The sequence below is a fragment of the Xiphias gladius genome, chromosome 23 (genome assembly GCF_016859285.1).
Source record: "Xiphias gladius isolate SHS-SW01 ecotype Sanya breed wild chromosome 23, ASM1685928v1, whole genome shotgun sequence".
Taxonomy (NCBI): Eukaryota; Metazoa; Chordata; class Actinopteri; order Istiophoriformes; family Xiphiidae; genus Xiphias; species Xiphias gladius.
This window is the reverse complement of record NC_053422.1, coordinates 28,842,991-28,915,079: the sequence shown is the minus strand read 5'-3', so window position 1 is coordinate 28,915,079 and position 72,089 is coordinate 28,842,991. Positions and strand designations below refer to the sequence as shown.

Genomic DNA, 72,089 nt, shown 5'->3' with positions numbered 1-72,089 from the left:
AGGGTTATACAGCACACTTGTAATGTGACAAAAGGTAAAGATTTTTACAGGGTACGATGACTAGAGATGTACAGGGATGACTAATTGTGATATCAGTTGTACAAATTAGTTTTGGGTGGTTAGTTTGTGAATTAGCCCTGAATAAGATGCAAGCGAGCTGGTGTAACATTTGCTTACTGTGGCCACAGGTAACAATTATTGCATAATGGATAATGTTAAAAGACAGAAGTAAAGAGTGGTCATACCAAACCAACTAATGCTGTAGCAACAAAACCTGAGGGAATTCAGTTGAGCAATGTTGTTTTTAATTGCTTATGGATTCAAACTTTTAATTTGTAAGAAGAAACCTGCTATTTTTTCTTTCAAAGGTGACACAGTCTCGTTTTAAAGACTGAAGGTAGTTTAAGGATAAGGCAGTGAATGTGTTAATGGAAGGTCCTTAAAAGTATAGCAATACAACCATATCTGCAAGAGTTTATGTGTGTGTGTGCTTTTTTTCTTTTGTGCCAACATCAAATGAGTTTTTAGATATCAATGTGTTTTCATCGGTCCCACACTGACAGGCTCTATTAAAAACACCCTTGGACTCATTCTCATCACAGTTTGACAGGAGTAATTCCCATGGCAAGCAGGATGATGAGATGAAGAGCAGAAGAGGTAACATATATCCAGTTTTAATGTATTTTTATTGAACTTGATTTATTTACTACATCAGGCCAGCATTAACATACAAATTCTTAGCTGATAAATAAAAGCTACAGGACAAATAATTCACAGCGTTGGACTGAACCTGTAAAAGAGATCAGCAGGTTTTTCTTAGCTTCGCAGAAGCAGACCTAATAGTGAGTTGAATGCGATCATGAGGGTATTGTAACTGAGGCTTGGATCTTGCTGTATCAGGCCATTTGTGTGGGCTGCAATCTGTCCCGTACTTAAAACTACTTCCTGAAGGAAAATCAATGTCTGAAAAGTCAGTAGGTACATGTAACATCCAGGGACCTACAGAAAAGCCTCTTGGAGCCATACCCAACACGAGGTCAGCTATTTTGAATTTAGTGTTCAATTTGGGCACAATTTTTCCAATCTACAGGTGTTGTACTTTAACAAACTCCTCCGAGAGAATTGATCAGATCAACTTCAGATTTGGTCAGTGCAATCTTAAGGTCTTCAGGATGTTAAATTATTAAGCTTTTGAGTTTTCATTGAATGGTATGTCCGTGGTGAATTTCGATGTTTTGGCATAGGAAAGAAGCTGTTGTAACTCAAATATACATTCTCCAATCTGCCCCAAACTTCGCAAGTATGATAAGCGTCCCAGCCTGAAGACATCAGGGCAATATTCAGTTATACTGACAGCAGCACCTACTGGCAACAGGAAATAACCTCTATACTTTGATGTCTTGCTCCTATTGGGTAGACCAGATCCACCCCAAATGTGGTCAGATCACCTTTGAGACCTTGACGAGGTGGTACTGTGGAGAATGTGAGTTTTAATTGAATTGCATTCTCTTGCTAGCGAACAGGAAGTTGTTGCAACTTAAAATTACACTGTTAAAGCTGCCCCAAACTTCGTGTTTTATTAGAGTCTTGGGCTGAAGACATCAACATGCCAATATTCAGCCATAGTCATAGCGCCAACATGACATAACATGAAATGACAGGTTATATATTTCATGTACTCCTCCTACCAGGTTGACCAGATCCAATTCACATTAGATCAGAAAAGACTAAGGTCAAAAGGACAGGGGCTTAAGCTCCTTTTGGGGTTCATCGGTCCATGTCCCTGCCTTCGTGAGTGATACACATATGCAACTGGTGGACAAAGTAGGTGATGTCAGTATTGAATGAACATGCAGATTCAGAGCCATGCCATACAATCTACATTAACACTGTGTATGCCACTCCCCCTCACGGGCTAAAACTTTGAGGGCCCGTTTAATGCTGCTTGCAGCTTTAATTATATAGTTTTATTTTCATTATGAGATTATCCTAGCAGAGGCCAGTAACATTTGCATATGAATATCAACTATCTGGGGTTGACTTTATTCACTGACACAGACGAAAATGAAAAAATTGTATCAATCAAAGCTCAGCTTTGGGAAGGGAAGAGATAAGGGTCAAGAGAGACTGAGACAAAAAGAAAGCGAGAAGTTGATGGCGACGGGATAGGAAGAGCAGGTACTGCCCACTGTGCCTAGGATAGGATTAGCATTATGTATCATATCTATAATTTCCACTGACATGGTTTTAAAGCTATTTTTATCCAATTTTTGTCCTCCAAACGTCTTCAAATGAACATATGTAGATCAGGGAAATCAAAATTCTGTTCAGGGGAACCCAGACCCCCCTAGCAATTGGACCTTGGTATTCCTGAAATCCTTTGTACGATCATAATTTGGAGACTTGATCAATGTAGATTTTTGCAAATGCATAGAAATTTTTACTCCTTGTCGTCCAACTGTATGCACCACATGCAGCCTAACAGGTTCACAGCAAGTGTTAGTGTAGTCAGTTAGTGTGGCTATAAATCTCATTATCCCGCAAGTGTATATCACTGTTGTTCACTTAAATCCTTGTATTTCCAAATTCTCCACTTTTCAGGACTAATCTGATTTATAAGAGTCAGAGCAGTTTTTCAAACAACTGACCTACCCTCTTTTACTTTAGCTCATAGCATTATAATCCCCGCAACTCAAATATGCTGTTGTTAACAAAAGTAACCACGGAATAAAAGCTGTTACTTAAAAAAACACCCTTGTTTACTGAAATGAACATAAAAACACGAGTTCATTTTGTATATGCAGATCCTGCATTTTCAATTTATGTTGCTAGCCAAGATATTGTTGCATGCTTATGGACAGTTTTGTTTTTTAGCATAGAAATAAACCAAAAAATTTATTAAAATCTTGAAAAAAGTATTTCTCACCTCTTAGTTAGTTAAACCTGCATTAATTCTGCATTAATTTTTTGGCTACAAAATAACAAGATGCAAATACAAAATGTGTATATTATCACATAATACATTTGATATAGTGGACATGTTAGTAAACGTTTGATTATTTACAAATGTAGTGGCCACAAAGCAACATAAGCATTCATATTAAGTTGTGAGGCCAATATTCACTCTCTTAGCTAAGTTTCTGCTCCACTATGTTCACCAGCTAGTCTTTTACTGTGTCTGCTGTTTAATGACAAGCAGGTTGGGGACAGTGGCCTTCTCAGAGCTTTGAACAAAACAGTAAACCATAACTACACTAAACCAAAATGAAATAAAACCAAATTAAAAGTAGTTATTTTCCACAAAGTCAAAATGACTGAATTACATACATTTGTTGTGTTAACTCTGTACCCAGACAGACTGGATCTGAAAAGAAACAATCACTGAGGGTTAAGTACTGACATTCAGTTTTAATTTTAGGATTTTTACATTCACATCAGATTAACAGTGTAGAAAGTGTAGCCAGACAAGGTAAGGAAATGTAAGCTTGTACATTTCTTTTATTATTCACATGTGAACACAGCAGAGGCATTGAGTGTTTCATGTCCCCTCAGGGGCACGTTCAGCAGGTCAAAATGTCAATGAATGATCAGAAATAGAAATATTTTATGCAGGGCCACATATATCATATATGCCCCCTGCAGATACATAGTTTTTCACCAACACAGTTTAAAACATATCAACCAACAATCTCTATTGACTGGAGTCAATATTTATTTCTATCTATTTTTTATTTAATGTACAGGAGAGACCGGTTGGAGTTCATGTGCCTACGAAACAGTTAAAGTTTCACCAAAAGTCCAACAGGCAGAAAGCACAGGACCAAAGGAGCGGATCACACACTAAAATGGAGTGGGGAAAGCCCTAGTTAATGTACCTCCCTCACTCTGGCAATGTACAATGATATGCTTTATACAAGAAGCAGGGGGAGGAAACTGGGGAGTGACAGCAGTGTTTTCAGCCTTGGTCAGTGTTCTTTAAATGGAGTACATTTATCTCCACCTGCTCATCTCCCAGGCCCTGGCTTCAGTTGGAATTACCTAAAGGAAAGGTTTACATTTGACAGAATGAAAGAGAAAGAGACATCCATCCATTTTCACACAGAAGGATGAGAGAGCAGAGCAGAGTTCCCTTCAAATGACAGCTCAATTCGCGTGGCTGTCTCTTTTCGGAGAGACAACTTTTCATCGAATCAGACTGTGCAGCTCAAGAAAGCCAGTCTAATTTCCGAGTTTGTGGCTGTGTGTGTGTTTGTGTGTGTGTGTGTGTGTGTGTGTGTGTGTGTGTGTGTGTGTGTGTGTGTGTGTGTGTGTGTGTGTGTGTGTGTGAGAGAGAGATAGAGAGAGAGAGAGAGAGAGATAGAAAGAGAGAGAGACAGAGAGTGTCATCATCTCAGTCTCCATGGCAATGATCTCCCATTCAGCCAAGCACCTGCCAGGATAAGAGGTGGAGAAGGAGAAAGGAGAGGGTCCAGTCAGTCAGTCAGTCAAGCGGGGGGGAAAAAAGGTATAAAATGGTTGCAGCATCCTCTCCAGGTGTCGGTGTATTGAAAAGAATCAGACTTCTAAATATCATTCAGCTCCATTTACCTTTGGGGTCACCCGGGGTTCAGAAGCCTAGGTGAGACCAGGGTAACCATGGCAATCCATGCCGATGGTGATGAGCTTGTGCATTTCATTGGCTGGAAAAAACATTCAGCTAAAGACAGAAAAACCCCTTTGCAAAAACACATCTGAAACATCAGTTCAGATGAGTCACAGGAAAGTGGTTTTCAAAGAGTCCAGGAAATCCCAGGAGTCCGTGAGAAGATATACCTGGGGGGGCCTACAGGAAACTCCAGTAAGTCTCAAACAATTTATTCGCTATTTATGTAACTGTACATAAACAATCCCAGTCAGTTTACAAGAATGAGACAGTTATACAACTGAATACTAAATCAACATAATACATGTTCTCATATAGGTCTGGGAGTTCAGCAAAATTATACAAAACAGTGCTAATAAACTGTCAAATTATAAGACACTGCACACAATTCCCTTATTACATACATTTGGACAAAGTTAAACAAATAATTGCAAAGCTGATTGATAGATACTGCTGATTCAAACAGAACACTGGATTTTGAAAATAAATTTTGTGTTTGTTAAGGTGTTTTTGACCAATGTTTGGAATAAGTATACATCTAGTAGATATTGGCTAGTGAGTGTGATTCTACGTCCAAAATAACAACCTCAAATGCTAAATGCGTTTAGCAGGAAAAAAAATTTTTTCATGTCAGATGTCCTAATATAAAAGCCTTCAGTGAATCCTGCTTCATCCCTAATTAGGGAGTTGATAACTCACATAAAGTGAGACTATTCCTTCTGAGAGAAAATTGAACACATTCTTCCTCGTACAGATGAAAAGTTTAATTCATGAAAAATAAAACATACCCTTGACCAATTTACTCAGTAGTTTTTCTACTTTGCGACAACTTTACTAAGTATGGTATGACTAGTAGTTTATGGTGGTTAGTGATATGCTGATAATGCTAAATAATGCTAACGTTTGCAAACTTTGGATAGATGTTGCTGTGTTACTGACCATTGTTATGACTCTTCATTACTTGTGCTACTGTTAGATTATTTTTTAGCATTTACTATTTTCTCATCAGTGTAAGTGGTGGCCAAAGTGGGCGCTGTTCAGCAAAAGCTACATAGTCTCACTTCTACTAGTGTGGCTTTCAGTCTTTGAGTGTCTCATGATAGTTTAAATATTCTTTCAGAGGTGTTAACATCCAGATAAGAAAACACTGAGGAAAAAATAATACCTATACCTATAATACCTATAATATACCTATAATATATACCTATAATACCTATAATAATATGGAACATATTGAAGGAATACCAACATTTTGCAAAACCATTTTCACAAACCATTAGGCTTGTTTACCATCTTAACATCTTATCCAGAGTCAGATGAGAAGATGGATAATCAGTTTAATCTGTGCATCTAGTACAGAGATATAGTAGGTTCAGCGGTCTGAACCTGAAAAAAAAAAAAAAAAAAAAATCAATTTTTTTTAAAGGGTCAGTTCACCCTAATTCCAAAAAAATAAATGAATAAAATAAACAAATAAAATTGCTTGCCTCTATTTTGTGACCGGGTATTGGGGCCACTGTTAACAAAACATATCTGACATTTCAGGAATAAAGTTGTAATTTTTGAGGAAAAAAGTTGTTATATTAGAACAACAAAGTTGTAATTTTAATATTGAAAAATTCACAGTAATATGAAACGCATTGCTGTTGCTTTTCCAGCTGTCAGTTTTCAATGCCATAATCAAAATTCTTTTCCATTGTATTAGGATGGATGCAGAGACAAATATCTGCTGAAAACCTTGGCTAGATACACTAGAGTTAAGTGAGAAAATCTTGTGTGTCTGTGTGTGTGCAATTTCTGCTTTAAAAGAAACGCTCCCCTCAGTCTCCCCCATTGTTAGATCTCATCACTGCGTAGTGTTCAGTGACCACTGTTATATTGTATTAACTTTTTAGTTGTATCAGCTCTTCCTAGACCTGCTCTCCTCTGTGCTCATCTGAAAGATTTCCCACTGTATGAGAGTTGATAACTGGTGCAAAATGGCAGATCTGGGAAGAAGCATCAAAGTATATGCACCATGTAACATCATCAAAGCTGTTATAAAAAAGAATTTAAATGTTTTGGAGGGGACTTTTCCTTTAATATTTCTTGAATCTAGTGTAATAGATTGAAAGCAGGGACCCAAGAAGCAGAGAAGTCAAGGGCAAAAGCTGCAGGAATTTCAGTTTAGCAACTGTGACTGTGTTTGTGCATCTTTGTTTATCTGCGTGCATGACCGAGAAAAGGTGTGTTTATGTGAAGTAGAAACTGAAGATGGACAGAGTCTGTGTGTATTTGTGTGTGTGTATGTTTATGTGTGTATGTGCGTGTGTTTGTCTGTGTGTGTGTTTATGTGTGTGTGTCTTTGAGAGCTGATGTGTCAGGACCTACAGAGTGTGAAATGGAGCAGGGAGGACTTCAGCCGCGACACACTGCAACACACACACAAACATCTCTCTGTCTCTATCTTTTGCTCTCTTGCCCACCCCCATTCCCACCCCCTACCCCCTCTTCTCTCTGTCATCATTTTCCCCTCTTTCCGTGCTTTTCCCACTTCAATTTCTTCCCCTTACTATTCTTTTTCTGCTTCTGCTCCTTTTATCTCTCTCTTTGCATCTTTTCCACTTCTTCTATATCTCTTTGTCACCCCTTTATTCCACCGCTTTATCTCTCTGGATAAAGCTCTCCCTGCTGTGGAGTTTGTTTTTCCCCCTGCTCTTTCTTTATCTTCTGTTTGTATGTTGTCTATGTGCAGCAGCATGGAGAGAGAGAGACATAGACTGAGAGAGAAAGGAGAGAGACAGCATCCCTATGTCAGGCCAATGATGGATTAGAATACTAAAATACTGGAGAGAGAAAGCAGACACACTAGATACTAAAATCTAACATGGTGTGTGCAAGTGTGTGCATGCGTGCAGTTTTGTGCATGTAAATCGACTGCATGGTAATAGAACAATAAAAAGGCTTCTTTCTAAGCACACATACACACACATCATCCTCTTTTCCTCTCTCAACCTGGAGGCTTTCTTTCTCTATCTCTCTTGCTCTCTAAGTTGATTTAACGCATGGCTTCTCCACTTGTTTATTTCAGTACATATTAATGTAAATCACCAGTGTCCACTCCCTCCTCTCTCTCTCTCTCTTCACTGTCTCTCTTTCTGTATCCATCAAACTCTCTTGTCGTCCTGCCACTGGGTTTTGGCCCTGACGACAAACAGCTGGGACAACAATTACAATGAACTATGGTGCCCGGTAAAGGGCCATTGTTCCACCCCCCGCCGGCCACGTCAATTACAAGCCTGCCCTACCCTGCTGATCTCAATTAACCCCTACTACTGGGTGGTTTTGGTGTGTGTGTGTGTGTGTGTGTGTGTGTGTGTGTGTGTGTGTGTGTGTGTGTGTGTGTGTGTGTGTGTGTGTGTGTGTGTGGTTGAATTTGAAGTGACAACCTTCTTGTCACATTTTATCTGTTACATTGATGTCTCTTAAAATCTTAGGTGAACATCAGCCATCTTTAAACCTTTGTCAATTGTCACAGCAAAGTTTAACTGCACGTTCTCACTAAAAGGATGGTGTTAAAAGATCAGTGGTGTAGTGTAAGTGGCCAACTGGTGTAGCAGGTGAGCTGCTTGCTAGCCAGCAAGGAACATGATAGGACTTGTCAGGTGAAGCTAGTCCAAGCTAACTCGTTTGCTATCTGGTAGTTAGTAGTAAGCTAGCTAATTTTGTTGTTAACCCATCGATTTACTTAAGTCATGTGAGCAGATTTCATTGAAATGAATTGACACTTTAACCAATTCCCACATTATATATAAGATCTTTAAGTTGTATGTTTGCAAAAATTGTTAAAGTCGGAGAATTTTCTGCCATTTCCCAGTTAAAACAGTTAAAATAGCCCTATTAAGACTCACTAGTGTGAGCCGACATAACAAAAAAATTCTCAGACATTCAAACAGTTTTTGTAAACACCTCTAGTTGCTTCCCCTATCATTATTAATGATTGGGGGGCAGGGGGCCAGAAAAAGTCTTAGAAGTATTGTTTTAAATGAAGCCTTGAAAGTTGATTCAAACAATTCCTCGCTATCATAATGGCAAGAACGTGGCAATAAACAAAGTCAGACTAGTTAGTCAGCGGTTCATCCTACAGCAAGATAAAGCAAAGCAACTTGCAAGTGCAACATTATTGTAGGAACTTCTGCAACAGTGTTGGGACAAGCTTTCTGAACAATGTTTGATTTCCATCGTAGAAAGAAAATCACAAGTGTGTTTGGCTGCTGAATGAGCCAAAAAAATAAATTAAATTTTGTTCAACAAGAAGATTCAATGATACCTTGTCTTTAAAGTCTCTAATTGTTTGTTTTATGCTTTTTTATGCTTTCAGAAAGGCTGAGACATTTTACTATATAAATTTCAGAAACAACTGGAGGTGTTCTAAAACTTTTTACTGGAAGTTTATCTGCACAGGCATTGATTTCTAATGATTAATTAACCAAGTGTTTACAGTTACCTACAAATTTTACTATCTATACTGTACTAAAGCTTAAAACTGTAGAATTGTGTCACAGAACTGGTAGAGTCCTTTCTAGTTAAAGATAGGCATGGTGTTATTCTGTAACTTGTCTCATAGTCAACACATCCCATGAAAGGACCACCAATGTGTTCTCTCATTACTTTCTGCCGACTGGGTCTTATACTGAAGACCTAAATCTTTAAAAACACCCCACAAATACAATATATAGTTCAATTCTTTTTTTAAAAAGTCCCCACTGTAATTTTTAACAAATAAACAGGAGGAAATAGTGCATTTGTTGGGGACTATTTTCAGTGGTGGATTAATTCACATTTGGTACTCTACTAACTATTTGGGGCAGCAGGACGGTCTGTGAGGGATTGAGTCAAAATAAACAACAGTGTGTGTGTTCATGGTAATGAAGGAACACCTTACCCAGTGCAACAATGTGGCTCATTGATGTGTTTTTAAGCTCTATGGCACAGAGGAATAAGATATATCAGGCTTTGGATACGTACTGAATACCTGTTAGCAAGTTAACTTGAGTCATTTCCTGGGATTTACTATTTCAAATATAGAATTTCACTTTCTCCTTTAAACATTTCTTCAAGGCTGAATTTGACACCAAATTAATTAAGTGTTATAATTTAAGGTGCACAAGATGTTTCTTTAACCTCTACAGAACTGTCATGGCCTGTGTGTATCTGATGATTACCTGCAATGCTTAATGAAAACATGTCATGGAGATATTTGCAGTCATTACAATGAATGAATGTTCCATTGTAATCAATATATTTTGTTAAATTACAATGCCAGATTGCTGTTTATGACTCCAGGTTAATATTTTAAGAAACTCCTCCTCACAGAACATCAGTATTTACTGTTCAGCCTGCTGAATGTTTAAAGATCAGGTGAGCTGAGAGATATTCAGTCTATCTCTTATCACTGTTTCACTAATAGACAGAAGCTTTGTCTGAGAGGTGTGTTCAGATAGAGGGACCTTTGTGATGTATGTGCGTGTATTTCTCAGCAGTTGTATGCAACAGCAGAGCCTGAGGAAAGACAAAGAGAGGTTAAAGTACACTGCAGACCTGTCACCTCTGTCTCCCCTCTCCTTTTGTCCCTTTTGTAGTTTGTTTCACTGCTTCACAAAGCAAACCTCCTCCCCCTTTTACCCTTCCTTCTCCTGTCTGCTTCTGCTCCTTTTTCTTTTCATCTTTATATTTTATCCTCTCTGCTTATCCTTTTCTCCTTCCTTTTTCCTTTCTCTGCTCCTCCTCATATTTCCTACCTCAGTTTTCAACATTTTCTCCCCTTTGTTACCACCAATCTCTATTCCTTCTCTTCTTCTTTTCTCCCTTTCCTCTCTACTGTCTTCGTTCCTTGTCTCCTCTTTGTCATCCTGTCTTCCTTACTTTCGCTTTCTTTCTTTTCTTCTTTCCTACACTCGTCACATTCCTTCCTCCTCTTCCCCCTTTTCCTCCTCAACACTTCTTCCTATCTCATTTTTTCTTTTCTCCTCCTCTGCTTTCTTTCTCTTTGCCTCTTTCCGTGTTTTTCTTTCCTCTTATTTTCTATTTTTATATTCTTCCACTTATTTGTTTCTCCCTCTTTTCTGCGTCTTGTCTACTTTTTCTAATTTGTTCTTCTCCTTCCTTCCTCCCTTCTCTCCTCTACCTGCTTATTCTTTTTTCTTCTTTCATCCTCTTTCCTTGATGTTTTCCTTTTTTTTCTGCTCTTCCTCTTTTCTTTCATGCTTTAACTTTTTCTATTTCTCCCTCTCCCTCCTAGTTGTTTTCTCCTTTTTCTTCTCTCCTGCCCTTGCTTTACTATTTCTTTTTCCCCTCTTGCTCCCTTTCCTCCACCCCCCCCCCCTATTTTCTCCTCTCATCACTGTCCCTCCTCTTTGCCCTCCACCATCATTGGCGCCCCTGCAGATGGAAGTTAATTTTACACATTCCCCAGAAATAGGAAAGGAAGGAGGAAAAAAATTAGTGTCAGCAAAAGATTTATAAGACATAGAAAATCAAGAGTTGGTGATTCTCTCTGCTATGTTTGTGCTAGAGGGTCCCTTGTGTTCTCGCTATACTACACTATTTCTATCACTGCCTGATACCCCCCCCCCCCAACTACCCACCTCTCCAAACCCCCTATCAAACACACACCTCTGCCCCAAAGGACCCTGTCTGATGATAAAGAGATTAACATATATGATTATCAGCCCCACAAACTATAAACAAGTAAAACAGCAAATACACAAAGACCATACAAGAACCTCCATACAGCTCTCTCTCCCACTCATTTTCTAACTCTCTTTATTTTGTCACTGTTTCAGTGTCAGAAGTAGCTAGTGTTTTTTGCCTGCTAGGAAGCTATTTGATTTGTTCTGCCATTTTTGAGTTCATATTATTTCTGGTGTGTTATTTTTATTATGACGGCTTTATTCATATTGGTGCTTGTGGCAGCTTGGGTCCTGGTCTTGAGTAACTGGGGAGGGGGGTAGGGACAGTGATAGAGCAATAAAGCAAGAAGGAGCTGCATCGGCTCAATACATGGCAGCCAGTATGTGTGCAAATGTATGTGCGTTGACGTCTATACATTATGTGTGGCTGTGCTGACATGGGTGGGAACGATGAGGTGCAAGACTTAAATTATTACAAAAAGCTTTACTCAGTTTTCTTTGCAATCTCTCTGCCTGAAACCTGTACCAGCGTGCACAAACATACACATCACACACTTGGCACTTGATATTCATTAAACAATAAGAGACATGACTGTAGAATAGGGACGATGGCAGGGAGAAGAGAATCGTTCCATTCATCACTGTGATAAAGTTTGACTAATGCATCGTAAATCAACGTTCCTTCCCCATTCTCTTGTTGTTAGAATGAACCAAATACAGGTAAGTCAAAACCAGTGGGACAAATCATCATCAATCAAGAGGTTAAAAAATTTCTTTAAAACAAACAAGGTCCAACTGCAGCCATGGGGCATTTGTACATTTGCGGGGTATTCACATCCAGGCACAGGAACACCCAGTTTGTACCACTCAGATCATTTCTTTGTTTTGATTCCTCACTCATCGTGCTCCACACTCTTTCAAATGAAGGAGTTTGGAGCATGATGTGTTCCTTTCCCTCAGAAGTAGCCATTGGTTAATTTTTTTACTAAGCCATATGTAAGGTATATACAGTGTGTCCTTATCAGCCTAACTAGAAACGTTTGTTAGCATGATAAAACATTTGCAACATTTATTCGCCTCACGTTAAATATGTTTGCACTTGGCAACATTAAAAGTGTACCAACCAGGTCAGCTTTTCTGAGGTGTAAAATTCCAGTAAGCCAAATGAAGGAGTTTAACAAGTCAATAAAGTATTTACTGAACCTCTTTACATAAAAAGTAGCTGTTGTTTAAATGATAAATAAATAAAACAAAAATGGATTTGAAGCAAAAGATAGCAACACTAGGCAACGTCATAGTAGTTGCATTTGTCTCCTGCATTTAATCTAAAATGTTAACATTTGTTTCCTAAAAATCATTCCTCCCTCCTCAGTCCTCGCTTGACCCGGAAATCCCTCCAGTCCACCATCTTGAAGGCCATCCCAAAGCTCTTACTTCTGCTCTCAGAAGTGAGGATTGAGGAGCAAGAAGGGATCACAAGAACATCCTTCATGGAAGTCTTTTATCGGTACAACACAAGCCTTTATTAGAAATTTGTTACAACTGGACGCTGCAGCTAATCAGGCTGATCTGAAACTGCATCACAACATAACTGCAGTTTTATAACAAAATGCACAGACAAATAATTGATTCAGTAGATTCAAGCATATTACTCACAAGTTTTAGATTTTGTTTTTCATATTCACTATCAAATTAAAAAACTTGATCTGTAGGTCTGATTAATAAAAGAAACATTAACAATTTCTTTATTCAATAGAAATATTTTTCTCTGCATGATCTGTTATTTCCCATTTGAATCTGTATCATGGATAATATATTCTGAGAAAGGAGGAGAGTCTAATGTCTTTCAGCAGTATTCACATTTACTTGTTCATTGTCATTTCCAGAAACCAATTAGTTTGAAGTGCGATATACAGTATTTACTTAATTCCACTTTCCCTAAAATATTTGGGCAAATAAATAATTTCTGCAAATTATAAGACATTCCAATCATAACCTTATTCTCTACTTATCTCAATATACCTTCTAATATTGCCAATATTTGCATGCTAACAACTGAGCAAGTCACTTAAACTAAAGTAATATTTCTGGACCTATGGTAGGAGCCACATAATGCTCATTGATTGATGGTAGCATGCGAACGCTCTGCCACAGCTAGGTCTCCTGTGCTGTCAGAATACACCACTGCAGCTGCAGTCAGACCATGTTTACCAAAGTGCCATTTTTAAAGGAGGGAAGGAAGGAAGAAAAGATAGAAGTGAAGAATTGAAGGGATGCTACTGACAAAAGGTGAAGTCCATTTCTTCACTGTGTTTCTTATAATTTACAGCAATCAGTCCAGGATTGTTGAAGGGTCCATTTAATGTGAGTGTATGCATGTGCATGTGTTTGTGTTTGTGTGTGTGTTCTCTATATCCCGTGCTCTACCCCCAGCTGAGGGAGGCAGATAGGAGGAGAAGGAGCAGTAGTATGGGTTTAGCAGGGCCAGTGTTGAGGGAGGCAGCCACCCCAGTCCCAGAGGAGCCCAAGTTGGAGACAGTTGCCCTCTCTGAGTACAGCGGGATGATGTCAAACTGGCCAACTTCATCACCCTCTTCCTCTGTCTGTTTCAGTTCCTCTTCTTCCTTGCTCTCCACCACCTGACAGGGAGGAGACGGTGTGAGTGAGAGGTGGTGGGGAACTCCTCTCAGCATTTTTACATTGTACACTGCTAAAAAATCTTATTACAATGTTCACCTAAACTCCTGGATAGTAAATAGTTCAAGATCAAGTTAGATTTTTGTGAAATCTGTGGGCAGATATTTGTGCCAGGTACTTAAATTAAATGTTGAAATTCATAATTTGTATTTCGTCATTTTAGATAGAATATCAAGTTTTATAATTGAATATTTCATGCTATGCCCTATAGACAGGTACATTTATGTGCCTGTAAATCGCAAATGAAAAGTCTTATTTTGCATTTTATATTAAATTGTCTATCCAGCTTTGAGATTGAATTTGATCAAACAGAATATGTGTTCCATATATTCAATTTGAAATGCACTTGAAAAAATCTTTCTGAGTTACTGCATTGAAGGACTTAAATAGAACAAACAAGTACAAAAAACCACGGATTCAACCAATTCAGTTTAGCCTAAATTCAAATTACTACATGAAAGCAATGTGTGGTGACCCTTGTTGCATGTCATACCCCTCTCTCTCTGCCCTTGCTTCAAGTAGTTCTCTAAACTGTCAACTATCAAATAAAGGCAAAACGGCAAAAATAATCTTTAAGAAAAAAAAATGACTTCTTGTTTTTTATTTTTGGTTTGGACAAAAATGATTCTGCTGGGAGAACTAATCTGCCTTAATAAACACATACATGAACGTAAGATCTTCATTAAATACCAAAAATATAGCATCTAAGGAGGAGGTTGGGTTGGTGGAGGAAGCTAACAGTATGGTATCAGTATCAGCAGAGTCAGTGTACAAAAATATACAATAACAATCGGGATTATCTGGGATTTAACAGTAACTGACTTTGTGTACTTGACTCACACTAGAAGCTGTTCCAAAGATTCCAAGATTAAAATGTGAGATTGCTTTCAAAGTAGTGGCCAACCAGCAGATCTCCAAATCTTTTTTAGTTTAATTAGGGGTTTCAAACCCGTTATAGAACTTTTTTTCTGTTGGAAGGGCTGATAATTTGTTTATTGGCTTTTTTATGCATTTTGGACTTTAAAGATGTCAATGACACACTTTTTCAAATATGTATTATTTTGCCTATATTTACTGTATATAGTGTAGATAGCTTCCCTTTTCTCTGTCTGTCACATTGTCTGCATGAATATGATTAGACATTACTAATCAGCTGGTAGCCAAAGAATGAGCCACTGATGGTTAAGCATGAATAAAGGAGCTGACTTTAGTGCTCTGCCCCTTTATCTGGCAAAACAGAAACAAGGGGTGTGGGGGTTGTGAAGGTGTGGTGTGTTGCATGTCCTACTTTCATGCAGACCAGCAATAATGAACCTTTTCTTTCTTTTTACTTTAACCATATTCTTTCTCTAACCTTACCCATATTGTATTTGCTGTGCGCAGATATTCTAGAAAGATATAATTTTCAAAGCGTCTGTACTGAATGTTAAAAATATTGTCATTGACTATACTGGGGTTTTCAGTATCATCCATCCATCTGAACCTTTAAAAAAACAATGAATTTGAAATACAATGTTGCAAATTGTAATTTTGTAAATTTGATTTTTAAAACATTTTTAGCAAACATTTAGCTTTCAGAAGAATACAAACAAAGTCACAATACAGTTTACCGATTGTAGTTCAATATAACAAATACCTGCCTGTAGAAATCTGATGCCATGTTTTTATTACATTTAAGTGTGTGATCATACATGTTTTTAAATGTCAATGCATTTTTGGTCCATGGTTGACCTTATCATGTTTGTTTTGCTATTCCAAATTATCTTACATGTGTCATGTGTTAATGTAAAAACACATTGATTAACATAAGTCTTTACTTGAAAATTTTAAAGCTGTTGATGAATATAATTTACTGCAGATTTACGGGTGTTGAGTGCTAAGGATGCCCCGCTGTTTATCCAGAATATATGCACCAACATCCGGAGGAGCCCAAGGCCCATGCTAGGTTATTGTTTGCAATGTGTTCTTTTACTTATAATAATACTCTGCTCTATCATTTCATTTAAATATTGCCTCTGATACCTGCTTGTTTTATGCAGTTTATATTTTTTTGTTCATTAGTAGTAAAATAGATTCCAGGAAGTATTGTGTACAGTCTTTGAAAATCCTTTAAGATGGAATGTTAAAAATATTAAGACTGACCAGCAGAAAAAGCACCTTCTGTCTAAGCTTAAACTTTTTTCTCCAGTTTGCACATCTAGTCTTAATCACTATCTATTATTGAGAGTATTTTGACCTTTTCTTTTGACCTGCTGCTTTTCTAACTTCTTGGTGCAGGACAGCAAAACGCCCGAAGAACATTGTTAATATTTCTTTCAATTAATTAGAGTGAAGGAGTGAAGAGGACAGACTTGGGGTCTCTTAAGGACACATGTCCAGAGAACTTACACTGATCAGCCATGACACTGAAACAGGTTACCAGTTTTAATGTTGTGGCTGATCGGTTGATACACATGTTGATACACATGTTTTAACAGTATGTTTGCTGTTGGGTTGCTGTTATAAGAATCAGTTTGGTTGTAACTGTATTTCATTGTATTGTGTTGTAATATCATTTCAAGATATTATTAAAATGCGACCTATATCCTGATATCTTACCTTCATAAAGGATAATGTATGATAATGCAGGTGTAAATGCACGCAGAACACACTGCAATTCTTACCTGCCCAACAAGATGAAAGGTCACCTAACTCCACCTCTTCCTGTTAACGTCCTATAAAAAGCTACAGACAAGCTCTTTCTTAATAGAGGGGAAATGAGTCAAGCTCTCAAGGGATCACTACAATGTGTAAGACGAGAATCACATGACCAACAGCCTTAACGGGCATTACTGCTAGCAATCTTCTTCACAGGTTCTGATTTACGGATGTATTAAAAGGACTTGACGCTGCATTCCAAGAGGGCGCCCCATTCATTTCAATTAAAGTTGCTCATCAGGTTTCAGATTCTATTTTTTGGGCCCATAGAACATGCATGCCAGAGTCCTTCTCCTGCTGAGCCAGTGCTTTACGCACACAATAATTGCATGAAATAATTTACTTAGAATTTACAAATTTTATTAGACCTAATCAGTCAAATTATGACAATAGAAAGAGGAGACCAGCATGCTTTTGAGTGTGCACATTTTCTTTGAGGCCATGCTGGAGGATGGACAATAACCCTCATCCCTGAAGTATCTTGGTTTAGTTTCTGTTTGCATCTATTGGTTAAACCTAAATGAACTGAAACCAACAGCAAGCTCAGTGCATGGTTGGTGACACAAGAAGAGGACTAGTGTTTCTGGCCCCACCATGCAGTCAAATTAGCAACACTGCGGGGAACAAGTGAAATGCCTGCAAACAGCAGGTTGAGCTCATCAGGGTTTCAGATAAGGCCTGCATCCTTTTCTTGCTGTTGCCAGCCAAGGAATCAGGTAAATTGTGGCCAATTAGTAGCTGGTACAGAGGAAAGGCTCAGCAGTTATGAAATCCCCTACAGTTAACATCAAATTATTTTACAAGAACTACCTGTGCCCTGATGTTTGAAACAAGCTAGTTTGTAAGAGGTATTATGGGACCACATCTAAATAACTTCCAAATTATTTTTATGTAAGGTAACATAGGCCAGGGATTTCTGGTCACATCATGGGTAATACCTGATCCTTATCGAATTGGTGCATTCCTATTTTGAATTTTGAGATCCTCTCACAATCAAGAACAAGAACACTTAATAATACCAGGTACATATGCAAAGGCCCATGATCAGATTTCATTATCCAGATAACAAGTATCCAGATATCACCAACCAGATTATATGTTAATACCAGGTTTAAATATGGTTGTAAATTATACTTATTTTATAGATTGTTAATACAGTACATATCATACAATACAATCTGTATGGTAATTATCACCTTTTTCAAGTTTTTACACTATGACTGGAAATGCTCTTTAACCTGCCTTCATTAAAAAGCATTAACAAATAGTCAATTTTTTTATACTCAACATTATGTAATTTTCACATTGGCTGATTGGCTGCATGGCACACTCAGTAAAGTTTTCAACAATGTCGAAACAAATATGAGAAAATTAACAGACTGCAGGTATGCAAAATGGCAAAAAATCCCACCTCACAACAAATTTGAGTGTATTCTCTGTATAAATGTATCATTTAAAACAAGGAGGACTCATCTATGCTTCTGAATGTGACATTATTTTTCATTGCTAGAGCAGACACTCAGCTTTTGAAGTGAAACCTTTCAAATTCTGCAAAAATCACTTTAGAGAAACAAGTAAAAGCTGAGTGATGGACAGATGAGGAGATGTGGAGCAGGTATGGATGGAGGGGGAGGGGCAAAGTGAAGGCTTTTTGATGCAACACTGAATGAACTGAGAAAGGAAAGAAAAGAGTGAATGAGTAAAAGAAGAAAAGGTAGGAAGAAGGAATTAAGGAAAGGATAGAAGGAATAAAGTAAGGAGGTAAGAGGGAGATTTTGGGGAAGAAGGGAAAGAGGGGGGGGCATACGGGCATGAATAAATTCATATTAATGAAGCCTGACTGATGCACTGCTTCCAACCAACACCTTGTCTAATCTGCTCACTGGGAGAGAGACACAGACGGACACAGCGAGGGAGAGAGAGAGAACGAGCGCGAGAGGGAGAGAGGAGAATGGGGAACTGAGGAAGAGAGAGAGAGTTGGAATCCCCTCTTGTCTGGAGGCCCAGATTATCTCTGGCAGTGAGGCATGCTGGGAGCCAGGGAGCCACAGCCACAGCAGATTGTGGTCTGGCCAAGGTTACAGTAGCCAGGATTGTACCACATTTAATGGTCAGTGTTGGACAAGGGCAGCCAGGAGCTGTGGCGCTCTCAAAACACATGTGTTAACACATTCAGCATGTCTGTGTGTCTGTTACTGTCTGCGCATTACTGAGCTGGCAGACTCAGACATGATCCAACAGGACTGAAATCAAAACACTTCAGGGCCAAGACTTGTTTTTGTGCCACAGACTGTGTGAAGCGTAATTGGTTGGGAGAGACAAATTAAATGGACACAGTCAGGACAGTTTGAAAGTTTGTTTGCTCATAGTTAAGGTCTGACCCTGATGATATCTCTGAGTTCAAATCTGAATACAAACATATATTAAGTGTGACTCACACTTCTCAAGCATATCAGCATCTTCATACATAAACATCCATAAATCTGCTAAGAAACCATAGAATAGAGATGCTCCTTATAAAGCCAGAACCCCAGGATTAAGTTTTCTTAAACCTGACGTTGTGGCTGTACGGTGTACATATATATATATATATATATATAATATATATATATATGAAGACACACAAACGCACACACACACCCATGGTTAGTTACAATGGCTACATGTGAGACAGGGATAGAAGAATAACTCAAAGACTTAATGTTAATAGAAAAAGCCTCAGGGTAAAAGTCTTGACGGTAATTCAAAATATCAAGGTGAACTGAAGTGTACTCACAATGTTGTTGTATTCAGGCAGGTGGTTGTTGCTCAGCAGCTCATCCTCCTGAACCAACGGGGAGGGTCTGGGAGCAGGGGGGGGGGTGATGTCTGCAGGCAGGGAGCTGGGACTCCCCATCCAACTGATCGAGTTACCTGCATGGAGACACAGCCCCATCACTGCCTGTGTGTGTGTGTGTGTGTGTGTGTGTGTGTGTGTGTGTGTGTGTGTGTGTGTGTGTGTGTGTGTGTGTGTGTGTGTGTGTCTGTATGTGTGTGTATGCAACGCTGCATCTGAGGGAGTGTGAACCATCATAAATATTTGGCATCGTTATTGTTTGAGCTGTCTTTAGTGTTTCAACATCACAGGCTCAGTGTGTACTGACAGCCTGATTGTAAGCGGCTGTGATTGACTGACAGTTGGAGGCTTTACCCTCTGGTTCTTCTCCCTACACCTCTTGAGCCCTGCAGATGCCTCATGCTGCAGATACAGGTTGTAAGACTATTATGAATGCTAAAGCTGTAGCATGTAGCTGATATGTAAAAGAGGGAGAGTTCAGTTCAAGCTGTGAACATAGTTGCAGGAGCCAACTGCCAAGACAGATTCAACAGACCTCATGCTGAAGTCATTTTTTCATTTATTCCATTTGAGCTGTTCCTCAGAGTATTGTTGACACGTTAACGCTAATTTCATAATTCTAGTCCTCAGATGTGTTATTTAAAACAGGCTTTATAAAAACAATATGGATAGCAATAGTTTTCGTAAGTCTTTTTAATGTGACTTTCTATATTCCAAACAATCCATGTTCTTTTAGGATATTTTTTATTAGAAAAATTGGATTCACAAAATAAGATAAAATTATGTCCTTAGGAAATTTCTTTAAATACATAAGATGCTTACTTGCAGTGAGGTTCTAAGGAATTCCCTAAACCCAATTTTGCATTGAACATTATAAAAACAGCAAAAACGAGGAAAAAATACTTCAAAATTATGGTTCAGCATTTTGGGAAATATACTTATTCTATTTGCTTTCTTTGAAAGCACATAGAACAAGCATGAAATGATGCATGATGGAATGGTCAATTTTCATTAGGGAGTTGGATGAGAAGATCAATATCAACCTCATGTCTGTGGTATACAGCTGGAGTCAGGGTGTGGTTAGTCTAGTTTAGTATAAAAACTGGACACTGGGGAAACAGTCACAATAGGAAAAGAAATACAATCTATTATGTTGTTGTTATGATGATGATGATGATCATCATCATTGTCATTATTATTATTATTATCTCTCTCTCTCTCTCTCTCTCATTGACTGTCCTTACACTTTCCTGTTGTTCCCTTCTGTCTGTGGATTACTACAATGGAGGTAAAATGGAATTAGGCCAAAAGTCCTATTTAGCACTGAGAGAAGCAAGCAAGTACTCTCTGTGTTTGAATTCCCAATAAACCTGTTCTCATTTGCTGGTTTTTCTTTTTCTGTTGTCAAACAATGGAACAAGTATGAAATAGTGACTGAAACACGGCCCATTAAGACTACATGTTATAACCAGCAGTCACTTGCAAACTGCTCTGCACTGCTATAACCCTGATTTTATCATTGCAGTGTTGTCTGGCAAAATCCCCATACACATTAGGTAAAGATAATGGCTGTGCTGTGATTTTGGCTATATTTACTGGTAAAATAATCACTAGATAGAATGTTAGAAGCTCAGTCACCTCAGTGTCACTGTCCGGTCAATTAAATGAGAACAGAGAGAGGTGTTCCTACGGAGGGAAAGCCCGACCTCGTGCTCGCAGGGCAATAGTGGCAACTCTCTTCTATTGAAAACAGCTAAGGTTTGTCCAAAAAGTTGCCAGATTTGTCGCTAGTTGTTTTGTTTTTTTTAAAGTTGCTATAGGGGTGTGAATACTTGGTAAAACTAGTGACAAAGGCACTAAATTGACAACACTGCCTGAAATAACAAAGGTCTGACCTAGACTTTTAGTAGACAATTATGCTTTGGCATATAGGCCCCAGATAAAGCCAACCAAGAGGCCCCCCCAAAAAGCAGGGCCCGCCTTACAGCCATATCAGGTGATATTGTGCTTTAGTGGTGCATACTCGGGCAGTTGCCCACTTGCCCGGTTGGTAATCCAACCCTGACAAAAAAGTTTGAATGGAATCGTGGATTCGTGATTCGTGTGAGCAAAAAAGCTATCATATTCCTGCTGTACTGAGACAACATAAGTTTTAAACAGCCAGAACATCAACTACTAATACCACTGATACCGCAAGTAAGAATATGATAAACTGTCCGAAATCTGATCAAAATGTTATCCCTAAATCAATTCAGTTTAAAGGCCAATAGGCAACAAATAACTAAATCAAACTCATCTTATCTGGCATACTCTGACTGCTGAGACGAGTATATGAAACATGCATATAGAGCGTAGACTCACGCAGGCAGGTGTTGTGAGTGAACATCCGCTGTAGTCTCAGACAGTCCTGCCACTGGTTGCCGCTGCCTTCACAGTTGCACGACAGTGACACATCAGCAGAGCTGTTACTGACATAGTTAGGCGTCATGATGGTACCTGCAGGTCAGAAGGGTCAAAGTTAGTCAGAGAAACTATATGCTTTATTTTAATGTTAATAATCTTTATCACAGTATTCAGAGATGTAAACAAAACTGCTGTTTTTTTGTTTGTTTATTTTATTTTTGTTTGTTTTTTTGTTTTTTTTACTGCAAGCAAAGCTAAACTATTGCCTACAGAAAACACATGATGTACAATCTGTGACCTTCCCTGAAGGGATTGAAGGGATATTTCAAAGCTTAAAGATGGGGTTTTCTGCTGATGTCATCTTGGCGATTTTTAGAGCCAGATAGCCCAAATTTTGAAAATAAACTGGAGCCTTTTTACCACTTTTAAATGTTAAAGAAAAAGTTCAACATTTTGGGAAATACACCGATTTGCTTTGTTTTCCAAGAGTGATCAAATGAAAATGAAAAATGATTAAGCTTATTTGCCAGATTTTCTACTGGCTATGTGGTCAAATTACACTTTACTGCCGGCCAGAGCCTACCATAGCTTTTTAGAATGGATACACATTTATACAATACTAAGTTGTTTTTCTCAATTATGTTAAGTCATGAAACATTAATGGTGCCTGGATTATATTCACAGGCAACATTTTTCTATGTTGCCTGTGAGTGCTACATCTATCACACATTAGTCATTGGGAGGTGGTCAGGGTGGATTGTGGACTTACAGATAACAGGACTTTGACACCAGAGACCACAGTTTGGATTTTGAGTCCCATGAGTGGTTAAGTTTACTCAACAAAATCACTTGTTAAGTTTGAGGAAAGATTGTGGTTTTGATTAAATGTTAATTAACATGTTTTGTCTCCTACTTCAAGTCTCTGCAGACTTATTGTGTTTTAAACCAAGACCATGATCTTTCTCTAACCTTAACCAAATTTTTGATTGCCCAAGCATAACCATAAAAAAAGTTTAATAAGACTTTAGTTTCTACAAAAGGATATTGTATAATATGTTGTCAGTGAACACTTTACTGATATATTTAGTATAAACATTTTCGTTAATTTACAGAATTTTCTCAGCATGATCATAAAAAAACCACATTACTAAAAACATAAGCCGGTCAGCATTATGTGTCCTCAAAACACATTTGCTATAGCAAATTGGTAGCATAATCGTAATTTCTAGGAGGCATGATTGTACAGGCAGCCGCTGGTTTTATTCTATTTTATATCAGTATGGTATAAGACTGTTTTTGAAAAGCATATTGTTTGGAGCTTCAGGATACAGTATCGTTTTCATTACTAAATTTCAAATGGATGTATGTCAACATGCACCTAATAATCAGTAATAGAAATGATCGGATTTTCTGTCTTGTGTGATCAAATGTTATTTAGCACACTACAGGAGAATTAACTCCTGTAGAGAAAACAAAAAACTACTGCCGTTATATTTTTTCTCTGGCAGGCCACCCTGGTTTAAATATGTGGATTATGCAGGTTGTGCCTTTAAAAAAAGCTATGAGCCTTGCGGAAAAGTTGTCCATCATTGTCAGAGCTTGCAGAAAGCCACTTAACACTCCTCTATCCATATCTATTGTCAGCTGTCATGGGTCCTTATTTTCTATCTTGCTGCTTCTCCTCCCCCAATTCTGCTCTGTCTGATCACCCCGTTCACACACTTTCTGCCTCTCTACACATTATTCTACCATTCTGACCTTCTATACTTCTTCCCATTCACTCACTGGATTCTGTACAGGACTTTGATTTTGAGATTGCATACTATTAGATTTGTTTTAGAGAGTGTTAGGACAATGTATTCAACACTTAGTTTTTGTTGTCATGATGACAATTTTAGGTTTAACCCCAACTTCTCTGTCTTTACTGTTCATTTCAGTCCCTCCCTTCATGTTAGTGTGTCTTACAGCCAAAAGTATCATCAACCACTGATAGTATAGCCTTCTAAGTATGGAGTGTTATTAATGACAAAGGTGAATTGAGAAAACAAGTGAAAATAAAAAAAACTTTAATGAGTCTCTCAGTCTAAATACACCAAATACTAACTTCCACAAAATAATTTGTTTGTTTACTGCTTTTACTTTTGAATAAATAAAGTTTTTATATTATTATATGTAATATTATTTGTATAACTTTCCATAAGTTTCCATAAGTCAAAATCCCTCATATGCCTATATGCTGGAAGTTTAAAAGAACTTTTCATCCTCTTTGCCAGATATATGCATTATTTACTGTGAACCACACCTCACCTGTCATTAGTATCATGGCTCAGCTACATTATTTTACCATTAGCAAGACAATTTGGAGTTTGATACATGTGTATGCAGTCATGGTTAAAATTATTGGCATCCCTGAATTTTAAGTACAGAATTTAGATGTACAGAATTTAGACGTGGTGCTAAGAAGAAACTCTTTGAGAGAAATCTACGAAGGTTGATACGGATAGTGGAAAAAACACAGCGCAGACATCTAAAGCGTTTCAGGCTGACCTGGAGCAGGAGGACACCACTGTTGAAAGAAAGACACAAAAAGGCAAGACTAATGTATGCAAAGATTTTCATGGATAAGCCCTATTCTTTCTGGGATAATGCTCTATGGACAGATGAAACCAAAGTAGAGGTCTTTGGGAATGCAGTGCCTACGTTTTATAAAGGCACTGAAATGAAGCCCATAAGGAAAAGAACATCCCTACCTACAGTAAGGGGTTACTTTGCTGCATCTGGTACTGGAGACATCGACTGTATCAAGGGAATGATGAAATCAGGAGATTACCAAGGCATTTTGGAGCAAAATGTGTTCCCAAGTGTCAGAAAACTAGGTTTGAGGCAAAGGTCTCGGGTCTTTCAGTAGGACAATGACCCAAAGCACACATCCAGCAGCACAAAAGAATGGTTGAAATGGAAAAGATGGATTGTTTTAAACCGGCCAGCAAATGAGTCCTGACCTAAATCCCATTGAAAACCTTTGGAGAAGACCAATGGAAGAGTGGCAAAAACTACCAGCAGACATGTGCAAGAAGCTTCTAGATGTATACAAGAAACATTTAGAGGCTGCCATTGCTGCCAGTGGTTCTGCACCCTAATATTATTGAAGGGTGACAATAATTTTTTCTGGGGTACATTTTGTGTTTGCGTTATTTCACTATAATTCAAGTTGTGTTTTATTTTTTTTAATTTTATTTTGTTCAGTAACTTTGGACATTTTATTAAAATATTTCGATTATACAAAATTGGTTTATTTGCATTTATTTCTTAAGATATTCTAAATTCTGTGCTTAACACTCAGGGGTTCCAATAATTTCAAACAGGACTGTATTATGTATAATACCTAATAAAAAAAACCTAATATCTCTAATATGATCGCTTTTTCACATAACATTTCCACATTGATTACTATTATGTGAAAGAATAGCTGCGTTTACAATCAAATTAGCCCACTTTATAGTTAGCTAACAATAGCTAGATGACATTACTGTAACTGTTGTATTATTGACACAACTAAGTAGCTTATTGCTTAGCTAATTAACTTAGTAGCTAACATGAGGATTTACTATGACATTTGCTAGTTTGATCATTTGATGATTCATAGTATGAAAAGAGAGATTAAAATGAACAGAAAAGACAAAAATATTTGGGCTTTAGTGGTCACTATTTCAGTTGGTTTTTGACAGTGAAGTTTTCTGTTTCTTTTGTTACAGTCTTTTAGATAAATGACAAATTGCACACACTGGAAGTAGCCTGATGTAAGTTACGAACTTGCTTTACTTCTGAGTCAAATGCAATAGAGACTGTGCTCTACTCTCAGATTGGATTTGAGACAGGCTGTAAAGGGAGCCCTAATGTTGATGTGTTCACTATTCTCTCCTGTCTTGCTCTTCTTCTGGGCTTTAAATTTGTTCATGCATGCTCTGAAAATCTTGACTTTCAGATTAGTTACCATTCTTTTTTCTTTGTGCTTGCTCAAGTCTCCCATATGTAATTAAATTCCATAAATAAGCTTTGGCTACTGTATGTTTTACAATTCTCTCTTTCTATTGTAATCATAATTTAACTTCCCAAGGCCTTTGTCTCCAAAGTTTCAGGGAAATCTCTACACTTTTTAAAGTGTCCTAGAGACAAACTCAGTAGCGTGCCAAAATATTCTCTCTTGGAAGTTATGTCTGGAGGTAAAATGCAGCCTTCTATTTTATGTAATTCAGCTCCTCATCTTTTTTCCTACCTCAACATTTCCTCCCCCTTGACCTCCCCCTCCCCCTTGCATCCCATACCAATGAGTCCAGCGTAGGCTCGGAGGCAGAGGCCTGCTGAGTCTTTCAGACAGCCGCTGGCCGTCAGAGGAGATGGCTGGCAGTTATTAAGGAAATCAGCCAGTCTGGACCTGGCAACAACATAAACAACAACTCAACATCAAACACAAGAAATGGGAAGGAAAAATGGATGGGTGTGTATGTTGGGGTGTGTTTGCGTGCATGTAAATTTAGGTTCAATAGATGCAGGGTTTTTTTTTAGAATAGTATTTACACGTTTTATTGTGTTTTGCCCTTTCTCTTTCATTTTATCATTACTTTGTTCTTGATACTTTTGCTTTGGACCACCTGTTCCTCGAGCCTTTTTCCGCTTATATAGGACTTGAGGATATATATCTATTTTTGAAGGCCAATAATAGCTTTCTTTTTTTGCTTATTTTTGATCAACATAAATTTGTATTAAGTAGAACTATATTTCCCATGCATTAACCCTAATAGACAGAAAGCCTCTAAAACAACAATCAAACCATCATGGCACACTAAAACTAATAACAATTATTATTTTCATCATCATCATCATCATACAATCCTGGTCACACCAGTATTTAACATGGTGAAAGTTTGGTGAAACCTATTCATTGGAATGCAGCATCTCTGATCTGCAAATCCATTCACAGAGGCAAAGTAAAAAAGTAATTGAATTTCAACTTTGGTGAGCTTTGCACATGAAATGTCCCGGTGGACCAATAGCTAACCATCTTCACAGTGCTGAGCTCTGAGGTAATGGGAAGGTGGAGAGTCCTAAAATGAGGAATTATTATCATGATAGCTCTGTTGCACTATCCAATTTCATATAATACTACATATAATATTAGACAGGAGTTGATGGTACAAATATGTCTCTTAAATAAATTGCGTGAACTTGACTTTATTGTCAATTACTGTAAATCTTAGGAAGTAGTGGGAGTGATCAATTAACCGCTGATGATATAATTTTTAGCCAGCACCAGAATTTAGAGACAATATCCTACATTCCCTGATTCTTTTATGTCCCCCAGACGTACCAAAATACTCCAGTTGTCCTCATATTTTTAAAGTCAACACAATTTTACAGTTTATCAGTGGTGAGCTGCAAGGAAATTGAAAGATTTGGGGATTCTACTATAATTACAAAATATATATCCACACATAAACATACACACATACTGTACTGTATGCAAGCAATGTTACATAACAATACTATAAATTCTACAATATGACATCAAACTGCCTCAAATAATGTCAATTTATAGCCATTTTACATGTTACAATTAACAGATGGTATCAGCCCCGTACATTTGTATGGCTTCATATCTAACCTGCAGAGGTCGTCTCGGCGACAAAAACTCTGCTGGTGGAGGCAGTTAGGTTGTAGTTCCTCCATCTCCTGGTAGGAGCAGGAGGGTACGATGGTTTTCCTCCTCCTCTCACCACACAGGGTGTTGGTGCAGGGGCAGAACAGGACACCCAGGCTGTACTCCTCAGGCACCCGCTCCAGGAAGCGCCGGAGAGCACGGTGGCACTTATGCTGGTTGCATCGGTTGGACCCAGGAATCCGCTTGGTGCAGGCCAGGACATACTCTGATCGCAGGGAACCACACTTTTCGTACAAGCCACAGTCCTGTGCTGCTTTCAGACACTGGTTCTCACCATCCAGTTGCATGAAAGATGAGGCTGAGCAGGTGAGGAAAAGTTGAATTAGCAAAGGTTGTGAAGAGGGAAATGGAAGAGCCATTTCCCGCCAACAATAATTGTTTAAAAAGTACATCTTACCGCTATTAGTTTTTAAACTGTGAGTTGCTGCAGGAGTAGAGGACTATGGTGATATATTTTACACAGTGTTTAATGAAGGAACAAAAAAGCAGTAAAAAAGGGAATATAGTTAGGTAATCAACCATCAGTTTCTGTGGCATTGTTAGTCTACAAAAGTAATCCCATTCAATTAATTGTCAGAGTTCCAAAACTACAATTCCTATTAGGTTAGATTTTTACATTTAGGCAGAAAGGAGGCTTGTGGAAACATTTTGATGTATACTTATCATTTGTGTGTGAAGAGCGGCAATTGTGGACTGACAACTGTTTCCACTTTGTTTTTCTTGTCTTAAAATTTATAGCCTCTCTTTTCATTGATGATCATCGTCCTTTCTTCCTAGCCGTCCCATAATAAATTACAATGGACCCAAAAATGATTAAAGGTAAATATGTTACAAGCTTCAATGGTAAACTAAAATAAACTAAACAAAAACTAAAATTAAAGAGAATAAACTAAAGAACGCTATTAAAATGAGTAGGGGTATATTCACCATTTGCAGACTGTGCAACATGATTTGAAGCCCAGTAGGTGAGCCTCATAAGTAAATTGAAGAAGAAATTGATGTGTCAAAATGACATGGCTTTTTTTCTGGGCCTAGACACCAGGGAGGAGCCCCCAATGGTGTTCCTAGCCTTACTCTAAACACAAGTACTTGGCCCACCCCGCTTAGCTATTTTGAGAACTTTACCAGTAATGGGACAAAAAATGTAAAGTTTACTTTGTCCTGAAGGTGGTGGTAAAGGAAAACCCATGGATTCTCCAAGATGGAGAGGGTTCATCCTCTAAATTGCCCTATAAAGAAAAGAGAAAGGAAGGGCCTTCTGTTCAAAGAAATTTTGTCCAAATGGAGGTGCTAGAAAAAAGGTCAGGTGCTAATAAAATTAGGAATCATCCACTGGGGCCATAAATAAACACAGCAAAAATAAAAAGAAATCCATTAGTTGTCTTGATACCTTGTCATGGACAGAAGTATTGGTCTAAGGGAACTCTGGGAAAGACGGTGGTTCTGGAGGAAAGATCAGGGGGTCATAAAAATGATCAGCAATTATCCTTTGGATTCTGTGAATGTTCGTACCGAAACGTTGCTGTAATGCAATCTGGCCAGCAGTTGTCAATACCAACTATTCAGTCCTCTGAACCAAAGTGTTGGATGGATGAACAAACTAACTCAAAGGCTGACAACCCAATCCTTTGGCCCCACTGTCAGCAGGGCAAAAACATATAATGACTTAGAGCATCTCTCTTGCTCAGGGGTCTATAGTGCATAGTGCTTTGTTGCTACAATGTCCAGGGTTCAAATCAAGCCCAGGCCATATATCACTTTCCTATCTCTCTCCTAAGAATTCCTGGCTCCACAACACAAAAAACAAGCTAGATTTAAAAAAAAAAAATACAATTTCATCGTGTTTAAGGCCTAGCAGACCTCTAATCTAGCCCACTTTACCCAACACCACCGAAAGAAGTGCACAAGGAGAAATTCTGAGGGAGTAAATAGGTACTGAGATGGAAAGAAAAGAAGGCAAATGCAAAGAGCAGAGTCCCATAAGTCACCTGGTCACTATTTACTATGTCTTTGTTGACTGATACATATTGATTATCATGTCTAAGGTTTAGTGATTCACGGAGCTGCTTTCCTGGCATGTATTCATTTGACTCGTCAAACAGAGCTATAGAGCTGTCTGCCATTAAATATTCCAAGTGTGACAGTGATGGACACTGACTCAAATTACTTGATCATAACAAAGACTAAATGAGTGACTCTGTGTGTGTGTGTGTGTGTGTGTGTGTGTGTGTGTGTGTGTGTGTGTGTGTGTGTGTGTGTGTGTGTGTGTGTGTGTGTGTGTGTGTGTGTGTGTGTGTGTCAGAATGTGTTTTACCTGCTACCAAGGAGGCCATGCGAGTATCCATTAGTGTGTCATCATAGGGAGATATTTCCAGCTCATCCTCCCCTGGAAAAAAGCAGCACACACATACATTGGCAAACAATTGAGTTACCATTTACAATGTGACCCACAGTAGCTTGGAAGGAAAAAATTTAAGGTAAACATTGAGGTAAAGACAGCAAAGAGAAATTGAAATACACCAATTTTCTACCACCAAAACCTATCTGAGATGATTTGCAACTTTGAGCAAGACTTTCCATGCTATTTCTAGGCAGCAATGAGATTACATTTTTTTTTCAACAAACAACTGGAGCCAGAAGAATTGTTAGCCAAAGACAAACTAGGTCCTCAGATATTTTGTTAGAAAAAAAATTAAGTTCAAGTTTAACTTGATTCTTGCTATGTACATCAGGAGTCTTTTCATAAGAATCTGCACTACGGAAAGCTGAAAGAAAACAAAAAAGAAACTTTTCTGTTTCATAAATGAGCATCAGCCACATTAAAACAGGGGCCATGAGTTGTTTTGTCAGTATATCTAAGATGATGTACTACAAGTTATCTTGTCTCTGAAAAAACTGTTCAAGGTCTGTGAAAAGGAAAGGATTTAGAAAGCATTCAACTGTTGAAAACAAAACTTTAATGATTACTGTGTCAAACTGGAAAGTTTGATCCCAGTAAAGTGCAACTTTTTCCTCTAAGAAGACAAGGTGATTTGGGTTGGGTATGTCTTTGCATAGAGTCAAGACAGCAATTTTTGAAGTTATCAGAAAGCAATCAAACAGAGAGAAGTAATGTAATCATAGGCAGTGATACAGGAATGATACAGTATGACAGTGGAAAATCATGAAGATCATTGGTGTAAACATGAGTTGTCTGCATCATTAACAAGTACAGTATATTTAAATCACCCAGAGCTCTAAATATGTTAAAAATCATTGATAACACATCAAAAAAGTTAAGCTGGCCCACAGCATGTTGCTCTATGTGCACAGTAAGTGATTGGGTCATATGTTCTATTCTATCTCTACATTAAGTTGTGCCGTGTATTTTCTGACAGTTCAATGTGCTGAATTGATGTTTACTTCCTTGCTTGCCTTCATGTATCTCCCTTTCTACTTTAGAAGGAGAGAGTACACACCCCCAACCCAATGTCTGGCACCCTCCAAACTACTTAGATACCTAGATACCCATTGTGCAGGTTTTGTTTTATAATTTAACATCAGATTTCTCCTGGTGAGAGGTGAATACAGTGAGCAGGATTTTGCAGTAGCCATGGCTTTACAGATTACTGAGCCTTTCCTTAACTTGCTTGATTTTGTCTTTACTGTCAACAACCTCAACTGGCATTAGAAACTTGGAGAAAACACAAGTAACCCAAGCTGATGGATCATAGTTCCTGCGGCCTCTGCGTGTCTTTGCATTTTTGAGGAGGTGCATATCAGCTATGCGTATATATGCAATCTCAATGTATGGGCTCCGTAGCTATACTGTAACCACTGTACCATGTTAGTTTAGCATGTTAACATGCTAACATTTTCTCATTAGGGCAAAGTACAGCTGAGGCTGATTAGAATGTCATTAGTTTTGCAGGTATTTGGTCATAAACCATACTATCACTTCAAAGAAAAAAATGAAAGTAGTGCTAGAGCTAATGCAGATAAGTAGACCATGTTTCAGTCCTCTATCATTCGGCAAGTCCTGTAGCAGCTCTGAAATCAGTCAGCACCTCTGATAAGATACTTCTTGAGAGCCACTGTAGTTTCCCAGGTAGGCTGTGTAATTATCTTGGATAACATTATACAATGACTTGGATCCTTCTTCTAATAACCTTCTATATTACTCTAAATAACCCACATCAAATACTAACACTGCAGAATATACTTGTAGATGTATCTGCCAATAACAATCACTATGTCATTAAAATCTCATAAATGTGCACAAAATGTAGAATAAGATGAGGGATAACAATGCTAGGAGGGTAAACCCTAAGTCACCATGAGCTCATGTTATTGAAGGCAGCTTTTGTCCAATTGTGAAACCCAGTAGCAAGAGTCTTGATTGACTAGTGGATGAGCCATTTGTTCCTGCAAATTATTTATACACACTCCAAAGTACAAATTCAATCAAGAATGTAATGGCATGTAAAGTATTTATGTATGTAAATCCTATTCTAGACTATATATTTATGGTAATGACACACTAGAGCAGCCTAGCAGCGTTAGGAACTGAAGAGTGTGTAATTACACTAATGCTCCACTGACTAATAGGCCACAGGGGAGTAGGAGTCCGCTGGCTAGTGTCAGCTCACTTACTAATGCACACATCACACCCGCACTCCGGATGTGCTTCTGTTATTGTGTGTGTGTGTGTGTGTGTGTGTGTGTGTGTGTGTGTGTGTGTGTGTGTGTGTGTGTGTGTGTGTGTGTGTGTGTGTGTGTGTGTGTGTGTGTGTTCACATGTCTTTCTATGGTTGTGTGGACAAATTTTGGTTTGAAACCATCATTGTGATGACTTTTTGGCATTCTGAGGACATTTTGGCCAGTCCTCAAAACCTCAAAGGGCTGTTTGAGGGTTAAGACTTGGTTTTAGGGTTAAGATTAGATTTAGGTTAGGGTCAAGGTAAGGGTTGGGGTTAGAACTGTTTGGACCCCACTGTATATTTAGAGTGAATATGAGTGTAGATGTATCTCGTGTGTATGGAGAAACAAGACCAACATGCACCAGCAGTGTATGATGTGTGTCCAAACATCTACATCTGTGGTTTCTGTGTAAGCCACCAGCGGTGGAAAGTAACTAAGTACATTTACTTATGCACTGTATGTAAGTGCAATGTTGAGGTACTTGTACTACTACTTTATACTTCTACTCCACTCATTTTCAGAGGGAAATTGTTTTACTAACAATTTTAACTAGTATTCACTTTGCAGATTAATATTTTACATGCAAAACATATGATTAGTTTATGAAATATGTTAAATTTTTATATCATCTATTTCATCACATTTATGTCCCAGTTTGGCATATTCCAACTACCATATCCTAAGTACTATGTACAATGTGTGCTATAAGTGTCAAATGACTCGTATTAAATAAAGCAGCACAAAGTTTAAATATCCTCAAGAGTTAAGGCTGACAATTTTATATTTTTCTTCTTGTCAACAAATTCCATGTGAAGTCAAACCAACAATCAGTGTCTCCTTCTAACAAGTATTGTGTTTGAATCAAGCCTGTGTTTGTATTAGCCTGATATATGTATCTTATTTATCTGTCCAAAAACACATTAAATACGCATTAATGAACCAAACTGTTGCCCTGGGTGACAGGTTCTTTCATGACCATCCACACATACACTGTAGCCAAACATAACCAAAAGCAGTTCTCTTACCGTAGCTGCTCACCCTTTACAGCTCATGATTTCTTACACTTTTTCTGCAGTAATATAGATAAGATTTGATACAAAATTAGTTGCTCATCTCCAGCTTCTTCTGCAGAACCAGCTGGGCATTATGTTGAATTCCAGATAGTCTCTGTTTTAACAAACTTTGAGATTGAATCATTGTATAAATGGGTGTTGGTTTCGAAACCTACTACCTGCCTCCATGACCTTCAATCAGCTAAACTTTGCAAAAATCTCTGGCCAGTTTTGGGGCCTTGATTTATAAATATTTTTAATTTATTACTTACATCTGGCATTGTCCCCACTAGCTTCAAAACTGCTGTGGTCAAACCATTAAAAAACACACCTTGATCCAGGGATCCAGGATCTAAAAGTAATCTTTTTGAAACTTTTCAGTCTGCTATCAGGGTGTGTCAATCTACCTAAACTGCACTTACTGAATTGGTAAATGATCTTCCGTTTATGATAGATTAAGATTCTACCTCTGTGTTTCTCTTACTCGATCTCAGTGTGGTTTTGGATACCATAGATCATCATAGATCATCTCTGGTCTTGTCCTTCCATGGTTAAAGTCTTGCTTATCTGAAAGAACACAGTATATTTCCTATAATAATACTACATCAATATTTTCTGATGTGAAATATGGAGTACCCCGGGGCTCTGTTCTTGGCCCCTCTGCTTCTTTCTCTTTATATTTCACCTTTTGGTTTAACTTATCTACAGTGATGGAATTAATTTCCACTGCTAAGCTGATGATACTCAGCTGTGTGTGCCATATACAGCTGAGTAATCATACCATAATCATATCAAGTTATTAAATTAGAGGCCTGCTTGTCTGCCGTGAAAAACTAGATGTCACATAATTTTATAATCATAATTCTGATAAAACAGATGCTTGTCATTGGGCCAACCCAGCATAGACACCAGTTTGATCAACTAAAACTAGCTCTAGACAACTGTGCGATTTCTTAAAGTCTGACAGCCAAGAATCTTGTTGTGTAACATTTTTTTCTACCCCTTTTGAAAACCAGTACTGCCTTGTTTCATCTATTTAACATAGCAAAAATTTGGTCTTTTCTTTTAAGGCAGATGCAAAGACCCAACTTTGCACATTTGTGTCCTCCAGACTTGATTATTGTACTGTTTTTTTTTTCAGGCCCACCACACACTGGCCTGCCACACACTAATACTAAAAGTCTTCAAATGGTTCAGAATGCTGCAACAAGAATCAATCTAAATCCAAAAAATTTGACCACATTACACCAATTTTAGATTCCCTTCATTTGCATCCTATCCAGTCATATAAGACTTGCTTCTAATGACATGCAAAATCCTAAATGGGCATACCCCTTTTCCTATCGTGACCCTTTCCCCTGGAACAAGCTCCCAGCTGATATCAAACTGTCGACTCCGCTAAGGCCTTTAAAACCAAACTTAGAACTCATCTTTACACCGGAACTTTCAGTTTGTGGCTTATTCTTCGATTACTTCAAATCTTGTACCTGTTATCATTCTCCCTCCTGGGGGTGATTTTAGTCATAATGAATCTGTTCAACTTATTACGTACAGTTTAGTCCATGTTGTTCTGCTGACAGTAACAGATTACTATCCAGGTTGTGAGATCTTCTCCCTCCCTCTCTCCCTCTCTCCTCCTCCAAGTTCTCTCTTTTTCCTCAGGCTCTCTGGAACATCAGCCATCCTGGGACCTCTGTCTCTCCCCTAGTTGTCAGTGCCCCATTGCAGATGTTATAGATCTGGATCCTCATCCTCCAGGAGTCCCAGTCTCTTCCTTGTCTCTTTACCTTCAATGTGTTCCTGTTGTCCTTGTCTCCCTTTCCCTCTATGTGATTGTTATGGTGTGCCTGTGTTTTCCTGTTGTGCATTTGTGTAGTCTGTCTTCTTTCCAGGTCTCCATGGTGGAGAGGAGGTTGTGTGGCACAGGTCCTTTCTATTAGCGGCACTTGGATGTTGCCCCACATCCTCCTGGATCATTCTTCAAATACACCATAAATAAACATACACAGCCACAACATTAAAACCAGTTACCAGTTTTAATGTTGTGGCTGATGTTTACAATCTATAATTTTGTCATCCTGTTTGTTCATACTGTAAATTTACTATGTGCTTTATGCTGTACACAAAACATCTATTGGCATAGCTGTTCATCCCGAAAGATCCCTCCTCAGTTGCTCTTCCTGAGGTGTCTTCAATTTTTTTCCCATTTAATCTTTTTGCTTTATAAATAAAATGTGTCCATTTGATTAATCCATCACTTAAGTTAGTGAGATTTGTTAAAACTAGAGTTGCCCAGCAATTTTAGGAAATGACTGAACCTTTTAAAAAAATAAACACTAGAGTTACAGCCTTACAGTTGTTTGCCACCGTCAACCAGGAAAGTTGCAGTTTACATCCATGTCTGTTGTGACTCATATATGTAGTGAAGACTTTGAAGGAATTTAATAAAAGGTATTAAGTGTATTTTATCATAATTAGTGCATTAATTCTTGAGTTATGGCCAAAATTTTTTTTTGTGAGGTCACAGTGAAATTGATCTTTGACCTTTGACCATCAAAATCTAATCCTTGAGTCCAAGTGAAGGTTTGTGCCAAATTTGAAGAAATTCCCTCAAGGCGTTCCTGAGATATTGTATTCATGACACTGGCACAGACAGTCAGACAACCCCAAAACATAATCCCTATTGCCACGGCTGAGGCTTTCTAACTTTTGCTGAACAGCTCCTATGGCCACAAGTGGCAGTTACAGAAAGTGCGTCTTGCCCTTAAAGCTGTACTAATCTTTTTTTTTTTTTTACAGATTACAACTCCACAACAGGTTGAGCATCATATATGTTTGACGTATTACAGCCTTTTAAAATTGTTTTAGGAAACACCTGAGCCATTTACACATCAAAGAAGCAGTGAGATTGAATCAAAACAATAAAGAACTGAAAAAGCCAAAAAAAATTCTTGAGAGCTTGGGGCAGAGTTGGTGATAATTCTCTGTGGTTCTGTAACTATCTGCAGTCCTTTTTACATTACTCAGTCATTTGAGCCTATATTTATGTAGAGCATTATTTAGTGCAGCTTTAAACCCTGTGGTAAAATGGCTTCCTGTCCAGCATGTACCTTGCCACTCACTCAGTGCATTCCTGGATAGGTTCCAACCCCACCCACATCACTATGTGGGATAAGTGAATATAGAAAAAGAAATGGATGGACTAAAGAATGAAAATTCTTATGAGAATTTCACGATCTTGATTTGGCAAAGTAAAAATAATGACTTAGTAACAGAACTCTTCAAATAAAAAAACTGCAAAGGAAGGTAAATGGGAGCGAACAAGCTTAACGTGGCTTAATGTGGATAAATCACTTAAACATAAATTACAATGTGGAAATCTGTAATTTTGTACAGTATGTTAAGCTTTTTTCAATTTAAGTAAATGTGTTTCTTAAAAATACTGGATGGAAACCCAGTTTTAGATATGCATCCACATACAGACTCTCATGCACACCCTTCCCCACTCCAGCAGAGCCCTGACTGACCTGGCAGCAGGCGCACCCTCCAGTATATGCGCAGGCACTGCTCCTCCTTACGAAAGCCACGCTGGCACTTGCAGGCCAACAGAGCGGGGTGTTTGGCCAGCAGAGCATCCTGTCTTTCCAGGCACTCAGCTGCCGCCTGCTCCCCTAGGGGGGACACCGCTGCGTCAGCCCCACACAGCTCCAAGCCCCTGTACAATGCCTCACACTGGGAGTCGGCAGAGCACACCCGATGAGCTTCAACACAGTCGGTGGACGATGGTAGGAAGGGGAAGATGGGTGCTGCGGATGGCAACGCATCTAAGAGAGTACAAAAGAGATGGAGGGCAACATATTAAAAGAGTAAAATTGAGGTAAAATTTAAGCACAGAGAGGGAAAGAAAGAAAAGGTCAGAAACAAATACAATTAATATAGTATGAACTATTAACACATTGGTTTTAGTGAATGTACTGTAGCAACCTGGTGTCAAAGAAGAAAGCTTCATGCTAAAAAATTAAAATCAGTTACCAGTTTTAATGTGACTGATTTGTGTATATATACATACAGTGGGGTCCAGAAGTCTGAGACCACTTTCCCATTTACTGAAATGTGTATATACAAGTTCACGGACCCTTGTGAAACACAGAAAGCTTTATTTGGTTATTACATTAAGTATTTATTTGTCCCATTTTGGGTGATCCTGTTGTGGTCATTAGGTCTACTTCTTAAATGAGTTCAATTTAATTAAACCCATTCATGAGCCAATGTGAGAAATCCACATTGCTGTTGTGTTTTTGTATAGTTTAAGCAATGTGATCAGATATTTGTTTAGCCTAAGGCTGATGACTAGTTGCGCAAGTAAAAATAGAGCACTTTAAAGTTTTTGACTATGCAGCTTATGTATTTAATTATGGGTATGGGTCAGGTAATGGGACTTATCTTACCGGGTCGGGTCGGGTCGGGTCCAGATTTGGATTTAGATATAATTTTGGATAACGGGTTGATTCTGGTAGCAAGCTTTGCAGATATGGGGTGGGTGCAGGTTTCTTATATTGAACCAAAGAAGGACTCTAATCAGCTACCTCTTAGCTTCTGTAATGTATTGTTGAGGCTCAAGATTGACCGGGATACTGCCTACTTATATATATATATCAGGAGTTTGACAGATATAGGAGTCATGTTACATTTGTTTTTGAACCATTATCTTTCTGGTAAGGGTGGGAAAAGAGGACCCTACCAAATTGCTGGATAAGTTTGCAAGCTACATTAGGTGAGAAAAAACAAGAGGATTGTTTGTCATCGCTTCATAAAGAGGAAACAATTTACAAGTGAGACTTTTGACCACTTTGTCAAGGATTTAAGGCTGCTTTCAATGGCTTGACAGTATAGTGAACCTGATGATATGCTAATTGACACCATCATCACAGGATTCTGTGAGAAAAGAGTGCAAGATGGACTGCTGGACAGAGTTGAAGATCTGACGCTCGCCAAGGCGATAGAATTCCACGAGAAACACAGAAACACATGAAAATTGCCAGAGATAATGCTATATGTTAAATGTCTACAGTGGCTGCTAAACCCAAGGTGGCCATAAAAAGGAACACTATCCATAATGTTCAAATTTAGTGCAGCAGAAACTAAAGGCTAACTGTCCTAGCTGCAGCAAGTAATCCCAACACAAGTGGAATAAAGGCGAGTGTCCAGCTAACAGCTCAACATTTACTTGACAAACCCAGTCACTGGATGGCTGTGTGCCATAAATGTGAAGCGAAAACCCTGAGTGTGGAGTCACCAATAAAAGAGAAGGCAGATGAGGAAATACGGAACATTAACTTCAATCAAATTGTGGCTCCTGCAGACTCATTAACTGAAGACAAATGGTCAGTGTGTATCACTAAACTGTCACAGGAGGTCCAATTCAGGATAAACATGGGTGCCAAGTGCAACACACTAACACTGGACAGTTATCAGTGACTCCTGTACACTGGTGACCTATGATGCTGCAGCACACTGCTACTCACCTACTCCAACCACGAAGTTAAACCTGTTGCTGTAGTAGATCTAACACTCCAATACAAAATCAGTGACATTAGTGCTGAGTTAGAGATTGTGAACATATTTCAAGAAAGAGTGCTCAGCGGAGCCACAGCTGAAGAATTAGGTCAGGTAGTCAAGCTTAATTCAAAACACTGTCAAAGACAACATCCCTCCAGAGACTGCTCCACAAGGTCTAGGTGACTTTCCAGAACTAGTACGTACTACAGGACTTTGCCAGGTGAGTACAAAATCAAAACAAAGCCAAATGCAAAAGGTGTTGTGCATCCAGTGTGCAGGCAGCCTGCTGCACTCAGAGGAAAGAAACTCCATGAAATGGACGAAAATGGCTACATCACTAAAGTTGAACAGCCTCCAGAATTGATCTGCTCCATGGTCACGGTCACATGTGGAGGCAAAATAAGGGTTTGCATAGATCCAAGTGATCTGAATAAAGTCATCAAAAGAGAGCATAACCTCATTCACACTGTCAAGGTGCAAAAAATGCGAGGTGATAAAATATTCTCAGTCCTAGATGCTAAATCTGGATTTCTCCAAACAGAACTGAATGAAGACTCATGGTCCCTAACAACCTTCAACACATTTGATGGAAGATTCAGGTGGCTCAGGCTACCATTTGGAAATTTTCCAGTACATATTGAATGGTATGCTAGAAGGCATAGCAGGAGCCACGGCCATTATGGATGATATTCTGATTGCAGTGCCTAATATAGAAATACATGATAAAATTATGCGCAAGGTTATTGAAAGAGCCACCAGCTACAACCTGAAACAACTGTCACATTTAGCAAAGCCAAGTGCCATATGTGGGGCACTTGGTAAGTGCAGGTTGGCTGAGACCGGCTAAGATTAAAGCAGTCCAGTGTGTGGCTTCACCTATCAACAAAGAAGTTGGTTGCCACTTCCTAGGGTTTGTCACAAGTTTATTCCAAACCTCAGTGAAGAACAAGCACCCCATGCGGCAGCTTTGCATGGAAACCAGCTCAGGCTCAAGGACTTGTGCTCACATCCACCAGAAGTACTATGACCCAGCAGAGCCTGTAGAAATTTTTTGTGATGCTAGCAGTAGCGGACTGGGTGCTCTGCTCCTGCAGGACATTAATCCTTTTGCTTTAACCTGAGGCTCTGACTGAAACACACTATGCACAAATAGAAAAAGAAATCACCTCAATTGTCCACACATGCATGAATTTTCATCATTACATCTTTGGAGCAGGTTACAGTCTATAATGATCACAAACCACTTGAGGACATTTTCAAAAAATCGCTGGTTTCAACTCTCATATGCACCTGCTTCTGACATTTTTGAGTTTGAAGGCAAGCACTATATTGTGTTAGTGGACTATTACTCAAAGTTCATTGAAGTAGATAAGCTTAAAGACCAGCGTACTCGTACCCTTATTGAAAGAATGAAAGCTCAATTTAGCAGATATGCCATTCCCACTGTCATACAAACAGGCCCACAGTATGCTGCAGAAGAATTCAGAGACTTACGGCAGAGGTACGGCCGTAAGTCACCACACCACACATCATCACCTCACACTCCTCACTCCAATGTAGAGGCCAAGTGAGCAGTGCAAACAGTTAGAAGACAAACAAACAAAGCTCTGGACAAACATCTAGTGCTATTTGACTACAGAACCACCCTGTCCCCTGCACAACTGCTGATGGGTAGAAGACCCTGAAATAAACTGCCTACAGCTCAATAGCTGCTCATTCCAAAGAACTATAACTCTCTCAAAGTCAGGCATCTGTTGGGTAGGTCTCAAACTTCTGAAAAGTTTTACAATAATAAGAACTGGGCAACTACACATCGCCGGCTACTGAACCCTGGAGAAGAGGTCAGGATAGAACCAAATCCCTGCAGTTGCTGTTCAGAAACAAAGCGCACCCAGGTCCTACACTGTGGATTGTGACAGCAAAGAGCTTTGCAGCAACAGCCAACATCTTTGCAAGAGCACAGCAGTAGCAAATCATTTTGCCACTTCTTAAGTGATGAGCCCTTGACTGAGTCAGCTGATACTTCACCAGGTCAGGAAATGTTGCCCCTGAAGAATCCCTGGACTCTGGCCAAGCATGCCTTTCTATGCCATACAACACAAAATGAGGCCGACTGGTGAAGCCCCATGAAAGACTGAATTTGTGATTGTTTGTACAAGTTTAAATAATAAAGTTGGTCAACATTTAAGATAGTTACTATAACAACTTAAATTTAGCACTGTTAATGGACTGTTGAGATGCCAAAATCATATTTAGAACTGGTGGCCTTCCTCAAGTTAGTGAAGTCGAGGTAACGTTATATTAGCCTTATAATTTAATAGAATAGCATTATAGCTTAGTGATTATGTTCCTTGTCTGAAGAAGAGGGGATGTAATGTATTGTTGTGGCACTGGAAGCACTATTGTAAAAAGTGAATTTGTTTTGTGTGATCTTTGTTGGCCCACCGTACCTCTTTGAGTTGCTATTTGTGCTCAATATGTCAGACAGAGAATAAAGTAGCACGACATTTAGTTTAAATCTTCTCATCATGGTAATTTAACAGCTTCCTCCATTTTGGACTCTGACGCTAACTGCTTTTGGTCAAACCTAAACTCAAATATAACTAATTTGAAAGCCTGATTCTTAGTCTTACATATCCATCATGAAAAGCTTTAAAGCCTATTCTATTTTTTATAATGACCGCTCCTAGCCCATACTAGATTTTATCAAGTTTAGTCCTTAGTAAAGATAAATTACAGTAGGTGATTTTAAAATTCATGTGGACGCTGACAATGATAGCCTTAGAACTGCTTTTATCTCATTATTAGTCTCAATTGGCTTCGCTCAGGGTGTAAATAAACCCACTCACTGTTTTAACCACACCCTCAACATCATTCCAACATATGGCATTTAAATTGAACATTTAATAGTCTTTCCACAGAATCCTCTTTATCGGACCATTATTTATTACTTAGTGCTGCATTCGATACTATTGACCATCATATCCTATTACATGGACTAGAACATTTAATTGGCATTGAAGGAGCCACTCTAAACTGTAAGTTACTCTAGATGGCTTTGCCTTGGCCTCCAGCACCACTGTTAGGGATCTCGGAGCTATCTTCGATCAGGATATGTCCTTTAACTCTCACATAAAACATTTTCAAGGACTGCCTTTTTTCACCTACACAACATTGAAAAAATCAGGCACATCCTTTCTCAAAAAGATGCAGAAAAAGTAGTCCATGCTTTTGTTACTTCTAGGCTAGATTATTGTAATTCCTTAATATCAGGCTGTCCAAACAAATCTTTATATACTCTCCATCTGATCCAGAATGCTGCAGCGCGAGTACTGACAGGAACTAGGAAAAAAAATCTTCTGTGTTAACTTCTGTGCATTGGCTCCCTTTAACATACAGAATAGAATTTAAAATCTTCCTCCTCAACTACAAAGCCCTTAATGGTCAGGCACCATCATATTTCAAAGAGCTCATAGTACCCTATTACCCCAGTAGAACACTGCGTTCCCAGAACACAGGCTTGTTTGTGGTTCCTAGAGTCCCCGAGTCTCCAAAAGTAGAATGCGAGGCAGAGGCAGATGCCGCTATAATCCTAGACTGCCAGGTGACTTCCCATGATGCACCAAGCTCCTCGTTATTAACTTGGCTTCTCTCTCCCATAGTTTTGTGCTTTCTCGTCCCTCTCCTCTCTCTTCCTGTTGAGTTCTGCAGGTACTTCTGCCCCCAAATATAAAAAAAGATCAAGATGACAACTAGATTCCTTCAATAAACTTCCATGTGTCTGTTTGTGTGTTTGAGGGAGAGAGAGAAAAAAAGAGTTTACACAGAATGACTTTGTATATAATTCTATTCTATCTGCACTGGAAATGTACAGTATGTGGTGCTGTTACCAGTGAAAACAGATCCCTCATTTTAACCTTTAGTGCTTCTTCAACATGAAACTAAAACAACATTTATTGTCTGACTGGGCAGAATTCACTGTTCAGTTCCATTTTGTTGCAGACAGTAACATAATATTTCTACTGTCCCTGAGATGATGACCACTAAGTTATTGAATGCAAATTCAAATTATGCATTTGATTTCGGAAGAATCTCCAACACACTGCACATACAAAGATCCTCTGACAAAAGAAGCTTAAACCAGGTTACATAAAGTACTTACAAAACACCACTTGAATGTCACAATTAGACCAATTTTTACTTCAATTAGATTGGAGGATTTAATTTTGGAGTTTGTTGTGTCTACAATTCAGTTTGCTTGTTGCAGCATTCAATTGAGGCCATGATTTATTTCCAATTCCCCTAATTGTCTAATAACCTATGTGTATTATTTTACAGCATAACATTATTTTATTTGGGTTAGGACTTTGTTTATGTGACTTTATGTGAATAAACAGCAAGTTCATCATCTAAGTTCCTGAAGGATGACAAACAACTGACAGAAGTTGGGAAGTTCTACACAAGATATTTATGTAAGTGTTCTGAAGGGAATGGGGGTATCCCTACTATGTCACTGTATGACTGTTGCTTACTGTTGTTTTTTTCGTATTCTTATCATGAGACAAAAGATTATCAAGTAAGTCTGTTTTAATGTAGAAGCATTTCATCTACGTAATTTTTATTTTGAATGTCAATCAAGAGACCTTTCACACTCAACATAGGCAGATCTTGGGTCTTTTTCATATCTGTAGCATGGATAAAAGAACTGGTTACCAGACTCAAAGATGGCGACCATTAATTCCTCTGAAAATTGCTCTCCAAGTAAATAAGCCAAAATAGTTTTCTAGTTTCTGGGTTTTCTTTCACATTGTGCAGTCCACTGCACATGATCATTAGTGTTTCTCCCACTGACCCCACCTGATTGGTCCATAGACTTTACATTGCAATGACATTGTGCCCAAAAGAATCTTTTCTAGGCTCTGGGAAAGTTTGATAAATATGGATGGATACATGGATCAACAATTCATGATAAAATGAGAAAGGCTGGATAAAAAAATCAGTATTCAGACTATTTATGATTATTATTTGATCCAATATCATTTTCTTAAGATCTCAGCATTGATCTTTGCACTTGTGTCTTTTCTCTGTAAACATTTGCATCTGTGCTAAATTTTCTGTGTCTGCAGTGGTTATTTGTTGAAAGTGGTTCAGTCAGAGCTGCATGATGTGGCAAGTAGAACACTGAACACACACCCAAAATGCAGGCTTACTTGTGGTTCCTAGAGTCTCCAAAAGTACATTGGAGGCAGAGCCTTCAGTTATCGGGCTCCTCTACTGTGGAACCATCTTCCAGTTTGGATCCGGGAGGCAGACAACCTCTCCATGTTCAAGAGTAGGCTTACAACCTTCCTTTTTGATAAAGCTTACAGTTAGGGCTGGCTCAGGCTTGTCTTGAACCATCCCCCTAGTTATGCTGCTATAGGCCTAGACTGCCGGGTGACTTCCCATGATGCACCAAGCTTCTCTTCCTCTCCATCTGTACGTATTCATGTCCTATCAATGCTCATTATTAACTTGACTTCTTCTAGTTTTATGCTTTCTCATCTCTCTCCTCCTGTTGCTTTCTGCAGGTCTTTCTGCCCCTGGTGCTGCAGAGTCTGGATCTGTGATTACAAACCACCTACTGCCCCCATGATCCTGCTCAACACCCACTGCTTCAATTATTATGATTATCATTAATTATTTTTATATTTAGTTTTATTAGTATTACTATTCACCCTATTATTATAATTATTAGTTTTATTATTTGTCCCATTATTATTATACATCTTTATGTGGTACCTGTACATGCTATGCCCCCCTGTGAGGTGAATAATTACAGTCTATGCGGATGTGCTGCAGTTTATAGGACCCTGGTGACTGACTGACTCTGGCATCTAGGAGAGGGACAGACTGAAAAAAAGACCTTCTTTGTGTTTGTTGTAGAGATATTATATTTGGTTACGAGATGTGTGGCAGTGGAAGTCGAGTGAACAGTGTGTGGATTCTACTTTATTCAGTCCGTCCATGACAGGAAGCGAAACACCAGCTAACAGCTAACTGCAGATATAAGGCTGATGTCTTGTCAACACAAACAGTGCAGATGAATAAGTAAGCAGACTTTCAGTTTCTATCCTTTCTGCTCTCAAAGTGATAGTAAAAGTGGATGTCCGTACTTAGGTGAAGCATCTGCTACAGTCCATGCATAGCTATATGGGATAATATTTTTTTTTTTTAAATATGCACAATGGTGAAACCATTGTAAGTGGCGCAGGTTTTTCATTATTCATATCATATGTACTGTAGAACTAAAAAATATAGATGTCTCGTGTTTGCATTTGCCAAGGAAAGCACTGTAAATCCTTGATCCACAGTTTTATAAAGGAATGTGTTTACAGTTTAGCCAATAATGTGACTTTATACAATTTTGTATTCTAGGACACAACAGTGTTGCTCACTTGTTGAGTGTAGAGGAAATGTAAGTTCCCAGCACAAGTTCTGAGAAGCACCTTACACAACATTGTTATTTATCCAATGTAACTGAATCATCTAGAATCAAATCCAATCATCAAGAAATTAATCAAAATGAATCGATTCTGGACTTTGTAAATCAAAATCAGGAGATTGGTGCTGATATCCAGCCATAACAATGAATAATAATTAACCTTGTTTGCAGTTTGATGCTTCCTGTCAACATTTTTACAGACGTCATAACGGTGGACCACGCTTTTTAGGCTACAGGGGATTTTTTTTTTGTTGCAATACCACAAGTAGCCATTGGGACAAATAGCAGCAAGGCTGAATCCAGCTCCCTTCCCACGTCCATGACCTGTACTTCAGTTCAGAAAAAAAATATATATACATGCAGCCTTTTAGTTCTGGTTGATTCCACGTTCACACTGACTTATTACAAATATCCAAAAGCAGTTATATGGTATAGTAACTCATTTAGTGGATATTTTTGGTGATGTCATTCTGCATCATCAACATCAGCAAATTTAATGCTGCTCCTTACTGAACCTGATATGTTTCTTCATCTTCTCTGGTTTCACAAAGAAGACAAAAAAATCATTGATTATGAGCTCTTAATTAGAGTGCAACTGGACCTCATACTGTATGCCATGAATAAGGATAAACAAAAATAAAGAGGTTTGAAAAGAGGCCTCTTACTGTAATATTAATGTTCTTACATAAATTGCTGAGGAGAATGCTTCTTTGAGAATTCCCCAAGGTTAAGAAGAGAATTCCCCATGGTTAAGAAGTAGATAAATAGATAGAATGATTTAACACGGGTTTGGCTTTTAAATTCATGTTTAAAATAAATACTTAGTATCACAAAATTCTGTGGTTGGTCTGGTTTGATTGAAAGCAGAGACCCTCCTTTTTCCACATCAGAGTTTGATGAAAGTTTTCACACCAGCCTAAATTAATTGAACTAAACAGGAAAACCAAGCGCTACCAAAGTTTGTTTGAACCCCTCTAAGGTGTGAAAGCACCCTAAACAAGTCAGTAAACACTGTGGACACCACTTAATGCCAGTGGTCATGGGCAAAAACACACAGGTTGCTTCAACTGATCTAACTTACAATGAGGAACATCCATTTTCACTCTCTTTGAAACAGTCCACCTCTCTGTCTTATTTTTTGCGTAGCACAGTACAGTAGATGCTCTTCAGCCAGTATAGTCCCAGCTGGCTGGCATGGATGATGCTATAAGCCTGTTTTTATTTATTTAGTTATCACAGACAGCATTTGGATTATGTGGAACTCGAAGTTTCTCCAGTAGGAACTATTGTTTTCGGATGTGTGGCTGCTTTGATTTGCAAGAGCAAAAAGGAGAGGCCCCCCTGATAAAATTCAATAGCTGATATGCACAGGGGAAGTGCAGAGAAGTTTTCTGAGGACAGCAGAAATGTCATACGAGGAGGAAAAATGAGGGAACAGAAAGACAGATGGAAAAAGGGTGAGGTAGGAGTGAGGGAGAAGGCGAGAGAGATAGAGGTAGAGACAGAAAGCAAGAGTACCAATGTGAACCTTGATAGGTTGGACACGCGCACAGTATGAGGCACAATCAGCATGCACCTCCAAAAATGATGTTCTTAGAATCAAACAAAGATGCGCACATACACACAAACCAACACACACACACAATCGCAAAGAACCACACATAGACACGCACATGGCTGCCCTGAGAAGGGCCCTTTTATGTGTGTGTCCTGCTGGGAGGGAGACTTGGAGGCACAGAACCCATCATTATTACCAGAACACAATACTGCACAACCACAGGAGAGGGGGTGGAGGGGACAAAGCAATCTGTCTACGACACACACAGAGACTTCCACACACACATCTTAGTGTCAGAATAAAGTGGCTGAGATAGCATAAACAGCTTAACATTCAGTGCCAGATCAGTAGACAGTATGTAAATTGAATACTGAGTGTGCTGATGAAAGTCTAACCACATACATAAAACAATGTTGGTTGAACAAACAGCCTTTGTGGGACGCCACATCCCAACACTCTGGCACAGCTCACTTTTTCCACACATCAGATATCTCATGCCATCATCACATCATCAAACTTCTACAAACAAATTCACTTCCATCTCTGCTGCACGTGAAACATTACATTTCCACTTTAAACCCAGTGTCCTCTGATGTTAGCAGCTCTTTGTGGGGTCATGTCATGATCAGATCACATATATGATGTCTGAGTTATTTTTCCACACTTATAGGCAAGCCAAGCTCAAAGCAGCACATAATCTTATTTTTTAATTAATTAATTTTTTTTTGGATTAATTAATTTATCCAGGTAGTACATTGTCAATTCAAAATAAAACAATCCCTTTCTTTGCAATTTCAGAGAAACAGCAAAAGGTGTTTGATTTCACAATAAAAGTCCAATGAATTCACTCAGTTAAAAATACCTCAGTCAGTGGTTTGAATGAGGAAACTCCATATGGATTTCCATATGGATATAACGGATTTAACATTGCGCTCTTATAACATTGTCGGACTCATGATGGTCAATTTTTTTTTTAAAGTATCAAAATTGATGCAGCAGATCCAGATATATCAAATTTTTTATTCCACACTTTCTTCTTCCTTGTCAAAACCTGTCACCTACATTATTCACAATGCTTTTCAGTCACTAACAATTCAGTCAGTGATTTGCTTGTAGTGGCTAATGTAGCCTGGAGCCTCTAGCCTGCAGCAGGGATGAGGAGCGAGCTATAGAGGTCTGGTAGGTTCACTCCTTTTTAAATCAACACCCCCAGATTTTTTAATTTTCAATAATGACCCAGCTGATGCTGACTCGAGTGACATCACTTGAGGACATTTATCAGACTTCACACTGCTGGAGACACTAAAGATTTTATACTACTTTTTTTCACACATACATTAGCGCTCCCAAATTGTGTTAATTTTGTCTATTTTTTAGGTTTAGTCTTAGTCTTATTCTTAGTCTTAGCCCTGAGATCAAAAGTCCAAGTTAGTCTTAGTTAATTTAGTCAACCTCATCCTCAGTTTTTAGTTGACTAAAACTGGATATTTTATCTTTTTTTTAACCATCAGAAAATTAGTTAAGAAAAATGTTGTGAACATTTTGGTGTAGTTTAGTCAAGACCAAGACTGAGCAAGCAAAACATCCACACACTAAGGAGGACAGAACAATGAAGTCAGGAAAGATGCAACAACATTAGGAAATCCAATGTAATCTAAAAATTGCTGTATGAATGAATAATTGCTATGATCTTAATTTGTTTGATAACACAAACCCTGAATATCCAGAAAAAATAAAACCCTGCCTGATCGAAAAGAACATTGTACAACAGCCTTGGAATAAATCCTACCCTTATAATTTTCCAGTTTTATCAGGACTGTGCCAGAAAGGTGTTGATGATGCTATTCTGCAATTTTGTAGGCCTTAGTGGGAGTGTTGTAGTGGACTGTGTTAAACTAATATACAGTAATTTTTTAGAATGGCTTGTAAACTGCCATTTGAATAAATTTTTAAAGAAAATGTTTGGAGCCTCTGTGCACACAACACAGGCTACTACTGCCCAACAGAATTAATTCAAGCCCAAAATTATTGTTCTACATTTTTGTTATTTTGACACTATTCCCCAATACCTGGACTACCTGGTGTACAATCAGTGGAGTTCCACTTTAATACACTCACTTAACATGACAGTCACTGCATGTAAGCCATTGTCCAATTTCCATTTGATTGTTAAAAGAATAGTTAGACAGTTTACGAAATACTCTTATGGTATCGATCTTTTCTCTTACGGAATTTCTTGCTACTCTCATTTGCAAGAAATTTCGTAAGAGAAAAGATCGATACCAGCCTCATATCTGTAAAGTAAATATACATACAGTTTAGCTCAGCATAAAGACAGGAAATGGGGAAGCAGCTAGTCTGGCTCTGTCCAAAGGTAACAATATCCTCTTACCAGCCCCTCTAAAGCTCACTAATTAACATCTTATATCTTGTTTGTTTAATCAGGCAAACTCCTGGAAAAATAAAACATAAAAATCTTCATTTCAAGCACGGTGATGACAAAATAATAATCTAGGTTCTGGAGAAGTTTAACAAAAAAGGAGCAGAAAAGCAACAAGCAAAACAAACACACTTTTTTTTCCATCAATACATCATGTAATACTTTGATATATATTTCTTACACTGTGAAACTAATGAAAGAGCTTTATTCCACACTACACAGACGAGTGAATCCAGCAAAAATCTAATTGGTTGAATGTAGACTACGTGAGACCTACGCTTAGAGATAGTGGAGTGGGGAAAAGAACTGGGTGTAAGATCGGTGGCTCATGGACCTGTCAGAATTGTCTCAGGCAGTCCAACAGAGCCTGTACACGATGCAGCCACTTACTGTGGACATTACATTAAGTAGCAAAACTAACAACTGTAGTTATAAACTTGATAGGACAGAGGAAACTCTCCAGGGGAAATAGAATTAAACTTTTAGTTTCTTAAATATATTTTTCAGACAGCTCTGGATGGAGCTCAGGATCAATCAGTATGACGGCTGCTTTACTCCAAAACAATTGCACGGTATGAACCTGGACTGTATCTGTGTAACAGCTGACCTTTTCCGTCCAAACTTTTTCAGGTGTGGATGTCCAAAACAGCAGGCATGAGAACCAAAAAAAGAGCATGCCTTTTAGTACATCCAGTAAGCCAGTAATGTAGCACTTCCCTCGGTCATGTCCAGAAGGCTGTTTATTATTCAAGTCCTTCGGCTGGTCTGGTCCCAGATTTATCACTGTGAACTTGATATTGGCTGAATGGATTGTTGAACAATGAATAGATACCGGTTTCAGCAGATTGCTCATCTATATAATCATCTATATTAGCCATTGTTGCTACAAGCTGGTCTGACAGCTAGAAGCTGGCAGGCGTGTCTGGTTAGTTGACTTAGCTTGGTCAATTAGACGCGCCCGCCTGTCTTTGCAGTGGTGCCAGGTTGGTTCATAAACGTCCTTATTAGCCAGAAAAGAATATGAATATTGAAAAAAAAATGTAAAAACATTCGCACTATGAAAAACAAGCTCAAAATTTTATTTATTTATACCGACATTATCTATCCCAAAGCTGCCCAACTGAGTAGAAAATAGCCCAATTTGGCAACATTTCTTGGGCATAAAATTTTCCACCCCAGGTCCAGTTGTTTTCTGCATGCAGTGTCAACCAGTCAGTGGCGTACAGAAGAAGCTGAACATATTACACACATACCACCTCAGGTAAAGAAAAGTATGCCCTTTGGCACACAGATAAAGATGCAGGCAGCACTTTTTCATTAGTCATCGCAGATTTCTGTACTTATATATGATTTATGTGAGAGTAACAACTGAAATTTATACACACACAACACAGAAATAACAAAAAATATTTTTCATTAAAATATGTATTTCATGATATGAATTGAAGAAGGGGTGGCACCCTAGCGCCCTTGATTGACCCCCTACGAGAGAGATGCCAGAGAACACCATCTACGGCACATTCACTGCATAAAAATAAAGATGTTTCCCAAATCAATGAAACTATTATATAGGTGGCCACCACATCTCATTTTGCTGCAATAATTTAATGTGATACTCATAACTAGATTTTTGGTATTTGGCAGTCCAATACTGGTTTATATGGGTACAGGAAATACACTATAGTCAGTGGCCTGTCTGTGTAATGTCAGCCGTTGCAGGGTATGTATTTTTGCTTTAATTCAATACTAGTTTTGCTTTAACTTTTCTTTATGTCCTTCATCTGGCATGGATTTCATTAAATTAACAGCTCTTGAGTCACAGTGAGCATTTGTCCAGACTTTCTTATTCACATCTAATTCAGCTTAGATTGTGCTGAATAAAATGTGCCAAAATTAGACCGTGCACACACAGCAACGACTGAGGCTAAACACTGTAGCTGAGACTTCAACTGACAAAGAACTCTTGCAAATGTGTGAATTGTGACTCTTGTCTTGTCTTGTCTGTCAGGAACAAAAGGTGGCTAGAGGGGTTGACAAAGCGTGTGACTTTAATATGGGACATTGCTGTTCGCAACTCATTTCCCACCAACAGTCAATATTGGTTTGTTTTAACCATGACCCCCATCTTTCCCTAACCTCAACCAAGTAGTTTTTCTTTTAACCATGGCAACAAACATTCCCTTATCTTACCAAAGTAGATATTTTAATCATGAAAGGTCCTTCTTTACCAAAAAAAAAAAGAATATTAACTCAAGGTCCACTTTATAAACTGCAATTCAACTGCATTGTCTTCCTCAGAGGATTTTGTTTGCTCAGTTGCCATAGAGAATAGTCAACTCAGGAAGATTAGGAGATGCAGTTGAAATCTCTAGAAAAAAGCTACTAAGTGGACCTCGGATTATTTTGTTTGCTCAATTGTAGTTTTACAATTTTTCCGCAACTCTAACCAAACTGTGCCTAAACCCATCCAAACCTCGAATATAGCTGTGGCAGATTTAGAAAATGCATCATTTGTATCTTTTTGTAGCTGTGATTTGTAGCAATCTTAGAAGGCACTGACAAACAATGTTGTCCAGATGATAAGACTTCCAAAACTGTTTATATGCGTCGTTTTGGAAGGCATTTACAAGCAACATACATTGTCGGTTTCAGTTTTGGAGGTTGGACTTATAGCTTTAGGTAGGAAACCCATCTTGTTCTCAATTTTGTCTTTAATTTGCTTCAGTATGGACAATAGCACTGCTATAAAACAACAAAGGCGGCTTTGTTGGTGTGTGGCATGTTGTTAAAGGGTAGCTTGTACTCTGGAAAATTCATCATGGCAACAATGGCCAGATTTCCTTCCAAATTTGGCGCAACCAAATTTCCAGAAATTCTGCATCATCATTATGTTTAATCCACAAAGGTCTTGGGCTAATTGGAAATGTTGTTTGTTAAAGGCCACTAAAAACAGAAATATCAAATGAACAGTATTAGATATATATATTTTTTTATTTATCCATTCTTTTTTCACATTCCATTCTCTCTAAACAAATTCAGTGAACCACACTACATCCCATTAAGTAAGGTCAGTGATTTGCATTATTTCAAATGTCAGTGCTTTTTTGCTGTACTACTCTGCACTTCTTGGCTGGAGCTGTCTGTGACAGGACTTCTTCACTGAACCAAAGTAAGCCCCATTGAAATGAATAAGGTAGCCAGTTTTTCTGTTGCCTTGTTATTGTTATCATAGGCCCCTTTCTGAGTTTTTCAAGTGTTCCCACAGGAAGTCCAAGAAACAGTGTGTGTTTCCAAGCCAGAAGGGCCATGCTGACTACAACAGGGCCAAGCATGAAAGTGAAAATGGTTAGCTAAACCTAACTTTGGCAGTAAGTGTTTTTCCCCCCAGACTCCAAAAGGTTTAATCTGAGAAAAAAAGCTCTTTACTAACTTATCTTCAACTGAAAATAACAAGAAGTAGAGGCTGATAAATAAATGTACATGCCTCAGTTTTGGTAGAATTTCCTAAACCTGTTTGTCATCAGTAGACAGCAGAAGGAAAGATTAAACTTTTGTCGCCACACTGTGTCTGCAGAAAGCAGGCAGCACTCTCCATCAGTGCTGGCAGAGTTTATCATTGTTTTCCCACTGATGGTCGATGAACATCCAGTATGCCATCTGCTTCATATCTGCACTGTGTGTAACACAGAAGAGTCTGGTGAGTTTAGAGGAAAATAACCTTTCAAACTGAGCACATTTGTTTAACATTCTCTCAATTCAGCAACAAGTGATCACCAAACATTCAAGGTTTTGAATGGAATGTGAAGCTTCATTTATTCTGACTCACACCCAAGAGAAATACATGTTGGAGCACACAATCCCATTTAAACAGATTTACTTGCCATAGGGACAGGGTCAGCTGTAGAATTGTTGACTATAGAATGCTAATAAAGATGTTAACGGCATCTAAGTTTACAGTAGGTGTTATATCCATTCTTTAATCAAGATCTGTGTAGGTTTAGATTCACATGAAAAAGTGAGAAAAGATAAATGTTATGATCTCTTTCTTTATTGTTGTTGTTTTGCAGTGAGGTGACATCATATTAAAGGCACTCTGCATAGGTTTAGAAATTTTGGGATTTATGTGCCAATCAGTGGCCTCTCAACAGGGACCCAACCCAGGGACACTGACATGAATGGACTGAAATTAACACACAAATTGCTCTCATTTTCACCATTTATTAAATTTTTCTAAAAATGTCAAGTTTTATTAGGCGGTTATGTGCTATACAGTTGCCTGACAACCTCACTTTAAGACTCCAGGAGATCACAGCTACCAGCCAAGAAATAGTCTGGCACAGTACCCCCTGTAAAACCACATATTTTGTGAACAAGATAAATTACATGACTGATCAGTCAAAATTGAATGAACAAAAATAGTTTTCATGTAGGCTCCACAGGAAGAAATCAGCATTTTTTTTATTTATTGATTAGAACTCAAAGCAACTTAGAGACAGCATAGTTTTATATAAAGTCAATGGAAACATGCAAGCTGACCCAGAGTCAACTTGCAGTGCAAACTAAAGCGTAAGCTGAAAATGTTTCAGCCTTAGCAAAACATTCATGCTAACGCAAAAACTTTATAAACTTTTAGAGACCAGAGGATAAGGGAGAGAAATTGGAGGAAAGTAATTGAAAGTACTGGCATTCTTGGTGAATTTTATGTTGTCTGTCTTAAAATCACCAAGGTTTCAACTTCTCATAGGAACTGCTAGGTCCACATTCATTTTTTCATAAAGACCAATGAAAAAAATCCTGAATGAGAGATTGTACTGAAGTAGAGAAGCTAGAAGAACAGATGCTAACCTGGACATGAAGTAATGACTTTGGCTTTCTATTAGCTCTGGGCACAGTAGGTTGAATGGAAGATGCCCACGTTAGAAAATGTTTACTTAAAAAATGAGAAAAATCTGAGCTAATTCCAAGGTTTAATGACTCCAATTCATGAAATAACAGATAAAACAAGAAAAAGTAGCGCTTTCTAGAAGAAATAACAGAAACCACTGAAGTTTAAGCTGGGCAAACTGAGGCTGAGGCACACTCTACGCAGAGACACTCTGCAAACACCCATTGGGTACATCTGTTGCTAGCTAGTTACAGTTAACACCTGTACAATTAGTACAATGGGTGTTTGGGAATAAACAGCCTGGAAAGAGTGGGCAGTGCAAACTAAGGCAAGAAACGTGTGCACAAGTTGAAAATGTTGTTAATTTGCACTTATCCCAGTGCTGCATGACCCCAAGTGATGACTGTATGAAAAAGAAAAGAAAAATGGAGGAAAGTAACAGAAAGAAAGAGAGATTCCAGTCTGTTTTGAGTTCAGTCACAGGCTAAGCTGTCAACACACTCTAATTCACACGCCACACACACTAGGTCAGTGAATAAATTGCTAGCTAGCTTATGCACTGACTGTACAGCTGGTACAGTAGTAAATTGTGTGTCACCTGTCACACACATACACAAAATACTTATCTGATAATAGTAATATGCAATCTTTTTTGATCCAGTAATTGTAGGTCTGTGTAATTTGAAAATAGGAAATTAAATAGAATTTTCCTAAGTGTCATTATAATTCTCTCATCACTCTGATATATTGTTTGTGAAGGACAGATAAACAGACAAATACACATAAATAAATCAATCACTAGCCACCCTATGGCAATGAAGAGTGATGCGGGGGTCAATACAATATCACCTAAGGCCACTTCACCTATTACTTTTACATCATGTGGCACAGGGTTGGATTTATTGTGAAAGCTGCTGGCTTGGTTTACAGCACAAAGCACAACTGCAGGTAATCCACAATGTGATTCAACTTCCTTATTACAACTGCAGAGTCTCACTGATTTACCTGGTCAGAATAAACTCTATACTGTCTGTTATGATGTGCTGTTATCAGCTCTAATCCTTCTCTCTGTTCAAATGTCTTCCTCTTATATTTGGCACAGAAAAACTCAGAGCTGGCTGTGGTGAAGAAACAGGGTGTGTTTTTCTCTAGGTGAAAGCATACCCACCACTGCAATGAGAATTGGAAGTGATGTGTTTTGCCTTTTGGGTTTGTTTGGGACAAAGAGAGGCATAAGTGGTTGGTTAGAATGAGAAGTGATGGCAACCATAGCCGAATGAAAAGCCAGAAAAGACAGCCATCTATAAAATCCCAGACTTAAATTGAACATGCATGAAAAAAAATGACTGGGAAAGAGACATCTCAGTAGTGACCACAGTGTTTGCTGGAAAATATAGCTCTACAAAGTGCAAAAAACAAAACAAAACACAACAACAGGTGCTAAGTATCAAGAGACAAAATAGACATAATCACACAGATCCTCACTTAAATGCCATGTCAGTTTCAGATGGGTATAGTCAACATTTTGGAGACTGAGATAATCAGTAAGTGGCCAAGAAGTTAGTTCAATTATTCATTAACACTTTATTGCACTGTAAAGCTGAAGTAGAGCTTTGGTATCTAAACCTGCAAAGGTGGGCTTGCTGTAGATTTGATGAAAACATTTTGTCTCATTTCTGTAAAGCTTCGTCAGACATATTCAGGGATGGAAAGCAAGTCCAGTAGCTTCTGACCTATTACAGCAATGTATAAGTATAGATTCCAACAAGTGTCGCTTTGAAATATATGGTCAATGACTGTTACTTTTTATTTTGAAATTTGACTGCCATGTCAACGTGGAAAAAATTAAATATTTGATCAGTAAAGATATGTCCAACTTCAAATTCCAAAGTATTAGTATAAAAGGCCATGACTTCTACTTCAGTGAGGGGCTTTTGCACCATCAGTCTGGTTTATTCCATACCCTGTTGCCCTATCAATAAACTATGTATTTGCTTAAAAGTTCATTTTTGACCTTGGAAATATGATGAAACAATCCCAACTCAAGGTCAACCGACTAGCTCTTTTCAAGAGCTTTAAAGTTTATCAAACGATCTTCATCAGCAGGTGAAGTTTGCTCAGTTGTCACAGAGATGGAACCATTGACATGTAAGCTCAGTAGCAGTGTGGGTTTCATGCATACTAGTTTCCGGACTAGCTTAAATTTACACATGCAATTTCATTTTTGAGCAAAGCAATCTCAACTCAAGGTACACTTACTAGCTTTGTCCACATTTTTCTTTTACTGTATCAAACAGTCTTTATCAATCTTCTAAAGAGTGTTGCATTATTGTTTGTTTGTAGCTTTAATGTTGCTAGGCTAGTGAGTGTTTTCAGTCTATTGATTCAGAGCTAGTCAACACTAAAATTGTTTGGCTAGTCCAGTTTCACCTCCAGGAGTTTCTGAAGGTTTTCCCAATAAATTCATGACAATTGAAAACGAGTTTGTGACTGATAGAAAAGGCACACTAATGTTGTTTTTTTTCTACGTATTACAGTATTTCATGTTTCACATATACAACAGAAAATTCTTCAATTATGAGGATTCTCCTCCTCTTGGATTAGCAGGATAACATGGAAATTCTTCCAACAGGATCAGTGTCAAAGTGATTTCTATTCTCAAAAAGTAATTTTCTCAACAACAGATGTTGGAAAAAGCGGGTAATCTTATAATCAGGGTCGTCCTATATTTATTTATATTTTCTATTGGTTGAACCTGTTTTTTGATAAAACTGACAATATGATGATACTTCACTATATTAAAGAAGTGACAGCCTTAATATAGTCCATTTTTAACTAAAATCAACAGCCAGTGAAGGCTTTCAGTCATCTTGTGATTTTCTTAGTCAGAAAACCAGGGAACAAGCAATATGACCTTGGTTAATTGTGTTACATGAGTTTGACAGTATTACAATCATGAAGAATTTAACATAACGTTACACGCTCCAACCTTAATGCCATACCAAAGCCATGCATCTTTCATCGACGTTAAAAGAAGGGTCCATTCATGGCTTATGGCTTAAATTTCAGAGCCAATAATTGGAGTCCGAGTGACCTTTTCACAGAGCAAAAATTAGTTCTGCAGAACCAGGATAAGTCAATCATTCTAATAAAAAAAAAAAATTTGGGAGCAAGACCTTGTGGAGCAGATTGCAGAAAATCAACAATATGAGCTGAGCTTTGGTTCCCCTCTCTGCCACTTTATGCCCGCAACCCAGCAGTCTTCCCCCTCCTAAATTAACCAGAATAATTTGTTCTAAAGTCAGTGTCACCTGCAAATTTCTAATCACATTTCACAGACACTCAGAGACTCTGCATCATTAAGCCTCTACATTCTCATTTCCCTTGCTTCCTTGTTTATGAGAAACTGAGGTAATAGAGGAGCTGTAATTAGTGTGATAATGATAAAAGAGCAAAATAATGGATAATGTCTGAATAGTTGCAAAGGTCTCAGACAGTGATGCATGCCTCCAATTTTTCTTTACATTTTGCAAAGGAACTCCTGCCATGTCACTGTGTATTAAAGGAGCAGCTGCCCCCAGTCCTTGTATTTTAGCAGAGTAAGACTATTGTCAGTCTGTGTTTTGTTAGAAAATTGGAAATGTCATCTGACACAGGTGTCAGATTTCTGTTTGTATAATTTCTACTCGTCAAATATGTAAATATACTTAAACAAAAATGAAAGAAAAGCTGAATCGCAGTTAACAGCTTCCTTTAATTCTCTGCGATACAACTTTAACAGCCTGCTAGGATTTAAATAAAAACAATGCATGGAAATACATCGATCAAGAACATCTGTGTCATGTGACCAGGTGGAGGCAACATGACATAACTGCCAAATCAGGGCTGACTATGTAAATTACATGTTCAAAGCAGACATGATCACAAGCTTTAGGCCTGTGAGATCTTCAGGATCCTGAACACACATCACAGACCACAAATAGGCTAGTACTACTACTGAACTAGAACTACTAGTACATCCACTCACCAGGTTTCCAACATACTTGCTTTAAATACTCATGGTCCCAAGATGATGATTCCCAAATTTCCACATTTTGATTTTCAATTTTCATGATCCCCACTTTCTCTAATGCCACCTTTAGGTCAAAATTTCCTCGCATACACATGAGAAAATAAAGGAAAAGGAAATCTAAAGAAAATAAAGCTTTGTAGACTGTAAAACAACGAATCGTATGATGTTATTTTTGTTTCTTTTTTAAGTATTTCTTAGCATTTTTTTTATTAGTGACAGTAGAGAGCTGACAAGAAATGAGTGACAGATGGTAAAAGACATACAACAAAAGTTGCAATAAACACCTTTGCGATTATCCTATACGGTGTCTGTTGGCTTCAAAGAAAGTGTTTGTCTGAAACATCCTCCCTCTCACCTTTCCAATGTCAGAAATGGGAGGGGTTGTGTACAGCAATTTTTGCAACATTCCGAAGCAGACTATCCGACCATCACATCCACTTTGTGCAACATTTAGCCAGGTGTATAAAGGTGTGAAATTATATAGAGTCATCACATTCTTGTAGAGAGGCCTTGCGGGTACTACGACGTCAGGCTTTTCACCCCATCCATATACAGCTATAATCTCTTTTGCAGCAGCTATAAACTCTTTTGCCATTAGATATGATCGAACAATACATCATAAGAAATACTTCTTTTCAAACATACTGAACTATTTAGCATGCTAAACCCTCAGGCCACTGGGTCGCCCCATTATAGATTTTGGTATTTTCGATACATAGCCAGAATGTTCTGTCTTTTTTTTCTGTCTCTTTTTTTATTGTCACATTTCAGAGCTATAGATTATTATGTCTTGTGTTTTTCTAACTTCTCTCAATTAGGTTTTATTTTCGAAATGAATTTCATGTGTGAAAACTTTTAGGATGCCTTTGCCTGGCCAGAGACACTAAGAAGTAAACATCTGACTGAGTAATAAAGATTTTGTGCTGAAATATGTTTTTGACAATTATTATTTATCTCCCAAGGGCGATGCATAAGACCCCTCTATTTCATTGGGTTTTGTGCCTCGTACTTCTACAGTTAACAAGAAGTACAGAAGATCAAAACACATTTGATTCAGTGTTTATTCAAACATATTTTGGATTTGAAGTACTAAACTAAATGACTGGCAGAGGTCCTCCTGCCAACAGGGAGGGAGGTCTGTCGGAAAGACTAACTGGGGATTGGGGTCCAGCCACAGATCTGAGGCCAGTCTCTGACACATCTGTCATCATGATAGCAGATGGGCCTGAGGTCACGCCCCGGCTGACCTGAGATCATTCCAGGCTCTGACCACAGAGAGCAGCAGTACCTTCAGGGACCATTGACTCGTGTCTGACATTGAGTTTGGGTAAGGACACACCAATACTTTCAAACACACAGCACTCAGTTTAATGCTTGTTCACAAACTTGACACACACACAAACGCAGCCAAGGAAGCAGAAGCCAACACACCATCTGCCGACCCTGTGTTTGAGTTCCAAATCCCAGTTAGCAACGAAATATACAGAAGACCTCCAAATTTCCCCCTTGGATACACCATTCCCTTTGAGAAGAACCATATCACACATACACCCTCACATATGCACACATTACACACACACACCTCCACCCAGACCAGGTGGATGGAGGCCAGGTAAGTTGCTCATTTTTCCTTAAAAGTGACAGAAGAAGGAAGATGGATTTTGACACTTCTTTCACTAAGTTCATTCACCTCATATACTTCAATCCCCTCCATCTCTCTCCCTCACTCTCTCTTTCTGTCTCCCTCTGTCTCTCCCCTGACCCCGGATGACCACCTCTCCTATTCCGAGAATTTTTTACACTTATCATCAAAGCAGGTTTATGATGCTCATTTCTCAGGCCTCATTGCTCTTCACAGACGTCATTGTCTGTCACTGGACTTCGATACATATAAGACATTTTGTCTTTCTCTCTCTCTCCCTCTCACTCCTGTTTTTCACAGCACACACCCCCACACTGCTGTGGAATCATCAGTAATAGGTGTGTTACCATGATAAGATAGCCTACACTTTGAAACACCTGACACCTGTGTGCGTGTGTGTGAGTGTGTGTTGGTGTGTCTATGTGTATGTGTTTATGTGCTATGTGAAGCTGGTGTGTTTAGATGTAATAATGTCTAAAGTTAGACCAATATATCCCTTATATACGTATCGATATATCAGTTTACTGATATTTTCCTTTTATTGAAAGGGGCAATCAATGAATTTTTCACATAAAGGTTAGTTTATTGGTTTTGTTGAATGCTATTCAGCCTGTGAAAACAGTTGCATAACATCAATGAGGCTCAGGAGGACTTCGGTCAAGTCTAAAGGCCTGGTCACACCAGCTTTTAAAACTGCCAGTGGAATCGCCATGAATAGTGAATTAGGTCGCACGGGCAAAGTAAATATGCACAAATTTTTTCAACTTTTGGTGAACTTTGACATACGGAATTCCGCCATTCACCAATAGCAGACTGTCTTGACAGAACTAACATTTGTGGGAATGGAGAGCCATAGAGTCCACAATGGAAGAAGCTATCATACCCTATTAGTTGTGTTGCACCATTCATTTTTATTTAACCTCCTCCATCACCATCTGTACCACTAAAGAGAAGGTTTGCAGACATATGAAACAGGAGTAAGTGGAATGAACTTAGTATTCCATTAGCGACAGAGCTAAGCTAATGACCTTGCTAAGAGAGGTTTATTTTCCCTCTTAAAATAACACTGATAAGCCACAAAGCGGTTACCTTTAATCAAATTAAAAGTTATGGAAAAAAACATTTTAAGGTGTTATTTATTTGTTTAACACTCAAAAACTCAACTACTGTGTGGGTCAGGTTTGATCACATTTACAATATTTGATTCAAATGTTGCTAAACTCTGATTGGTTTATGGGAATACGTGGCATAAAGGAGCCCCATGCATTTTAAACCAGTGACAAGAGAGCTGACAAAATACCACAAACAAAAAGCTTTCATTTAAATAACCAGACCTGTTGTCACTTTGGCAGAAAATAGTGTGCTTATGTAGAACCCCATCAATCTCAGTAAGCATCTAAATGAGAAAACAGGTTTTCAAGGCCCTTAAGAGGAACCAAAAGGGGTAAACTGTATGCTAATATGATCCAAAAAAGAAAGTAAATATTCAGCAGCTTTTCTCCCAAAGTATTGGTATCAGTATAGGTCTTCAAAAACCCACTAGCAGCATCTATACAAATTAGTCCTGTCACACACCTTCCCACCGCTAAAAATACACACAAACATGTACACCTGCCTGCGCACCGATAAGACGTCAACCACCGCCACTCCAAATGTGTTTGCACACCGGCAGCGGTTGACTGCACTTCCTCATTGAACAACTTGAACAATTTATTCTGACGCACCGCTGAATCCGAGGGGGAATTGAGATTGAGATTAAAAAAAAAAAAAATCAGACACAACCTGAAAGCCTTGATGGAGAGAGAGAAGGAGGGAGGCTGGTTGAATCTGACGAAGAGAGACATGGGGATATATGAGCCTGTCACTCAACATAACAGTGTCACTACATGCTGGACAATCATTAACATGGCTACTGAAGACACTGGGGTCATGCTGAAGTACAGACCACGCTCATGTAAAGCCACTGTTGGGGAATTTCATTAGTCATTCCACAGTAATGATATGATCTACCAATTGCTTGTGAACCAGGGGGTGCTCTTGCAGCCACCAGGGGGTACCTGGAAGAGCTGTGGAGTAGCTCAGGTAATTTTAGAAATTTAAAAAGTAGAAATAATGATTTGATAATAAATATCCAAGTATGTGTTTAGGAGGAAAAAAACACACAAATATGCTTGTAATGGTGTAATGTGATCTTTAGTATGTTAAATGTCACAACAAATGTCAGTCTTCGATCGACCAATGTCAGTTGCAACACCTGCCATTGAGAGTGCAAGAAATGTAGTTAGAAAAAAAGCCAACAAAAAGCTAAAAGCAATGGATAAATGTCTGAAGCGAACTGGTAAAAATACAAATGCAAACTAAACCAAAACTACTGAAAAAAGACAACAAAAATCATATATAGCCCAAAATCAACAACAGCCGTTGTAGTCAAATACCGTCAGACAATTCCACAAAGCCATCCCATCTAATGATGATGGACTTTTTGAGCCCATCTGATAGAGCTGTAGGGGTTTGTCTAACAAAAAATGTTTGGATATAATTTTCATTAACTGCTACAACACAAAACCTGATTTTTGCCAATAAAAAACATTAACTGCACATATGCAACTAATGTAGTGTAAGAAAATAAAGCTTAAAATTATCTGTACACATCAAAAACCTTTTGGTAAATGTCAGTGGTAATTAAAGTCCAAAACTGAGAGCAAACACGGCAGGTTTGGCATAAAAGTATAACTAAAACTGAAACTGCTTTATCGTCCATGTTCTAAGTAATGTCAGGTGACTTTCCAGTGCGCTTCATCAGCTTTTGTCTTGTTTTTTTCATAACATCAGACTTAAGCTTCTGACTCTAACAGCCAGACATGACAATGTTCTGTTGAAGCACTTTTAGCAAGTGCCCTCTCACATTCTTAAGTGCTAACAATCTGACAAATCAACGAGGAAAGAGAAAAATAATACTTTAAAGGACCATTGTGTAGGATTAAGGGGGATCTGATGGCAGAAAGGGAATATAATAATCATAGTTGTGTTTTCAGTAGTGTGTAATCACCTGGAATTAAGAATCATGTTTTCTTTATCTTAAAATGAACCTGCCATGTTGCACCACCATGTTTCTACGGTAGCCCAGACCGGACAAACCGAACACTGGCTCTGGGGAGAGACTTTCCTGTTTTTACATTACCTGAAAGCCGCCGTAGCTTCTCCTAAACGCTTGTAAAGGGAGGGATAAAGGAGGGGTATTTAGTTGGATGCAATTTGCAACCTCAGTGCTAAATGCCACTAAATCCTACACTTTAAACCTGTCCTTTAAACATAGCATGAAATTCAGACTTTTTTCGCTCAAGTTTTGTTTTATGCATACAAATCTCTCCCTGTGTATTCCTAAAATGTAGCCACAGAGTTTAGAATGTGTTGACCAATCTACTGCTGTTATCTAATCTTCAGGCCTTAGAAGGATTTGCACAACCCTCTTCATTGTAGGTGACCAGAAAGGTTTTTTATGTTTCCTCTACAGCTTCGGTAAACCTGCCTCTGTACATTGGCCCCTCCTTACGGTCTGTAATGTATGTAATAACATATGTAACAAAAAACCACAGACCCTGCAGCCTTGACTTGACTCTTCTTTTCTTTGACCCTGAAACTCCGCTTTTGCTCTTTCGTAATACTGCCTTCACACCTGTCTGTGACTCTCAACACATTACAGTGTCATATAATACCATAAATAGTTGTTATAGGTCTGACCACAACCAGCCATGCTGCTATACACAACCCTATAGAGAAGCTCTCTAAGAGTATGTTTATTGTCCTGTTAAGAATCCTTTTTCATTCCGTATTTTTCCTCCCAAGTTTTTAGTGCTCAGACACAGACTCCTGAACACATCACATCTATACAAACCACACAAAGAGAAAAAGGAGTAAACATAACAAGGTCATCCTCAGGACATTATCACACTTGCACTCATCATTAAGTTCATTTCTTAAAAAGTGATCATTAAAAAGCTGCATGAGTGACAATACAAGCCCGTACATTCAGAACTACAAATACTGAAATAAGATCAATTTTTTTATTCATTTGAGATTTTGAACAATTCAAGAAAAATGTTTGTGTTTTTCAGAATGTATGCAATTATTTATGGAATCAAGATGGAGTTTCCAATCTTCAAGAGTCCGCTTTAGTTAAAACCATGCCCTTTCTCAGTGCTATTTGTTTACATGAAGAAGAAATTTAAGCATCCGCACGACCTCTTAAAACGGTCAAAACTCAGATTGTATAGTCCTCATTAGAAAACAATAAATGGGAAAAAAGAAAAGAAATTTCAAAAGGTCTACTGTACGTCAAAAATAAGATCTAGAACGGTTCTACAGTATATAGAACATTTACTGTAAAGTGAAGAAAAGAAACTTGTTATAAATGTTCCCCTAAGGTTCTCCGTTTACCATAAACAAGAAAAAGCATCTCCAGCACTGTAAAGAGAGCCATAAATGTGTATATGAAGGGCACAATTGGAAAAAAAATTCTTGATTTTCACTTAGACTATTTATAAATTCATACAAAGTATGGGTCCCCAAAATCAATTAATTTCATGGCTGAATCTTTTCCTTTGTTTGCAGGGGGAGCTGCTAAAATACACCTGGGATAAAGTGATTCAGCACCTTAATCATGAAGGGCAGACTGAGGAGATACATTTAAGGCTTTAATCTACGGAGGATCAAAATCTCTTGTTTAAGCCCTTGTTTTTTTCTCTTAAAGTTACTTATCCCATTAACATCCGTCTTAATCTACATGGCACATTTAAGCAGATTTTTAAGTAGTTTTAAGGTATATAATTAAGACATTCTGCCATTCCTATGTACATTTTACATTTATCACAATGATTCTGCTTAACAAAATTTACTTTTTTAACTTGAATATTTCTAGTATTTGTACGCTTATGTCTTTTTGATCTACAAATGGGACAAAATATGGTATTAAACAAAATCACAATATTGCAGAACTGTTAACTGATTTCAAGACAAGCTCACCTTAAACAATAAAAATAGATCAATCAAATCAAACAATAAAATAAAACATCTGTGTCTTACTAAGGTTTTGATACCTCTCAGTCAGCATGTTTCTGGGGTAGCTCATCATTTTAAAGTTTCAGTTCAGGGCTTGGAGCTGGAAGGGTGTAGCCTAGTGGCGTTTTGAACGAAAAAATAGCAGAGACAGTTCTGCCTTGAACTAAGAGCACCACAGAACCACAGATAAAAACTGAATTATTGACACTAAAATTACACTTGACAATTTAAATAGTCAGTAACAGCCATATAAAACATTTCTTACTCTGCTGAAAAGTTGTAAGGAAAAAAAACATCTTTACATCCCCGTGGCTCCAAGACTGTGAAATTGACCAAATGAGTCAAAAACTGCAAATCAGAGTAATGGAAGTATATAATAAAAAAGAGGAATAAATATTATGTGAGGCTACAAATGAAATTGTGACTTTGTGAAAGTGTGTGACTTTCACTCACAATCTTCATCTCAATGTAACTTGCGAGTAAAAGACCACCTAAACAAAGACTGATTGTTTTGTTCGAGTGTTTCACAAAAGATTAAACATGTCTCTGTTATTGTAGTAACAATGAAATCTCTGAACGTACCTGTGAAGAAAAGAACTAGCACAGTCCCGAACAGAATCATGTTTGCCGTTTTCGTGACACCGGGGGGTAAAACAAGATGTGGGACGGGACTCGGTGCGTTCTCGGCTGGTCCAGCAGCACCGCTGTGCGCCGCGCAGACAGACACCCAGGCTGCCGCTACATTCACACCGCTGACACTGCCCGTCCGTCCGCCTTTTGTTCTCTGCTTTCGTCTGTAAAGTCCCTCAGGTTTCAAATACCCAGATGGAAGGACAAGCCTAGGAAGAATGTGTCGGAGCAAATAGAGGTAGCCTCTGTGAGTGTGTGACAGTTTGTGTGGTTGTTTGTGCCAATGCTCCAGCTTTACGTCGCGCTGCTTGGAGAAATCAGCTACTGGATGGAGGAAATGTCAAGCGTCACCCGGCTGCAGCTCTGCACGCGGACAGTCCTCACGACGCGGCTCCGCTGATTTAGAGGTCCCGGCATATTCTGCGAGCATGATGCCGACAAGCAGAGGAGGCAGGGGTTTATTAACTGGTGATATCCCTCCTCTTCCTCCTCCTCCTCTTCATTTCATCATCATCATCACCTTTAGGGACAGAATACCAAGGGATGGAAAGATGTCCTTTACTGAGGTCATTTTAACTGAGTATCCTAGTCATATTATGATACATTTTAAGATGAATTTTTAAAATTAATCTACATACCGTCAAAACAGTTTGAAGCATCTGATGTTATTCCAGGTGGCCTTTGAAACTCGCACCTAAGGACAAAAATGATTCTCACTTTTATTAATAAAACCCCAAATAATTGATGAGAACTGTATTTTGTTGACTAACAGTTGGCTATGCCATTAACGCAAAGATTAAATGGATTCTTCTCAAGGATTTCACTGCCTCCCCAGCAGACTATTATAGGAATAGCATTACAACACATACAGAAATAACATGTTTAGTAGTTATGGCACTATCAAATTCAAACTGCAACAAAATCAGAGAAGTCTGCAAGTCTTTTAGAAGATAAGCAATGCTGTTGAGAGTACTACAGTTCTTTATCTGCATCTGAAAGAGCCTTAAAAATTGCATGATGAAACATTTTTGCATCTGGCAATTTTCTGAGCAGAAGGATCATGTAGCCTACAGACACTTATAGCCTCGATGCTATGCTTGGAACTTTCTGAAAAGACATTATGAAACAGTATGTCAGTTTTACACAACTGATTTATCATCATTAAATGCACATAAACTGCTTTGCAGTTCTCCTCAGCTCTGTGGAGCATTTCTTGCATCTTTCATTCCATTAATGTGTTGAGTTCACAACATTCATTGAAAAAGAGAACTGTTATAGAAAGCCAAAGTGAAACTTGAACTTCCAGGTTCTGTTCCATAAGTACAAACACTTTTCGAAATTCATTCATTAAAAATCCCATTGATATTTGTAACTACGCTAATAACTCAAAATCCAGCCATGGAACACACTCTTTCTCAACAGTATGTTGTGTTGCTCACTGCATATGTTTGAACAAAAAAGATAACTTTTTTTTTAAATTATGTAATCATTGTTTATTCAATATTTATGTTTTTTAGTGGCCTTTAACAAAGGCCATTTCCCTAAGCCTTACACATACGCAGGCTACACATCATGATGATGAGCTCAGATGTGTCTGTAAGAAAGTTCTGTGTCCTCTGCCAATAACAAACCACTCATATCACTTTCTGGCTATTATGTTAAGATTCCCTTTATTTCTATGCAGAATTATCATTTTATAAATGTATTGTGTTGAGCAGATCTGATTTAGTTTGGTATATTTAAGAGATGCTTTTACTAATTTTTCAGTGAGACATATTATAAATTCCCAAAGGAATGTAATAGAAATAGACACTGAATACACATACAGTAATATGAGGAACATTATAGCAATTGTAGTGGCCTCAGGTGACAATAATGGGCAGAAATTATAAAAGGAAGCAAATTTGGAAAGATTATGAAACACTAGAATAATGGGTTACTTTCCCCACGTGTAGCCTTCAGATTAACTTTGTCTCTGTAAAGCAGTGGATTACAATGTGAGGTCTTTCAGAGGGCATCAGGGGTCCCACCTGTTAAACCACTACTGTATAGTATTAATTTCATTTCATTTGCACATAAGACCACAACAGAATTATAAAGAATGAAACTCTCAACGCCTGTATTATGAAAATATTTCTACATTAACCATAGTAAAAAAAATTCATTTGTCTGTCTTTTTTGAAGTTCCTGGAACTTCAAAAGGCTAGGGTATGTTCCAGACACCTAAAAACTAAAATAAATTATTATAAAGAGGAGATCTTGAAGATTTCCTTTAAACAAATGTCTGTTAAATCTCTATCTATCACCGAATGAGGTAACAAAATGAGCCTATGGCCCACTGATGAAAGTATTGCAATATTTATATTTTGCAGTATTATGAACTGGGTGTGTGTGGACACCCAGTGAGTCCATGGCCATATTGGTTGTTTTTGGACAGCAGATCAGTTTGAAATATTGCAGGGAGCAGGAGCAGCCACAGTTTGCTGTTAGATGAAGAGCTGCAGGCAACAGGCTGCACACCTTCAACTTCTCAGTTGTTCCCTGCTGTTCATGCCGTGTAAAGCATAAAATCAGATCACAGTTGCTCACAGAATGATCAAAAAAGGCCACTTATTGCCTGACTTCTTTATTAAAATGACAATAGTTTATTTTGCTCCCCCCAGAATTCTGTGACCTCTAGTATTAAACCGCATTTGCTATTACCACCAGAAGCTGCGGGGTGTCATCAAATCAAACAGGACTGAAATCTTCGAGTTTTTGCCACTTTAACCAAAGTAATATCTTTTATTCACATGATTATCTGTACCTCCATATCTTCATCAATATCAGTGCTTTCACCTATATGGGTGAAATTAATAATTCTTCGCATTCTGTAGACTTTCAAAAGGCATATAACTAAATTTGTAGCGCTAGCCTGGCGCTGTCCATAGTTAAAGGTACCATGTGGAGTTTGCTTGTAAACAAACATATTTTCTGTTTACTGTCAGTCTTTCTCAACAAATAACATTATTTGTATCCTTGTCCTATTCTGCCCCACCTTGTTTGGTGCATTGCTACACATCTTGCCACCTGTAGATCAGTGAAACAGTGGGGCACCATTGGCGGGACTGTGTATTGTGTCACTTGTGTGTACACGCACATGTTTGTGCACAAGATAAACAAAATGGAGATCCTCTCATAGAAAAACAGCTCCATAGCGCGACTAGAAGTCAGAAACTCCACAGGGAATTGAGTTTCTTCTGGAGATGTTCAATCTGTGTACAAACACAAATGTAAAATCAACAGTTTACGGTCATGTTCTAGAACAATTCCTCAATTAACAACAGTTTACAACAAGAAGTTATACCATGGGTTCTGTGAGCACAGGTTTTGATTTGGTCGCTGTGGAGATACAGTGGTACCAAACCTGGTACCTCACTGCATAGACAAGACTCCAGAACACTGCTCACAGTCACTGCACCCAGCAGTTCGCCATGGAATAGTTTGTGTTCCCCAAAAACCACAAATTTTAATTTTTACATTACTTTCAATGAATGAGTAACTAAATAATATATATCATACTAATAAGTAAGCTTTAGAGGTGTTGGTGGGTGTAGTTTTGAACTTGGCAGAATGTTTCCCCCTGCTTCCAGTCTTTATGCTAAGCTAGATTAACCACTGACTACAACTCTGTACTCAACATACAGAAATGAGACTGATATTCATCTACTGTAACAGCATAATAACAAAACATTTTCAATAAACACTCATAAAATTACTGAATTTATTCAGATGTATCAGAAAAAGGTATCACAGTCCCTGTATTTCTTCTTATAGGACACGCTTTTTTTCTTCTAAATTAAATCAAAATCACAATCTTTTCTTAACCAAAGTCTTTTTGTACCATAGACGTAACCCAACACAGGACACAGGACACAAACCCTTGTCGCTGGTATAAAAATCCTGTAACCTGCGCTTACCAGCTTGGTATGACCTCTGTGCAGATTGGAAAAAACCTTGCAAGTCAAGGCAGCAATTAACAAAAAGTATTAGGCAAAACCATTTAGTCGTATGTAAACATATTTGTTTGCAGTCTAGGTTGATATAACAGTAATAGTAATGTAATTGGCGCAAATAAAACCCTGTGTATTAACTGCAGTGTATTACTGTCTTCAGCACTAGCATGGTTTGAGTGTCCGCAAGTTGATCTTTATAGTGTACAAAAAGGAATGGACATCATTTGGCTGCCTATACAGCCAGCCAGAAAAACACATCTATAAACAACAACAATATATAACACTAATTAAGACTTGGGAAGTTATGTAGAGAAAAGTTTATTTGTAGGAGTACAACATGCAAAACAAACAAACAAAAAGATTTACTCGTTTGCCTTCCAAATATACAAACAAGACTGAACAAATTCCAAAAGAAGAAATGTTTGTATGAAACACATTAAGCTTTTCAAAATATGTATTCAAACTTCAGATCATCCCTTCATATTATCCTCAATATTAATATTAAACATTAGCAAAATGAATATCATTTATAAATATGAGATGCTGTGGATTTAACCTTACCCTAACCAACCAACTTTGCTTTAACAAAATTAATGAAAAACCTTTACACAAATAAAATGCCACTCTGTAACTTGAGTCAATTCATTTTACAGTAACAGTCTTGAAATTCCCTGCCTTTATGTTTAATGTCATTTCTGAGTTTGAGCACATATTTTGTTAAACTTTGTTGCTCACAGTATGCCATTTTTGTATTGTGCAGAAGTTTCAGTGCTGGAAGTGTAGATGGTGTGTGGATTTGGTGCAGAGCATGCGTGGAGCTGTGTTCTGCTGTGGTGTGGGCCATTAGGTGCATTGCTGGACTGGATGATTGTATAAATGGAGGAGAGAAGAGCTGGCGGAGACACTTTTACAGCTGGCCAACCATAGATAGCAGTAACACAGAAGCACACTGTGAGCACATATACATGTACAACACTTATACAAATACACATACGCACAGAGAATCTACCATCAACTGTGTGCTTTAATTCCATTACATGCAATTCCTGTAATTGGTGATAGAGGCAGCTGGGATGGTACACAGTTTTTATGAGTGTGCATCTACAAAATGCTAATGTCTGAGTGTCACAGATTAGTCTCACAGACAACATGGAAAACAAGGTAGTAGAATTAGAATTTATGCAGAACTATTGGGTTTTGTTTCGCTCAGAATCATAAGCATGAGATCTCCCCGCTCCAAGGACAGCAGAGCAACATGGAGGGCAGAAGACAATGATAGGCACAATACATTTGTTCATGTATTAACAGCTTTTTCAGCCTGACTCAGAAAAATGCAAACAGCAATCAGGATGTCCATTTTAATGATGATTTGCATATACACAAACATACTCACACACACACAAAAGTGTTACAACCTTGTCCCATTAAGTAAATTACATGCCTCCCCCTAAAAGGTCAATTAACCTCATGGCCTATTGGGCAACAAGCTGTTCAGCTAATCAGTGGAGAGCCTCCTCTCTCCAGGGAAAGACATATGGTGACCAGCACTGTGACATCACAACAAATAACAGCCACTGTGACATCACAATAGAGGCTTTTCATTGACATCATAAATCCACCATGTAGGTCTACTGCCAAACTGGCAGTATGTCTTTATATACAACTACCAGGCTACAAGACTCTGTAGTGATTATGGTGTAGGTCGTTTTAAGTGATGGTGGTTGCAGGTTATGGAATGATGTCATGTTACATAAACCAGTAGCTAACCTCTCCATGTCAGAATATTCCATCATTACTGTATTGTATGTCATATCATTTTTAGCCATGCTACCAGCATGGCTCTATGGCTAGCAATGTTGGTCTGTGTGCCATGTGGTCCACCACTTTGGTCTAAAATATCTCAACATGTACTGGATAGATTGCCATGAAATTCTGTACAGACATTCATGGTTTCCAGATAATGAAGCGTACTGAATTTGGTGATACCCTGACTTTTTCTCTAACACCACCAACAGGTCAAAGATTTGACTTATCCTGTGAAATATCTCAATATATAATAAAAAATACTGGCACAAACATTTCTACAGATATTTATGGTTCTTAGAGAATGAATCCTACCAACTTCGGTGATCCTCTGATGTTTCCTTTAGTGCCCCTATGAGGTTGACGTTTTTGGTTTGAAATGAAGTGTCTCAACATTTATTGGATGTATAGCCGTAAAATTTGGCACAGACATTCATGTTCCCCTCAGAATGAATTGTAATAAATTTGGTGATCCTCTGACTTTTCATCTCGTGCCATTATCAGATCAGAATTTCTGTTTGTCCAGTTTTTTTATGACCAAATACCTGCAAAATTATTGAGAATTG

The 72,089-nt window shown here is 38.3% G+C and overlaps 1 protein-coding gene across 1 annotated transcript; it reads right to left on the bottom strand.

The window, feature by feature from the left end:
- Positions 1 to 12,877: 12,877 nt before the first annotated feature.
- Positions 12,878 to 65,717, bottom strand: gfra3 (GDNF family receptor alpha 3). The gene is made up of 8 exons (XM_040119405.1): positions 65,678 to 65,717; positions 36,925 to 37,221; positions 29,980 to 30,051; positions 27,609 to 27,963; positions 26,272 to 26,381; positions 21,905 to 22,039; positions 19,484 to 19,620; positions 12,878 to 13,952 (listed from the first exon to the last, which is right to left on the bottom strand). Exons 1-8 carry the CDS (start codon positions 65,715 to 65,717, stop codon positions 13,737 to 13,739), a joined length of 1,362 nt encoding a protein of 453 aa, XP_039975339.1. The 3' UTR covers positions 12,878 to 13,736.
- Positions 65,718 to 72,089: the final 6,372 nt, after the last annotated feature.

Coding starts and splice junctions, on each gene's coding strand:
- gfra3 (XM_040119405.1), bottom strand. CDS start 65,717: ATGATTCTGTTCGGGACTGTGCTAGTTCTTTTCTTCACAG. Junction 26,382..27,608: donor CGCCGAGACGACCTCTGCAG/GTTAGATATGAA, acceptor TGTTGTTGCCAG/GTCCAGACTGGCTGATTTCC. Junction 19,621..21,904: donor CACTCACAACACCTGCCTGC/GTGAGTCTACGC, acceptor GTCTCCATGCAG/GTAACTCGATCAGTTGGATG.